Here is a 72,089-nt window from a genome sequence, read left to right on the forward strand (position 1 = left end):
CCTCAGTAATAGCTGAATGCTGGTGACGTTGCTGCCATCTAGTGGTTGTCCTAGTCCTATCTGTTGTACTGGCCTGACTGCTCATACTTCACTATCATCTGGCCTCAGTAATAGATGAATGCGTGTGACGCTGCTGCCATCTAGTGGTCGTCCTAGTCCTATCTGTTGTACTGGCCTGACTGCTTATACTTCACTATCATCTGACCTCAGTAATAGCTGAATGCTGGTGACGTTGCTGCCATCTAGTGGTCGTCCTAGACCTATCTGTTGTACTGGCCTGACTGCTTACACTTCACTATCATCAGGCCTCAGTAATAGCTGAATGTGTGTGACGTTGCTGCCATCTAGTGGTCGTCCTAGTCCTATCTGTTGTACTGGCCTGACTGCTTATACTTCACTATCATCTGACCTCAGTAATAGCTGAATGCTGGTGACGTTGCTGCCATCTACTGGTCGTCCTAGTCCTATCTGTTGTACTGGCCTGACTGCTTACACTTCACTATCTGACTTCAGTAATAGCTGAATGTGTGTGACGTTGCTGCCATCTAGTGGTCGTCCTAGTCCTGTCTGTTTTATCGGCCTGACTGCTTACACTTCACTATCATCTGGCCTCAGTAATAGCTGAATGCGTGTGACGCTGCTGCCATCTAGTGGTCGTCCTAGTCCCATCTGTTGTACTGGCCTGACTGCTCATACTTCACTATCATCTGGCCTCAGTAATAGCTGAATGTGTGTGACGCTGCTGCCATCTAGTGGTCGTTCTAGTCCTATCTGTTGTACTGGCCTGACTGCTCATACTTCACTATCATCTGGCCTTAGTAATAGCTGAATGCGTGTGATGTTGCTGCCATCTAGTGGTCGTCCTAGTCCTATCTGTTGTACCGGCCTGACTGCTTATACTTCACTATCATCTGGCCTCAGTAATAGCTGAATGCTGGTGACGTTGCTGCCATCTAGTGGTCGTCCTAGTCCTATCTGTTGTACTGGCCTGACTGCTTATACTTCACTATCATCTGACCTCAGTAATAGCTGAATACTGGTGACGTTGCTGCCATCTACTGGTCGTCCTAGTCCTATCTGTTGTACTGGCCTGACTGCTTACACTTCACTATCTGACCTCAGTAATAGCTGAATGCGTGTGACGTTGCTGCCATCTAGTGGTCGTCCTAGTCCTGTCTGTTTTATCGGCCTGACTGCTTACACTTCACTATCATCTGGCCTCAGTAATAGCTGAATGCGTGTGACGCTGCTGCCATCTAGTGGTCGTCCTAGTCCCATCTGTTGTACTGGCCTGACTGCTCATACTTCACTATCATCTGGCCTTAGTAATAGCTGAATGCGTGTGATGTTGCTGCCATCTAGTGGTCGTCCTAGTCCTATCTGTTGTACCGGCCTGACTGCTTATACTTCACTATCATCTGGCCTCAGTAATAGCTGAATGCGTGTGATGTTGCTGCCATCTAGTGGTCGTCCTAGTCCTATCTGTTGTACTGGCCTGACTGCTTACACTTCACTATCATCTGGCCTCAGTAATAGCTGAATGCGTGTGACGTTGCTGCCATCTAGTGGTCGTCCTAGTCCTATCTGTTGTACTGGCCTGACTGCTTATACTTCACTATCATCTGGCCTCAGTAATAGCTGAATGCGTGTGACGTTGCTGCCATCTAGTGGTCGTCCTAGTCCTATCTGTTGTACTGGCCTGACTGCTTATACTTCACTATCATCTGACCTCAGTAATAGCTGAATGCGTGTGACGTTGCTGCCATCTACTGGTCGTCCTAGTCCTATCTATTGTATCGGCCTGACTGCTTACACTTCACTATCATCTGGCCTCAGTAATAGCTGAATGCGTGTGACGTTGCTGCCACCTAGTGGTCGTCCTAGTCCTATCTGTTGTACTGGCCTGACTGCTTATACTTCACTATCATCAGACCTCAGTAATAGCTGAATGCGTGTGATGTTGCTGCCATCTAGTGGTCGTCCTAGTCCTATCTGTTGTATTGGCCTGACTGCTTATACTTCACTATCATCTGACCTCAGTAATAGCTGAATGCGTGTGACGTTGCTGCCATCTAGTGGTCGTCCTAGTCCTATCTGTTGTACCGCCCTGACTGCTCATACTTCACTATCATCTGGCCTCAGTAATAGCTGAATGCTGGTGACGTTGCTGCCATCTAGTGGTTGTCCTAGTCCTATCTGTTGTACTGGCCTGACTGCTTATACTTCACTATCATCTGGCCTCAGTAATAGCTGAATGTGTGACGTTGCTGCCATCTACTGGTCGTCCTAGTCCTATCTATTGTATCGGCCTGACTGCTTACACTTCACTATCATCTGACCTCAGTAATAGCTGAATGCTGGTGACGCTGTTGCCATCTAGTGGTTGTCCTAGTCCTATCTGTTGTACTGGCCTGACTGCTTATGCTTCACTATCATCTGGCCTCAGTAATAGCTGAATGCGTGTGATGTTGCTGCCATCTAGTGGTTGTCCTAGTCCTATCTGTTGTACTTGCCTGACTGCTTATACTTCACTATCATCTGGCCTCAGTAATAGCTGAATGCGTGTGATGTTGCTGCCATCTAGTGGTCGTCCTAGTCCTATCTGTTGTACTGGCCTGACTGCTCACACTTCACTATCATCTGGCCTCAGTAATAGCTGAATGCGTGTCACGTTGCTGCCATCTAGTGGTCGTCCTAGTCCTATCTGTTGCACCACTTTTTTGTTCTATACATTGCACATTCTGATACCATGCTGATGCCGTAACCTTGAAATGTAGGAGACGACCCGCCAGACCTAATCCAGCCCTTCCATCTCTCTCCCTGTCTTGATAATGGACAAATTTCTTCATAGACACGTCTTACTAGGCAATCTGAAGGGACCAACCCTAAACCAGAAACAATGCCGAGGGGAATAACCGGTAAAGATGTAACAGATATTTTAGATGGGGTAACCGTATCGGCTCTGCTGGCAAAGATTCACAGACATAAGCGCTGGAATCACAACATTGTGAGATTAGTGGATCCCGTGTCTCGCTCTGAGATTCTGGACTCTGATCTCGTCCGACGGGAGTTTGTTAATTATTTTACGGATTTCTATCGAACGACGACATATGATCAGGAGGAAACTAAATCATTCCTATCCAGGCTTCATCTGCCTAAACTGACTGAAGAGAATAGAGCGGTGTTAAATACGGATATCACGGAGGCGGAGCTTTAGCAATTTCTACCCTACCCAATAATAAAGTGCAAGGTCCTGACGGTTTATCGGCGGAATATTACAAACTATTGCCTGATCTTGTACCGACATTGCCGAGGACCTTACAAGCCATATTTAGTGGGGAGATCGACATGCCTGATTTTCATGAGTCCAGGACCATATTGCTTCCCAAACCTGATAGGGACCTAACTCTCCTTTCCTCTTATCGCCCGATCTCCCTCTTAGACCAAGACTATAAGCTCCTAACAAAGATCTTGGTTGACCGCCTCCAAACCATGCTAGGCCCGATCATTGCCTCAACCCAGTTAGGTTTCTTGAGGAATAGACATTCCACTAAAGGTATTCGCCAGGCTGTAGCAGCCACGGTGTCTGCCCTAGACCCCTCCTCCCCAGTGACCACGCTGCTGGGACTAGACCCCTCCCCCCCCAGTGACCGTGCTGCTGGGACTAGACCCCTCCCCCCCAGTGACCACGCTGCTGGGACTAGACCCCTCCCCCCCCAGTGACCGTGCTGCTGGGACTGGACCCCTCCTCCCCAGTGACCATGCTGCCGGGACTAGACCCCTCCTCCCCAGTGACCACGCTGCTGGGACTAGACCCCTCCCCCCCCAGTGACCGTGCTGCTGGGACTGGACCCCTCCTCCCCAGTGACCATGCTGCCGGGACTAGACCCCTCCTCCCCAGTGACCACGCTGCTGGGACTAGACCCCTCCCCCCCCAGTGACCGTGCTGCTGGGACTGGACCCCTCCTCCCCAGTGACCACGCTGCCGGGACTAGACCCCTCCTCCCCAGTGACCACGCTGCCGGGACTAGACCCCTCCCCCCCCAGTGACCACGCTTCTGGGACTAGACCCCTCCTCCCCAGTGACCACGCTTCCGGGACTAGACCCCTCCCCCCCAGTGACCGTGCTGCTGGGACTGGACCCCTCCTCCCCAGTGACCATGCTGCCGGGACTAGACCCCTCCCCCCCCAGTGACCGTGCTGCTGGGACTGGACCCCTCCTCCCCAGTGACCATGCTGCCGGGACTAGACCCCTCCTCCCCAGTGACCACGCTGCTGGGACTAGACCCCTCCTCCCCAGTGACCATGCTGCTGGGACTGGACCCCTCCTCCCCAGTGACCACGCTGCCGGGACTAGACCCCTCCTCCCCAGTGACCACGCTGCTGGGACTAGACCCCTCCTCCCCAGTGACCACGCTTCTGGGACTAGACCCCTCCTCCCCAGTGACCACGCTGCCGGGACTCCCATTGACTATGGAAACATTTGCTGCGTTTATAGCACCAAAGAATTGACCCGACGCTTTTTTTTACGCCACACATTTTTTTTAAAAAACAGCTTGCGTAATAAAGCGCGTTGCCTGTACTAACTGCGCGCTTTGCCATTGATGTAAATGGGAAGCTTAATCGAGCTTTTTTGAGCCTGTAAATGCCATATAAAAAACTAGTCTACTACACGCCGTGTGAACCGGTCAACTGACAAGTCATTCACCGCAGGGGCTCCCTCTGGACTTTCATCGTTCTCAGCCTTTTGGTGTGTCCTGTGATCAGCACCTCCTACCATTGTACAATCACTCCAAAAACGGAGGTGGACAATGCTTGGCAATGTGAAGACAAATTCCTGGTTTGTAGCCATACAAAGTCTCCCTCCCACATTTACAGCAGCTGTAAGTCAGGTTGCTTTGCCTGATTCACCTTGCTGTAATTCTGATTCTGGGAAGTGCTCCCTCTGGAGGCCAACATGGGAAATCATGTCAAATTATTATTTCATTTTTAATACTTCCCACCATGTGGAAGAAAGATGTGTTCACGACACATTCCCTTTAAGTCAGTTTGTGGTGTAGTGGTAGTACCTCAGATCCTGGATGTTACAGTGGGAGTGCGGCCCTCCTGCTGTTAATGCCGCACGATCACAGCGATGTACGTGTACGCCATGAATATACAGCGTGAAACGACGTGTCCATAATCGGATATATAAGGAGTAACTAGAAACGACAGCCGGAACATGTGAATAGTTTAATAGTTGATACTTCTTGCAGATTACATACTCAGATTATGACATTAAAGGGGCATCACCGCTACACAGATGAGGTGCTACGTGCTGGAGACGGGAGATTACGTAGAGATTATAAAGGGAAGGGATTTTGCCTGGCTGTCCAATCAGTAATCCTATTGGACAGTCGGACTGTATGGCACCATATGGCATGAGTAAGTGCCACCTTCGTAACATTGGTGGAATAGTTACAAGTATAGGAGGTTTGGAGACACAACGTTTGGGCTTTGACTGCCATAGAAAGGACTGGTAACCGTTCATTTGCCCCTTTTAGTATTTTGCCTTTTTTGGCAGGAAGTTCCACTGTACCCATCGGCCTCTTTGCTGGTATCCTGTTCTGTACGCCACGGCTTGACTTGCTTTATTACTGGGTGCAGAATGGCCATAGATAGGAAACCCCTCCTTGTGATTGATAGCAGAATACTTGAGTAGGAGCATAGAGGAAAGTCCAATATTCCTGTAGGCTGGTAGGGTGTACCCCATACGGAATTCCACAGATTGCTCAGTGACTGCCCAGGCAATTGGTTGATCCACTCCTTTTTTTCGGATACTGATGGAAGGAAAGTTCTGAATGCAGCGCTCTATAAAATGAAGACTATGCTCATTCTTGCCGAGCTGCCACTGATCGTTAACATAAGGAGCTTCATGGGTTTGGAGCGTTGTGTACTGCAATTTGTCTGAACTGTGGGAAAAAGTAGAGACGGTAATTGATTAACCCTTGTTTTCAACAGAATCCTTCCACCCAGAACACTACGTTTTGTTCCTTATCACTCCTTAACCTACATTCTCTTTACTCCTAGTGTGGCTTTGGATTTCTTTCTTCTGCTCTGCACAATCCCTACTAGTTAGAACTTTTTATCCTTGATGGTCTCCCTGCTGTGATCACTAGCGATCAGCTGTGATCTGTGGGGAAACTTGTCAGTAAGCGTTCAATTTCTCTGCAGCGCCACCACAGGGAAAATTATGCATTACCAGTATCCATTCATATCAATGGGTTGTCTGTATAATGCAGGTCAGGTCCTCCAAAGCGAGAGACGCTCTTAGTAACCACGGTCTACTCTGGACAAGGATCCTAAACAGAGGATTCCGCTCAATTAACTCAGAACGTCTTAATAGGATGTATGACAAATACGTTTTATGAACTAGACAATGCCTTTAGTTACAAATCTTATGTTGGTTTGAATACAATTACAGTGAACCCTCTGAGAAAAATGGTCTCCTAGATGCTCCGAAGAAGATGCCAGTATTCATAGTATATGATGGAACAAACGCTGGCACAGGAAACCTGCTCTAGATAAAGAAGTGGTCCTCTGAGAGAGCGGCTCTTCTGGACAGGATTCCCCGTACCCTTTATAGCTAGAATACCAGTTCTACTAAATAAAACCGAGATGACCACGGCACCGGTTTGGCTCTTGCGACTTTAATATGGGCATTGAAATGTGGATTTGTAATAGCCTCATTTAAGTAGGAGTCGGTCTGTTGAGCCCTTCGCGGTTGAGTCCTCAACTTCTAGACCTCTACAAACCAAGACAATCTCGCCTTGTACATTTATGCACTTGAACCTTTATTATGTTTACCAAAGGCCAGATCTCCCCACCGGCTCTCTGGCTTCTTCTGGGAAGGCTCCTCACATTCTAGACCCAAGAGACTCATCCCATACAACCCAGTGCATCCCTCACTCCAACTAGGGCATCTGAACACCGACTATTCCAGCCACATGTCCACACTGTGCATTAGGACTTGCCACCAACTGTGGGCCCCATGCCTAGCCTGGTTTGCAAAGGCATTTGATCTGGTCACCTGGCCCGCCCTGTAGCAGACCCTACATAGCATAGGACTAGGAACATCTTTCATTCTTTTTGGCTCCCCGACAGATAAACTTAAACAAGGGCAGCCTGTTGGCACATAACTATTCATAAGAGCACGCACTATTCCCCTCACTAGTAAGGGAATTGTTTGACTTCCACCTTGACCAAACTGGACATCCAGAGCATTACCATGGGGGCACTGAATAGAAATCTTCTGTCGGCTTACATCACAATCTTCCTGATGTCCGAGTGGTCTCATTTTAAAGATTGGTCAAACTTCAAAATTACTAGAAATCTGAACCTCTCGATTTCTGGAATAAGTGGGAGTTCTTCTGATTCAGGCAAATTAATATTCTAATGACGCTACTCTCTAAACTACTCAACTTATTACAGACTATCCTCATCAAGATCCCATCCTCCTAGCGCTGGATCCAGAGACTCGAATAACTTTAAGGTCTATGTAGATGTAGGGATGTCCTCATGGGACCTAGAGATACTGATGGGTTTGGTCTACCCGAGTGGCTTTTGTATTACCAAGCGACTGCCTATTGCCAACTTTCTAGAACGGTCAATACTATGCAAGACTATGGCACAGTACATCTGCCCATTGAGCGTAACTGCCCTTCCCTGGACCACAAACCTGCCTGGGAGCGTACAGATCCCCTTTATGGTATACATAGGGTTTGATATGATACAACAAGGCCTCTCCTGCCGATCACTGATAACCCTGCCTTCCCACTGGAACAATCTCCTCCATTCTTCTTAGACGGCCCTATCATGAATCTTGTCTTTTCTATCCTCTGAGGTGATGCCCCAAGTGCTCACATGGCTTTTGAATACATCGCTTTTTTGCTGCCACCGGATGGCATGCTCAATTGCACGTTTAACTTACGGTCATTTGAGGTCTATGATTTCCTCCATCTTTTCAGGGGTAATAGTATTTTACCGAGCTGCACTCTTTCCCGATCATTATAATGTTTCCAATTTTGTACCTCTGTACTTTTTATATCTCTAAAATTAAAAAATATTTACGAGGAATCTTGGGGTGCGGATTTCCCTTAATTTGTTACGCTTCCGTGAACTTAATCTCTGTCCCTTAGTGGCCTCTACTGAAAAGCAGCTAAACTCTTGGAGGAGCCTCCCCCTCTCATTATATGGTGGGATAAACCTTTTTAAAATGATATATCTGCCTACATTTCTTTACCTCCTACATATTTGTCCGGTTATTTTGGCCAAACAATTTTTTTGCCATCTGGATGGGATTCTACGTGGGTCTTACTGGCAAGGCAGTACACCCCGGTTTAGTCTCAGGCTTCTGCAGGCCCCGAGGAGTGTGGGGGGATGGCGGCGCCCAACCTTTACTTATATTATTTGGCTTCGCAGCTGGTACTGGCTCACTGGTGGATTGACATTGACTTAAGTAATGCGGCCACGGCATTGGCTGGAGCACTCATGACTTCCTATGAGAGTCTTACCAACCTCTTATATAGGTTTAAATCTGCGTGTCGGCGCCATTACCGGTAAAAACTATTGCGAATGCCTGGAAGAAGGCACAACTCTTACTAAAAGATACTGCGGATTCTTCTGTTTCCCCCAGGACTCCGTTATGGAACAATCCATGGTTGCCTCACCTGGTGTCCCTGCCAGGAGCGATGATGTGGGCTGGGGTAGGGGTTCGATTTGTAGGCCAAATATACGCTGTGGACAGTGGGTTTGTCTCCTTCTCTGAGCTAGAGGAGAGGTTTGGGGTCTCGAGGACGGCTTTTTATCATTATCTCCAGTTGAGACATGCCTGCTCGGCTCAGTTCGGATCTGTCACGCCAGCTTTGGGGTTTTCTGGATTGGAGGACTTGCTCGGCACCCCAGACCTTCTGTCCTCCGTAAAACGTCCCTTTGATAAGGCGTACCTGGGGTGGAAGCAAGATATCCCTGATTTGTCGGAGGAGGAGTGGAGGGAGGTGGAGCTTTCCTTCTTTGATTCAGTGGTTAGTGCTCGAGATTTTTTAATACAATCGCGGTTTCTACACAGAATTGACTATACTCCGGTTAGACTTCAGAGAATTGGGGCCTCGGGGCCGGACAGCTGTTTTAGGTGTCAGCCGGATGTTGGCACGTACCTCCACTGTGTCTGGTCCTGTCCTAGGATTTCACTATTCTGGTCAAGGGTTGTAGAGTTTCTGCATGATAACTGAGTTTCCCCGGGTTCTCTCCCCTCAGGTTTGCCTCTTGGGAATTATGAATGAGTTAGTACAAGGCTATTATGACAAAATCTTTTTCCGATTAGTTTTGTTCTGTGCGCGGAAGGTTATAATTATGGAATGGAAGGCCACGGTGTGTCCTAGTCTAGAACATTGGTTACAACTGGTAAATAAGTATATACCATTATATCAGAAACTATACATTAGCAGAGGGTGTCCTGAGAAATTCGGGAAGATATGGGCCAGATGGATGGAGATTTCGGACTCTGCTGTCTGATCGACAGGTGAGAATGGAGTGTGACTGGTTGTTTGTTTTGTCTGTTTTGGCAATAATGACGGTCAAATGTTGATCCGGTTTTCTTTGCGATACACTTATATGCACCTGTGATCCGTCAAGCTTTCATGCTGGCTTTTGCTATGTGACTGTATTTTTATCTATGATGATTGTTATTGCCAACTAGTGCGGTTGGTCAGTATGTTATGTATTCTATGTATGTTTTTGTGCGCAATTTTTGCACTTTTGTACATTTGTATTTTGAGAAAAAGTTAATAAAGAAAACCTTGTGATGAATGGCCGGGTACGTTCCGTGAGGACGTCATCGCGCCACTTGCGGCATTCAACCCCAGCATACCTGCAGACAGCAGGACGGCGCGGGAACGGGATTAAGGCGAGTATGTGAAGTTTTTTGTTTCTTTTATCCTAATAAAAATGTGAGTGTCATTATCTACAGGGGGGGGGGGGGCTCTATCTACAGTGGGGGGCTACATGTGGATCACTTTTTATAGGGGGAGATATATGTAGGGCACTATCTACATGCAGGGGCGTAACTAGGAAAGACTGGGCCCCATAGCAAACTTTTGACTGGGCCCCCTCCCCTGGGTGTCATACAACCCCCCCCCCTTGTAGATCGTGCCTTTTTTACAGCCCCCCCTGTAGATAACGCCATACAGTCCCCCCTGTAGATAACTCCATACAGTCCCCCCTGTAGATAACGCCATACAACCCCCCTGTAGACAACGCCATACAACCCCCCCCTTGTAGATAACGCCATACAGACCCCCCTGTAGGTAACGCCATACAGTCCCCCCTGTAGATAACGCCATACAGCCCCCCCTGTAGATAACGCCATACAGTCCCCCCTGTAGGTAACGCCATACAGTCCCCCCTGTAGATAACGCCATACAGTCCCCCCTGTAGATAACGCCATACAACCCCCCTGTAGACAACGCCATACAGCCCCCCCTTGTAGATAACGCCATACAGACCCCCCTGTAGATAACGCCATACAGACCCCCCTGTAGATAACGCCATACAGACCCCCCTGTAGATAACGCCATACAGCCCCCCTGTAGATAACGCCATACAGTCCCCCCTGTAGATAACGCCATACAGTCCCCCCTGTAGATAACGCCATACAGTCCCCCTGTGGATAACGCCATACAGTCCCCCTGTAGATAACGCCATACAGTCCCCCCTGTAGATAACGCCATACAGACCCCCTGTAGATAACGCCATACAGCCCCCCTGTAGATAACGCCATACAGCCCCCCCTGTAGATAACGCCATACAGACCCCCCCTGTAGATAACACCATACAGCCCCCCTGTAGATAACGCCATACAGCCCCCCTGTAGATAACGCCATACAGACCCCCCTGTAGGTAACGCCATACAGTCCCCCCTGTAGATAACGCCATACAGCCCCCCTGTAGATAACGCCATACAGCCCCCCCTGTAGATAACGCCATACAGACCCCCCCTGTAGATAACACCATACAGCCCCCCTGTAGATAACGCCATACAGCCCCCCTGTAGATAACGCCATACAGCCCCCCTGTAGATAACGCCATACAGTCCCCCCTGTAGATAACGCCATACAGACCCCCCTGTAGATAACGCCATACAGACCCCCTGTAGATAACGCCATACAGACCCCCTGTAGATAACGCCATACAGACCCCCTGTAGATAACGCCATACAGACCCCCTGTAGATAACGCCATACAGACCCCCTGTAGATAACGCCATACTGTCCCCCTGTAGATATCTACAAAGGGGGCTGTATGGCGTTATCTACAGGGGGGGCTGTATGGCGTTATTTTCAGGGGGGACTGTATGGCGTTCTCTACAGGGGGGGCTGTATGGCGTTATTTACAGGGGGGACTGTATGGCGTTATTTACAGGGGGGACTGTATGGCGTTATCTACAGGGGGGTCTGTATGGCGTTCCCTACAGGGGGGGCTGTATGGCGTTCCCTACAGGGGGGGCTGTGTGGCGTTCGCCATACAGTGCCCCTCCTGCAGGGAACGCCATACAGACCCCCCTGTAGGGAACGCCATACAGTGCCCCCCCCTGTAGGGAACGCCATACAGCGGAGTCCCCCCTGTAGGGAACGCCATACAGCGTCGTCGTCCCCCCCTGTAGGGAACGCCATACAGCGTCCCCCCTCCCAAAAAAATGCGACCTACAGCGTGTCCGACAAAAGACATGTATCCCCTATCCTGTGGGTAGGGGAGACATGTGTAATCGCTGGCAGCGATAGGGAGAACGGGGGTCCGAAAGTCCCTCAAGTTCTCCATGACTAACCTCTGACTTCCGGCGTCTGTGTCGGCAGCTCACTAAAAATTAAAGGAGCGCTGATCACGCATGCGCACAAGCGGGACCGGCGCTCCATTCATTTCTACGGAGCTGCCGACACAGACCCCGGAAGTCCGAGGTTTGTGATGGAGAACTTCAGGGGACTTTCATTCCCCCGTGCTCCCTATCAATGCCAGCGATCACTCATGTATCCCCTATCCTGTGGATATCCTGTGGAGAGGGGATACATGTCTTTTGTCTAACGGCAGAGCGGGGAGATACCTCCCTGCTCTGCCGTAGTGTTCAGTGGCGTCTCGCTGTAGCAGCCATAGTGGCTGCTAGCGGACCCTCCGGCCATGGTGGGGGCCCGTGCCGGCAGGCGACACGGGCCCCCCCATGCCGCGGGCCCCGTAGCAGCCGCTAGTTACGCCACTGTCTACATGGGTGGGCTATATCTACAGGGGGGCTATATACAGGGGTGGGCCATATGTGGAGCACTATTTATAGGTTTGATATATGTAGGGCACTATCTACAGGGGTGGGCTATATGTGGGACACTATATACAGGGGTGGGCTATATGTGGGACACTATCTACAGGGGTGGGCTATATTTGGGACACTATATACAGGGGTGGGCTATATTTGGGAGACTATATACAGGGGTGGGCTATATGCTGGACACTATATACAGGGGTGGGCTATATGTGGGGCACTATCTACAGGGGTGGGCTATATGTGGGACACTATACAGGGGTGGGCTATATGTGGGACACTATCTACAGGGGTGGGCTATATGTGGGACACTATCTACAGGGGTGGGCTATATGTGGGACACTATATACAGGGGTGGGCTATATGTGGGACACTATATACAGGGGTGGGCTCTATGTGGAGCACTATTTATAGGGGCAGCTATATGTGGAGCTCTATATATAGGGGGCACGGTGTGTGTGGGACACTGTATGGTGCTATTATAATTAGAGGTGCAGTGTATGGCTCTATTATATTTCTGGGTGTAATGTGTGGTATAATGAGAACTTTATCTTTGTTTATAGGTGCAGAAATGTTGGAAAAGTGATAAGCTAAAGACATCTGAGCGGTAAACTGCAGAAATGGTCTGTGGCCGGGAGAAGTGGTCTCAGAGGTCTGGACCAGATGGAGACGAAAAGAGAAAAATGAACAACTAGAATCTGACATCACCTGTGAGTCACTTAGTGTAAATGTTTATTCGGCCCCTAATCAGTACTGTAGTCACTGTATGATCTGCAACGAGATGATGGGTGGTATGATTAGGACATGATTCTACCTGAAAGTAAAGAAGGGTGCTCGGTGACAGGTTTATAAGGCTATATTCCAAAATAGTCAGTGTACAAGGAATACGTTTACATGTATATTATACAATTTCACTGCCTGTCTAAACGTTTAAAATAATTTTATTGACAAAACTTTATTTAAAAATAGTAGGGCACTAAATGCTAAAGATCTGGGTACAGGCGTTGGCAACACAGATCATAAATGCGCAGAGGAGTGTGAGCGATATGCACAGTCAGAGTACACTAAGTTACAAGTGCCTAGGATAGCGGATAGTAATTGACACATCGCCACGCTCCATACACGTGCTAACAAATATTGGTTGGTCTGATTGCCACAGATAGACAAGATTCCCAACGCGTTTCTGCGCCCCTAAAATATAGGGGAGCGTCCTCAGGGGTATAAATTGCCTGACTGTAATAAAAAAAAAGGTCAGCACATATTATGCTGTATGTTTGATTTGCCGGCCTGCACTAGACACTGATACTGGTCTAGCGCGTGCCGGGGAAACCCTAGAGCCTTATATGGCTAAGGCCCCACCGTCCATGATCGCGTCATCAAGGGCTGAGCCAATCGGTGAGTAACCCGTCAAGACTGACGCCCACCGAGGGAGACAGCCCCATGGTAACGACGCGACCAATCGAATGCACATAGCTACCAGGGGGAGCTCCAGGCGGCCGAACATACAACACTTGATCAACACTGTCGCGAATGCTGGGAGTAGGGAGATATAGTTTAAGAAGATTAGTTACTAGAATACAAACATAAAACATGCTGATACTGGGGAGAGAGTTATCCCTAACATCGGGAACCACGTATAGAATAGTAAAGGACCCGTTTTGACTGGAATACACCGCACTGCTTGAAGTTAACCAGCATAACATAGGGTCTAGTATACTGAGTCATTAGAGGAAGGGAAGGTAGGATAGTGATTCACTAAGGCCCACTTGGCCTCCTTCTGCAAATTCCGCTTATCCCAATCCGCCCCCCTCACTGGTGGTTTGACATGTTCCATCCCCTGGAATTTCAGGACCAATGGGTCCCCAGAGTGGCACTCCCAAACATGCCTGGAGAGGGTTGTATCCTTTTTCCTAGTAATGTCGCATATATGGTCCCTGATTCTACGTCTAAACTCTCTCTTCATTAGATACACCACCCCCTTGGTGATGCAATTGATGAAAGATCTATTATGGAAGACATCTCCGGTTACGTTACTCTTGAAAGTTTTACTGTTCCAAATGGACATGCAAGCTTTGCATCTGCCACATTGATATGATCCTAAAAGGTTGGATGACAACCAGGTAGTGGTACTCCCAACCACCAGATGACTGTGTACCAGTCTGTCTTTGATATTGGCCCTTCGCTATGCCCATTTTCAGGGGTTTGGGGTGCCAACTGTCCCAACTTAATAGGCTTTTTGTGGCAGTGCTCTTCCTAAACATTTCTGTCTAAATGTGGCCCTGGTCCGTTTTCTCTATTTTAATGTCAAGGAATGTTATAACTTTATCCTTGATTTCATGAGTAAAATACATACCCAGGTCATTGATGTTCAAGATAGATACAAATTCCTTGAATTCAATTGCTGTACCCGACCACAAGATGAACACATCATCAATGAATCTTAGCCACATTAAAATGGAAGAAGTATACTTCTCGATTTTCTCACAGAACACAAATTCTGTCTCCCACCAGCCCAGGTAGAGGTTGGCGTAGGTGGGGGCACACAGGCTGCCCATAGCCACCCCCCTGAGCTGGTGAAAGAACTTGTGATCAAAGACAAAAAAGTTATGCTCCAATACAAAATCTGGGCAGCGTAAGTACAAATTGGTTATGTGCACCAAAACGAGTCCCTCTCCCCCTGAGAAAGTACCCCAGACCCAAGAGAGTGAGGAGTGGAGCTGTAGAGAGCCCCCACATCAAGGCTAGCTAGGAGAACGTTGGATTAGACTCAAATACCTTCCAACTTCCTCAGCGCCTCCATCGTATCTCTCACATACAATGGAAGTGCCGTGACAAATGGTCTAAGGGTCCTATCCACATAGATGCTGGCATTCTGAGAAACACTGCCAATGCCGGAAACAATTGGTCGGCCTTTGAATGGGCTAAGTCCCTTGTGGATTTTGGGTAGACTATAAAAAGTCGCCACCTGTGGACAGTTTCCCAAAATAAATGCCAGTTCTCTAGCATCAATAATCCTGTCACGCTTGGCCTCCACCAAGATGCCTTTAAACTCCGTCAAATACTTCTGCGCGGGATTATCTGCCATAATGTGATAACGTTTATCCTTCAAAATGCTCATCCACATTGTATACGATCCATAATGACCCCATCCCCCCCTTGTCAGAGGGTTTGATTATGATATCAGAGTCATTCTCCAGTGCCTTGAGCGCCAGCAATTCCTCCGGAGACAAATTGTAGTCCAGATGTTGGTTTATCAGCCTCCAATTTTCTCAGTTGATAACAACTTAGTAACAACTTTCAGAAAAAGTCCAATGTGTTGTCATTGAGGGGTGGATTCGTGGTTGAGGGAGCCCTCAGATCAGTGAAGGGGCCCTCACCCAATCCTCTCTGCCCCTCATCCCATCATTCCTGAATTACCCTCACATGTGGAAGATCTTCCTCCTGAATCCCCAGTTCCGCACATTGTCTCGTGTGTACTGAAGAACTTTTTCCATTTCCATTTTCTAATGAATAAATTAAGGTCTTTGACCCAAGAGAAAAGATCAAACCTATGGGTAGGGACAAAAGACAGACCTTTTCTAAGGACTACAGTCACATGACCAGTGAGATTGATCGTCGTCGCGGCAGGAAGTACTGAAAGTCAAACCTCCCTTTGATCCCTGAGAAGATTGTCCGCGATGGGACGGCTCCTGCCTAAAAACCATCTCTATTAGAGGCTCTTCCTCTGGTTGTCCCTCTTTGTTGGTTAAAAAGCACCCGCTGGTGTAAATCCGGCCTTAGGGTAGGAACACACTAGGCATGAACACTGCGGATTTTATGCAACACATTTTATTGTGGAAAATCCGCAGCGTATCACAGTCGCAGCCGAGGGGATGAGATTCGAACAAATCTCCTCCACACGCTGCAAAAAAAATCCGCGAACAATGCACAAGTATAGGACATGTCGTGAGTTTTACGCAGCGGACACACGGACACACGCTGCGTGAAAATCACTGACAGTCTGCCCGGCCCCATAGAGTAACATAGGTCCGTGCGAGGCGCGTTGCACGGATGTATTACACGTTCGTCTGAATAAGCCCTAACAATAAGGCCCAGTTCACAGAGTTTTTGGGCCTTGATATTGACTCGGACGCTGCGTCAGAATCAGCGCCAAACAACTTCCAAAACCGCCTCCCATTGATTTAATCTGAAATCCATGGGAACCAGTCGCGGAAAAAAGAAAAAGTAGCACGTCCTTTCTTGCCGCGGTTCCGCCTCTGACTTCTCATCGAAATCAATGGGAGGCAGAAAATGCTTTTTTCGCTGTGTTTTTGGTCTGCTGTCCTCAATCACCGCGGGCAAAAGACGCAGCAAAAAAACGCAGCAAGATAGTGTGGGCAGGTCAAAATCTGCCTCAAAATTGCGGGTGCGCGTGACCGGTCGCACGCGCGGGCGGTGTTTGACGGCCCCCATGACTAGAGGGGGGGCCCGCAGCTCACGACATTCTTTTGGTGAAAAAAACGGGCCCCATTGCAGGGGCCTGTTTTCTTCTACCAAAAGGCGAAGTCGCGGGCGTTGCCGGGCCCCCTTTCAATTAGGTTTGGCCGGGCTCCTCACATCAGTACCCCTAATACCCCCCTGATGGCGGCCCTGCTGATATGTCTGGCTCAGAGGAGGAGAACTCTGTGTCTATCTCCTGATATCCGTTGTGCTTGGGACCGAATTCAATTCTACTGAGCGCAGCCTTGCGGCTGGAATAAGGGGGATTCTGAGCCCTTGTGGTACAATATGGTTTTTAAGATTTATCTTGATGGCCTGGACTTCCCACCAGGATCTAATATGATCCTTGGAAGACTAAGTAAGAGGTTTAAAAGCACTGGTGATGCTTAAATTGTGCAACTGGGGTAGCAGCTCACTCTCCGAAAAAACTTCCTTCGCATCACACATCCATTCGTCAGTGTTAATATCAGCTGTGAGAAAGCCCGCTGTCATGTCCGTGGCTGCGGGCTGTCAGCTCCGTTCTTCCACTTACAGCCGCAGCCACGAGTCGGCAAGCGCTGGCCCCAGCCTCCTCCTCAGGAGAAGCCAGCGCTCGCGTCTACTCACCAATACCGGATCCCGTAGGGTGCGCGCTCGTGCCCGCTGTAAAGGATCTGCCAGACACAACTTCTGTGTCGACGCCCGTGGTTAGTCAGTCTGCACCTGCTCCTAAGACTGAGAGATTGACTTCATCTTCTACCACTCAGGCTGGTGGGCTGAGGAGTGGGAGAACCTATCACAGCCTGGCCATACGGAGCTAGCTCCCGCCCTCGGTCTATTTATACCTTCATTTCCTGCTCCTCCTTTGCCTGTGATTCTGTCTCGTTTCCTGGCTCTGCTGCTCCTGCTATGATTATTGACCTTGCTTCATTTTGACCCTGCTTTACTGACTACGCTTCTGCTCTGCGTTTGGTACCTCATACACTCCTGGTTTGACTCGGCTCGTTCACTACTCTTGTTGCTCACAGTGTTGCCGTGGGCAACTGCCCCATTTCCCTTAGCTTCTGTGTACCTTGTCTGTTTATCTGTCGTGCACTTATTGAGCATAGGGGCCATCGCCCAGTTGTATGCCGTCGCCTAGGACGGGCCGTGCAAGTAGGCAGGGACTGAGTGGCGGGTAGATTAGGGCACACCTGTCTGTCTCCCTACCCCGACATTACACGCGCGCACCGGACCACGTTCCTGACCTCTGACCTGTAGGTACTCTGGACTATAAGCGGGGTCCAGCCCCCTAGTTCTATGCCTGAGCTTTGTTGTTGTATCCCTAGTCTGTCTTGCAAATGGCCCCCTAGTTTTTCCTGCTCCCAGTGTTTCCTGTTCCTGTATCCTGAATCTAGTGTTGTGCTGAGCTGTAGCCGTGCTGTGCGGTATTCTACGCCTGACCTGCCTCTGCACACCTGTCGTCCACCTGCTGCCAAGTTTCTGCCTAGCTACTATCTGAGCTGCCACAGGAACCCTATACGAACTTTGACCTGCGTCCTGTTGGCCAGCTGCCTTACCGCCAAGACAGTACGGCCCAGTGGGTCCACGAACCCCTCGTGACAGTAAGCTCAGGCCATGGACCCCGCTGGTCAATCCAAGACCATGACGACGTCACAAGAGATGCGGGCGGATTTGCTGGATCTCCCGTCTCGACAGGACCAACTCCTCCAAGCTTTGAACGCTCTCGTTCGTCAGCAGGAAGCAAGCTGTTCCTCCTACTATACCTCCTGGCAGTGTTGATCCTCAGACTACACCTCCTGGCAGTGTCAACCCGCGTTTTTCTTTGCCACTTCCAGACCGCTATAATGGAGACGGAGGTACCTGTCGTGGATTTTTGAACCAGTGCCAGATCCATTTCAGCCTGTGTCCCAGGACATTTTCATCTGACGGCGCAAGGGTCGCATTCATCATTTCTCTCCTCACCGGAAAGGCTCTTGCATGGGCGAACCCTATCTGGGAGAGACAAGGACCTGAGACCCGTGACTTCCAATCCTTTCTCCGGACCTTTCGCATGGTATTTGAGGAGCCTGGACGGGCCTCATCTGCAGCGGCTGCCTTGATTAAACTACGCCAAGGAGACACCTCCGTGAGCGAGTACGCCATCCACTTCCGCACCCTGGCGGGAGAACTGTTGTGGAACAATGAGGCTCTGGTGGCGGCATTCTGGAATGGACTGTCCCCTAAGATTAAGGACAAACTTGCCGCTCGAGACCTGCCATCTACCCTGGATGACCTCATTCTTCTGTCCGCCCGGATTGACATACGGATCCGAGAACGCCTCCAAGAGGTTCGTCGGGAGGAAGTCCCCCCTAGTCTGGGACCTACTTTGCAGCAACCCCTGCTGTCCTCAGATGTCGATCCTCCTAAGGTATCTGTGATGATGGAGCAGGGTAAGCTATCCACCCAGGAGAGACAACGCAGGCGCACTTCGGGACTTTGTCTCTATTGCGGCCTCGGTGGCCATCTTGTGCGCCTGTGTCCCCTAAAGCTCCAAAGCCTAGGGTTGCTAGGAGTGACAACCCTGGGTAAAAAAGGACTTTCATCCAAATTGTCCATACCAGCGACTATAGTGTCCGGCGAGAGAATGCATCAGGTCTCTCCATATCTGGACTCGGGATCTGTGGCTAATTTCATCCATAGAGACCTGGTGGACCTTCTTTAGTTGCCTACCACCCCTATGGAGAGCCCATTGACAATTGCTTCTGTAGATGGTCTACCCCTGCCTAACCCAGTTGTTGCTGTGACCAAACCACTGAGGTTCCAAGTAGGGGCCCTCCACTCCGAACTGCTGTCGTTCTTTGTCCTACCCAGAGCCGTTGATCCTGTGTTGCTGGGCTTGCCTTGGCTCCGATTGCATGCCCCAGTCCTGGACTGGAACTCTGGAGAGGTTCTCCAGTGGGGCCCCGAGTGTCACAATCGTTGCCTGGGACAGATTCGTTTGGCTCAGTCTCCTCTGCCTCAGTCACTGGCAGGATTGCCTAGTCATTTTGCTTCATTTGCGGACGTCTTCAGCAAGAAAGAGGCGGAGACACTGCCCTCACATTGGGCGTATGACTGTCCTATCGAGCTGGTTCCTGGCTTCCCCCACGGCAGGGTATATCCTCTCTCTCTGCCAGAGACTCGGTCTATGTCCACCTATGTTAGAGAGAACTTGGAGCGGGGCTTCATATGCAAGTCTTCCTCCCAAGCAGGAGCCGGGTTCTTCGTCAAAAAGAAGGATGGTTCTCTGTGTCCCTGTATAGTCTACCTGGGACTCAACCAGATCACGGTGAAAAATAAGTATCCATTGCCATTAATCTCAGAATTATTTGACTGTATACGTGGTGCCAAGATCTTTTCCAAGTTAGACCTGCGGGGGGCTTACAACCTAATCCGGATTCGCCAGGGTGACGAATGGAAGACGGCATTTAACACCCGGGACGGACACTATGAATATCTAGTAATGCCCTTCGGCCTGTGTAAATCTCCCGCGGTCTTCCAGGAGTTTGTTAATGACATTTTCCGTGACCTCCTTTATGTTTGTGTAGTAGTCTATCTTGATGACATCTTAATTTTTTCTCCAGATCCTATGACACATCGGAAACACGTCCGTCAAGTCTTGCCGCGATTAAGGGAGAATCGTCTGTACGCCAAATTGGAGAAGTGCGTATTTGAGAGGGATGCTCTACCCTTCCTGGGCTACATCATTTCGAATAGAGGCCTCAAGATGGATCCTGAACAGGTAAAGTCCGTCCTGGAATGGCCACGTCCTCAAGGCTTGAGGGCCATACAGCGCTTTCTGGGATTCGCCAATTTTTACAGATAGTTCATCCCAAACTTCTCTTCACTGACATCTCCTATCTCTAACCTCACCAAGAAGGGCATGAGCGCCAAGGTGTGGACTCCTGAGGCAGAGTCCGCATTCCATACCCTGAAGAGTGCCTTCACATCAGCCTCTATCCTCCATCCTCCAGACGTTTCCATACAGTTCTCATTGGAGGTGGACGCGTCCTCTGTCGGTGCTGGTGCACTCCTGTTCCAGAGAGGTTCCAAGGGCAAGTCTAGGGTATGTGGATATTTTCATTTTAAGTATGTTTTATTTTTCTTTTATGTGTATTTAACATTTTCTTCCCTTTTTTTGATTATAGAATTAACCAACTAGTCCATATTCGGAGAGAACCGAGTCATGAGAATTGCTATGAAAGAACGGAGAAAAAAATAATTGAGCCTTGTCGAGATATGTTGTATACTAATGCATCATTTTGTATTTGTATGACATACTAGGTTATTTTATTCTATTATTTATACGGTTTTAACATTTGAGTGTTTACTGGATGCAATATTTCACATTAACTATGCACAAGCACATTTACTCACTTTCACTCTTTATATGTGTTTATTAGTTAGTACACTTTTTATTTATTACATTAATATATAATTATTCATTTTTTACTTGGTCTTTATGCGTTTCCACACGATCTATATGTATATATATATACTCTTCATTCATATATTATATTTATGAATTGATATGACTAATCTTCATGCATTGGACATTATATATTTATTAATAATGTCTTCATCTTCATTTCTTTATTATGTATCACTTATTATCATACATAGATTTTTTCTATTTCACTGCACATTCAATGATTATACCCAGTCACATGTTTGTGGCTGCAGTTTTTTGCATTTCACGCATCGATGCGCCCTTTTATACCTAAATGTCTTTTTAATATGTATGTATGGATATATTATTTACCATATATATGTTTTTCCTACTCTTTATTATGTGTTTGAGAACTGACGTCTGATATATAAATAGGTTTTTCACTACAATATATCAATACCGTCTCAGACTCTCCCGATGAATTAGCCCACTTGTGTGTTCTATTTATATATTCAAATTACCTCTGACGTGCTGGGGATTGTTGTGGTGCGCTTGTGTCAGGGGGAGGGGCTCTGCTTCCTTCCGATTGGCGCGTCTCCATCGGGGTGGGCGCGGCTCTTCGGCGTCAGATGCCGTCGACCCGCTCCCTCCCCGATGACGCGTGACCGGAAGCACTTTAGCGGCCATCTCCATGCCTGGCACATGACGCCGATGCTTCAATCCCATTCATTCATACCACTTGTTTTTTGATACACACGATTGGACAGAGGACTCCTTAAAAGGGTGACCTCAGCTGGAGAGACGCCACCCCCGGACGAAGGCATCCCGCCGAAACGCGCGTGGGGTCTGACGAGCTCTCTTGCCAGAGATTTCACCATGGGTATGTGACAGGCTGTACTCCTTTCCCTGTGCTGTTGTGTATAAATCACACCTACTCAGGGTGCTATGTCATTACTAGGTTCTTGACATTTAGACTGTTAGTATTTGATGTAACTGAGACTTCATTATTAAGCCTGCACGGTCACGTTTTGTAGCGATACGTTACATGTTATTTTCCTGTATTGCGGTCTCTGTCCATACAATCGATCAGTCCGTGTGCCTCAATATTGCAGCCAACATTGTCTACATGCGTAATTTTACCCATTGTTGGACATATTTCTCTGGCATTTGATGAACGTTTTTATTCATGCTTGGCATGACTCATCTTTTAACATTTGTGAATTTCTTCAATAAAGTTAGTATTTTTCCCCTGCTATAATATGTTGTGTTAATTGCACCCCACATTCTATAGACTCTATAGACAGAGCTTACTGGTGGACATCTGTGAAACCGAAATGCTTAGAGAGAGCTGAGCCGGACAGACAGACGTAAACCGGCCGAACCCACCGATTTCAGTTGGAATAGCCGATCGAATGTGTCTGGCGGTGTCCCGACTATTTGACGGCAGAAGTCAGGGGAGAGGAGGATCAGGGGATGATGAATTTTAGCATGCCGATCTTTTCATACGTTATTAGAGAAGCCGCTGCCAGAGGGGTCTGGCAGTGGTTCTCCCCGAGACCACATGAACACTCAAGCGAGCGGGAGGAACAAGCGTTCTGCCCACAACTCTCTAAAATGTACGGCAGGAGCTGCACAGGGTCCATCAAGGTGGAAAGGTCAGTCAACAGTTCAGCAGTGAACAGCGAAAGGTCCTCTTGCATGGGCCGACTTTGGGCATGATAACGTGCACTGATCAACAAGACGGCTCGTTTGTTCCCTTCACACGGCGCAATGATCGGTTATGTATGGGGACCAGTGATTGTTACTACTACGATCGTTCGTCCCCATACATTTCCATCACGTCAGCAACGCATCTCCCCATTTATACACGGAGATGTGCTGCGGACTAGCGACCATTTATTGGCCGCATAAACGAGCCGATCAGGCGATGAATGAGCAATTGAGCCAGTGACGTAGCTATAGGGGGGTCACAGTCGCGACCGGGGCCCTAAGCCTGGGGGGGCCCAGTCGCAACGGTTGCAGTTGCAATCAGGCCGCTAAGCCTGGGGGGGCCCACCGGGCCCCCGTTGCCACACAGCGCTGACCGCGCTCCCAACTGTATTTGATTCCCCAGCACGCAGATACAGTTCAATGCTGGAGCCTTGTAGTGACATCATCTCACCGGTCTGCGCCGAGTCACTCACAGCACAGTGTAGAGAAGGATCCTCCACCCGTTGTGGGAACGGGGATAGGGAAGTAATTATGTTATTATTTTTCTATTAGGTACATATTGGGGCGTTATACTGGGTATGGGAGGGGGGCTGATATGGTAGCTGCCGAGGGAGCATTATACTGTATGGGGGGCATTATACTGTATAGGACAGCTAAGGGGGGCATTATACTGTATAGGACAGCTAAGGGGGGGCATTATACTGTATGGAGCAGCTATGGGGCGGGGCATTATACTGTATAGGACAGCTATGGAGGGCATGATACTGTATGGGGGAATTATACTGTATGGGGCAGCTATGGAGGGCATTATACTGTATGTGGCAGCTATGGGGGGCATTATACTGTATGGGGGAATTATACTGTATGGAGCAGTTATGGGCGGCATTATACTGTGGAGGCATTCATGGGGGTCTGTTTGGCAAGGCAGCTGGGCATAGGCGTGTGCAGGGGTCTGGAGGTGTTGGGGTGGAGTAGGGGGGCCCAAGCTGAATTCTTGCACCATGGCCTTGGTTTGAGTATTCATATGAACGCTTGTTTGCCCGATCATTGGACCATGTAAAATGGCCTGAGCTGTTACAATTTCACAAAAAAGACTAATTGTACCGAACTGCTACACAACACTGGCAGGGCACACAAGGGCCACTTGTTAAGGACCTTTCAGCAGCCACAAGGATGACGGCTTCCAGGCAGGAACAGTTATTATCTACAGAAGACTACACTAGAAGTGAAACGTATCTCACCAAATAGCGGAACGTTTAGAACCGCATCCAATTTGGTGCTGCGTGACCAGGGTATGTAGTAAGTCCGTCCCCCCCATTCCACACCATTAACCCACTCATGGATGTATAGACTTTCCTAATCCGTTCACCAGGACGAAGATTACTATCACGCTACAGAGAAAAAATAAAAACAAAGCGCACATCGTGCCTGAATTTGTATATAACGAAAAAAGAAAATAGGGTCAAAGGTACTGACCTGGTGATGTTATGCTAGGAGCATAACAACCCACACTTGCATTCAGAGGTAACTCTGTCAAAATCGGTTGCCGCCACAGTTCCCAATCCGGAGGTTTGAAGGTACAATATCCGCTGAAGAAATCCAATGAATGGAAAAAACCGGGGAAATCCAAGGGCGCAGCCGTGTCCAGATAAAATAGATTTTATTTGTACATATAACAACAACAAAAAAAGATTGTGTTTCGAAGCCGTACCGGCCTCTTCGTCAGGTCAGAGTACAAGTGGTTATCCTACGAAAACACACAGTTTATATCCAGAGAACATATATGACTACCGGGTTAAATGAGAGGTCAGATTAAAAGGCGTGTTCAAACAGATCATTATAAACCCATAAAAACTTGTACATAGATATATTTATATATATATATATACATTAATAATATATCTGCCAGACTAACATAGAATTCGTTAAAAATGTATATAAAAATATAATGAGAATCACATTAAAAATATTTTAAAAAACAGTTCTATTTAAAAGCCATGTCTAAAAGAAAAAATGTATATATATGCGCACCCTTATCTTGGAAATATGAGATGACCTGACGAAGAGGCCGGTACGGCTTCGAAACACAATCTTTTTTTGTTGTTGTTATATGTACAAATAAAATCTATTTTATCTGGACACGGCTGCGCCCTTGGATTTCCCCGGTTTTTTCCATTCATTGGATTTCTTCAGCGGATATTGTACCTTCAAACCTCCGGATTGGGAACTGTGGCGGCAACCGATTTTGACAGAGTTACCTCTGAATGCAAGTGTGGGTTGTTATGCTCCTAGCATAACATCACCAGGTCAGTACCTTTGACCCTATTTTCTTTTTTCGTTATATACAAATTCAGGCACGATGTGCGCTTTGTTTTTATTTTTTCTCTGTAGCGTGATACATCTCTGAGGTGGATATTCACACGTTTTGGTATCCACGATTAGACCACAAAAGGTCTGCAAATAGAGCAGCAATTTCATCTGCCTGATCTGCTTGGTCTACACCTGAGAGACATTGACAATCCCGTTACCACTCTAAGAACGACAAGCTATGGATCATTTTCGGCATAGAAAGGAATCCAGAGATCAACTAGTCCAGAAACTCACAGCAAGTACGGTACACAATCATCATGAGACTATACCGGCATCTGTATTCACTAATGAAGACACGGAAATTATGGTTGATTTATTTAAAGAATTTGAAGATTCTTCTAAGGTGGAATTACAACACCACATTGATGTAATCTTTCTTACGATTTATTTATCTGAGAAAATATCCTCAAGGGGTTTACGTATGCCTTTTTCATCCACCTTTAAGGACGACCCAATCTTTACCTCAGATTGGGAGTCTTTTATGGAGGAATGTACAAAGGGGATGATGAACCGTTTATTGACTAAAAGACAAACTCTATGTGAGACATTAACTATTAAAATAGAAAGCCTAATGGAATCATTAAAACTATATTCTCTACATCATGATTTTCATACTATAAATCATAGGATTACTAATCGCATATTCAGATTAGAACAAGATCTCATTGAAAGAAAGGCTAATAAATTGGCAAGAGATAGATTGGACTATCTCTCCAATCAAATTAGAACCTGGAATGTACCCATATTACAACCTCAAAAAGCAGATACCTTGAAAAGTATTCAGCAGCGCGTAATGCCTACCTTAACACCCAGTACAAATTATAATAGAAACAAAAATGAGGAACTAAGAATAGCTTATATTAAATCTAATAGACTTTTTTTGAACAGCAAATATAGTAGATCTAACAATAATAATAAAAAAATGCGACAACCTATGAATGAGCTTTCTAGAAGTCCCCATGGGGATATACTAAATAAGAAAGATATATCTAATAAAGATGTGAACTCCACCCCTATTCATGCTGTTGAAAGAACCAATGAGCGGGCCAAGAGTTCTATATCGGATGGAGATATGGATTTATCGATATTAACAACACATGACATCTCTGATGACCAACTATCTAATACTGTAATTAATACTGAAGACTATAATAGGGAAATAATTTTTCTGGATAGTCCTGATCTGTCCAAAGTTATGACTACTATTGATAACACTAAAAAAGGTTCCACCATGTCAGTTCCATTTCTTACCCCGGCACTATGTGTCACACCTGTAGGAGAGAGAAGTCTCAGACCTGTAGAGAATATACTGTCTCCTCCCTCCCCCTCTCCCTCCTCGTCATCTTTTTTAGAGATACCACCTTGCCGAAATTCCCAACAGTTGGCCATAAGCGAATTTTTTCGCCCGAAAAAAAGAAAAAATCTTATAGAGGAACCAGGGGAGGCAAAAAGAAAAAGAGAATAATAGGCACTTTGGCCCCCCCTTCTGTCTTACCACTTGTATCCATTTTTAACCTGTCCGATTATATTTTAAATAAATCTGAAATTTCGCTCCTGGAAAAGGGTCTTGCTTTTTGCCCTACTTCCGGTATAAATGGGTTTGATGTATTTATTGATTTACATCGGTTCATTAGGAAACTAACATTAAAAAGATATTTCCAATTAACTTCTTATAAATCAATATTGGACAAAGACCAATCTGGTGTAGATAATATCCACCAAAATGAATCACCCCCAATCTTTAAACATACTGCTCTGAAAGCACCCTCAAAGTTCTACCCTGTAGCCCATCAGGGTAACTTTATCAATACTTTTTATCATCTAGTAGGTAGAGACTTGGAAGACATAGAATCGCAATATCTTCCACATAAAAATAATTTATCTTATAGTGAAAAACAAGCTTTGAAGAATCTTAAAGATAATACATCAATTGTAATAAGATCTGCGGACAAAGGTGGTGGTACAGTAATTCAGAATACTGTGGATTATTTTAATGAAGCTTCAAAGATTCTATCAGACACAAATTATTATGTCTGCCTTGATTACAATCCCATCGAGAACATTAATAAAAACCTTAGATCTCTGATAGATCAAGCCTTTTTAGATAGGGTTCTTAATAAGAATGAAAGGAAATATCTTACTCCACAAAACTCTAATTTAGCATTCTATTACCACTTACCGAAAATACATAAGGACCCCATTAATCCACCTGGGAGACCTATTATTTCCGGTATTCAGTCACCCACCTGTCATTTGTCCCATTATCTAGATCTGATTTTGCAAAAATATGTAGTAAACCTGCCCAGTTTTTTAAAAGATTCAACACAGCTCATCAATGAACTGTGCTTAGTTTCACCAAAAAATTATCCACTCCTGATTACTTTGGATGTGAGTGCATTATATAGCAATATTGAGCACTCTTTGGGCATGAGTACCCTGAAAAATTTGTTTGAAAAAGATAAAGATCTCCAACCAATCCAAATTAAATTTTATTTGGAGAGTATGGAATTCATTTTAAAGAATAATATTTTTTCGTTCAATAATAATATATACCATCAAGTTAAGGGCACAGCGATGGGCACTAGAGTAGCACCGAGCTATGCTAATATTTTTATGGGGGCGTTTGAAGAGCAATTTATATGGAATCACCCATGGGCAAGGGAACATATCCTTTTATACAAAAGATATATAGACGATTTGATTTTTATATGGAATGGCGACTGGAGAAGTGCGACCAATTTTTGTAATTCACTAAATGAAAATCAATGGGGCATCAATTTCACCTATAATATCCAAGAAAAAGAAATTGATTATCTGGATTTGACAATTACTTATTCAGGGGATAGGTTTTTAACATGCAATTTTTTTAAGAAAGTAGACATTAACAGTTATTTAAATTTTTATAGTGGCCACTACTCCAAGTGGCTTAAAAATATCCCATATAGCCAATATAAAAGAATTAGGAAAAACTGTACCCTTAAGTGTGATTTTAAAAAACAAAGTAAAATTTTATATAAACGTTTTAAAGACAAAGGTTATCCAGATACACTATTAACGGATGCATATAAGAAAACATCTGCACTGTCCCAAGAAGACTGCCTAATAAAATATACTGGTAGTGTCTCTAAAGAACGAAATGATGAGAAGAATCGAGATAGTTTTGGTCTCAATTTCATTACACAATATAATACAGCAAATAAGAAAATAGGAGAGATATTAAAAAGACATTGGCATGTATTACAGAATGACCCGTTTTTACAAAAAACTCTACCTTCAAAACCGCATGTAACGTTTAAAAGAGCTAGAACAATAAAAAATATTCTGGCTCCAAGTCGGGTGAATCTGTCCTTTTTAAAAGACTCGTCACAAAAAATACAACTACATGACCCATTATTAGAAAAGGGGAGTTTTAAATGTGGACAAAATAGATGTCTTTGTTGTAAATCAATCACAGACAAAACGCACATTTTTAGATCACATCAGACAGAAAAATCATTTAATATTGAAACGAATTTAAATTGCCGATCTAGTTTTGTGATCTATCTTATAAATTGTATATGTGGTATCCAATACGTAGGAAGGACAATTCAACCCCTACATTGTAGACTGAATAAACATAGGTTTAATTGTAAGAATAAATTTTTGCTTCATAGTGTTTCTAGACACTGCACTATAGCACATGAGGGTAATTTTGCATGTTTTACTATCACCCCAATTGACCAAATCTCAGTGAGTCATCCTGATCGTTTTAATGTTCTTTGTAAAAAAGAAATATTTTGGATCTACAAATTAAAAACACTGAAACCGGCAGGTCTGAATGAACTCAATGAGACCATTATTTAATGCGGTTTTTTGGATGCAAATAGAATGTATGCAGATAGGCAATGTGATCACTTTAAATGTGACTACTAATTTCGATAATATTCTCTTCTATGTCTAGATATGTATATATTTAGGTACTGATATGTTCTTACTTAGCATATATATGGAGTATCTTATCCACATCCTTTTGGATGGTCTTTTTTTGTGTTTCTAAGAAAGTTTTTAATTAATATTCCAATCGATTAGACTCTAATCAGTCATCTAGATTGTTATAATAGATTGCAATATATTTTTTCCTACAGACTAAAAATATTAAAACCGACAGGTCTGAATGAATCCAATAAAACCATCTACAAACTAAAAATATTAAAACCAACAGGTCCGAATGAATCTAATAAGACCACTATTAATAGGTTTTGTCGGATTCATATATAGTGGATATAGATATACGATGTGATAGCTTCTAATGCCATTTTTTTTTTTTTTTTTTTTTTCTTTTTCTTCTGCCCGAATCTGTTTTATGTCTAGATATTTATGTATTCATTTATTTTTCTATATATCTTTCAATTAGCGCATATATGCATTCACATCCTTTGGGATGGTCTTATCTCATATTTCCAAGATAAGGGTGCGCATATATATACATTTTTTCTTTTAGACATGGCTTTTAAATAGAACTGTTTTTTAAAATATTTTTAATGTGATTCTCATTATATTTTTATATACATTTTTAACGAATTCTATGTTAGTCTGGCAGATATATTATTAATGTATATATATATATATAAATATATCTATGTACAAGTTTTTATGGGTTTATAATGATCTGTTTGAACACGCCTTTTAATCTGACCTCTCATTTAACCCGGTAGTCATATATGTTCTCTGGATATAAACTGTGTGTTTTCGTAGGATAACCACTTGTACTCTGACCTGACGAAGAGGCCGGTACGGCTTCGAAACACAATCTTTTTTTGTTGTTGTTATATGTACAAATAAAATCTATTTTATCTGGACACGGCTGCGCCCTTGGATTTCCCCGGTTTTTTCCATTCATTGGAAGATTACTATCAGAGATTTCAGTAAGGACGGTTACAGGCCTAAATCCGAAGGAGTGAAGCAGGATCAGGAAAGCAAGAGGGTGGCTATACGAAACTAGTGGAAAATGGTCGTCCTACATAAGATTAACCTTGAATTATGACGAGGTATCACAAAGAAGCATTCTTTAAAAAGGGGTTCTCCACTTTGGACAATCCCTACTTGTTAGAAGGGTTCCTTGACAATAAGATGATCACAAGGTGACCTCCTGCTGGGATACCCAGTGATCAGTTGTAATCTGTGGGGAAATCGGGCAGTGTTCAATTTTCCTGCAGTGCCTCCACAGGGGAAATGAAGCATTACACAGTGTCCATTTATATCAATGGGGTGCCTGTGTAATGCAGGACAGGTCCTCCAGAGAGGTGCTCTATGTAACTGCACTCCGCTCTGACCAAGTGATAAGAATCCTGAACAGCGGACCCCCCTCTACTAACTCAGAATTCCCTAATAGGGTGTATGGAAATGGGTTTTCTAACCTAGGCAACCCCTTTAAGTTGGCAAGGGGAAGACCAACACGGATATAAAGAGAACATATGACTATAGAGGTTTTCCTCCATCTCAATGGGCACCTGTGCCACCATCACTAACTCGCTGCCACCCATGATACATGCGTTGGTGTGGACTAATGTTTGGTCTACCTTAGTTTGCTCATCTTCTCCAGGTCTTCACCCTCCATTACATCTCTTATAAATAACAGATTACTTGTTGTATGCATTTGGCTGCCATGTTTGGAGCTGACTTCTTCCAGCACGCTGGTCAATTCTGGTTGGCATCCTGCGAGAAGTAATTAATAAGTCGTAAACAGAATAAAAGTTACATCATACATACGAGGGGCAGTGAAAACATAGCATTGGCACAGTGTCCCTATAACGTGCCACATATTAGATGGCATGTAAACAGCTAGGTTAGCGCTACCCAAGCAAATACAATCCACCAGTGAAATTGGCACAACTGAGAAATTTGAGAGCCACAAAGTAGGTGCTCTGCGATGATCCGCTGGAGAATCGGTGGCCCATATACTGTTGCTGCGCCCTCTGCTTTGTGTCGAGACATTTTCCAAAACGGTCATAGGGGAAATAAATAAATGTTCATTATACAACACCGATAATATTGGATTGTGCCTCGGGGAAAAGTGGATTTGAATTTTTTCCCTCTTTGACGGACTAATTCATGAAGACAACCCCTGTCCACATGTACTATTGGGGCATATGGACATCAGCGAGAGGAGTCCCCTGGTCATGATCCTTCTTGAGCCAAAATGAGAGCTGATCTGTAAGAGCAGCCAGAGTTCTGGTGGATTTGCATCATCTGTACGGCCACCACGTAAAATTACATTTCCAACGCAGTGGAGCGGTTTTCGGGAAGCATCGGGAGCAGGACCGGACTGCTCACTGACTCAACTCTCAGAAAGTGGATGTCTCCAATGAGAAAAACCTCTTTAAGAAACCACATTTTTGGTTTCCCCAACCATCTAGTATTGGTTGTGAAGTTTACGATGTTCTGTATAAACGGAGGGTGAACTCCACAGAATTATTTCTTAGGTGGGACCAAAGCACTTAAGTCTGACTCTGGTCACATTGATGAAATGTGAGCTCAATATTTAGACACACCCAATCGCAACCAGAGCTCAGCTTTAAAGATTTTCCTTCTTGGACATTTATGGCATATCCGCAGGATATGCCATAAATGTCTAATAGATAGTGCCCACCTCTGGGACCCGCACCCATCTCTAGAACGGGACAACCTAAACCCTGTTCTACCTTGCTCGGCTCCTGGCCACTACCCGATTAGGTGGTCAGTAGGTAAGGAAACAGCTGAGCTCACTGAGCTACGCCGTTTCCGTAACTAGAAGGGAATAGAAGTTACGGAAACAGCGTAGCACGGTGAACTAAGCTGTTTCTGTAGCTCCTGGGTTCTGGAAACAGCAAGAGCTGAGCAAGGTAGAACAGGGTTTAGGGGGCCCCATTCTAGAGATAGGCGCAGATCACAGAGGTGGGAACCGCATCTATCGGACATCTATGGCATAAGCAGTGGATATATCATAAATGTGCAAGATGCAAAAACCCCTTTGGGGAAACTGCTCTGAAAAAAATAAAAGCTGCACTGTGATTGGTTGCAATGGGCAATAAGGGTAGTTTATCATATCGATTTTCTATTCCCCCAATAAAGTATTATTACTACTAAACGACAGTTTGAGAATTGGTCTATTGGTCTTCATGTAGCATAGTCACCTTGTATCAGTAACTTCTGCTTCCAGTTCACAGTTTGGGGATCTTGGAGGAACTGACGTAACCCCTGGGGGTCTTTACTGTAGAGAAAATATGTGTTGGTGTAAGGATCTGACGGATCCTTCATTTCCTATGGAAGAAAAGCGTTTTATGCCATTTATACATTCGTGACAAGTCAAAACCAATGAGTAAAAAAGTTCCAAGCCAGAAAACAAAATCGTGACTCCAACGCAATTCAGTTTTGTTGCATCGTTGTTTGCAGCACAACCCACTACAAGTATTTGTGAACAAACCCCCAAAGTGATGTCATAGAACAAAAAGAGAAAAAAAATTGACTTTGCAGCCCATTATTAAAAAAAATTCATAGATGTGGCATATGCCCTTTCCTTCGGTGGAAAACTGCCCTACATTTACCTGTACCCTAAAGGGGTTCTCTGCTTTGGACAATCCCTACATGTTAGAAGAGTCCCTTCTGTGAAGATCCTCAGCGATCAGCTGTGATCTGTGGGGAAACCTTTAAGGAAGTGTTCAATTTCCCTGCAGCACCACCACAGGGGAATTGAAGCATTACACGGTGTCCATTCATATCAATGTGACGTTCTTTGCCACCACACTCAGCCACCGTATTAAAATTAATTTCTAAACTAGACGACCCCTTTATGGTTTATTTACACGGAGTGGTCAGATCGCAGATTTTTACCAAGCTGCAGCAATAATGGCAGTAAAAATCACCGTATGACCGCAACGGGTACAGACCATTCTAGACCTAAAGTTAGAATCAGGTGCCCCACAAGGTACAAATGATTAGAACATAAGAGAAACCTGTCCTATTTAAACTCATACATATAAGGTCTAGGATTTAAGATTGCAATGTCGCATTGCGACATCGTAGGTAATTCATGTGAATGTGGTCGCATTGTGACGCGCAACACAACACGACAGTCGCATGGAATAGCATAGTCTACAACGCCATTCCACATACTTGCCCTAAAGGATAAGCTTAGCGAGTAAGTCCGGAAAGCTAGTCAGCTAGAGTTTAACTAACCAACCAACAGGGACAGCTAGAGTGCCCCCATAAACCAAGAGTGACAGCCAGAGTTCCCCCATAAAGCAATGACAGCAAGTGTTCCCCATAACCCAATAAATTACCCAATTAACCAAAAGTATCTTTGACTGCTCTTCCATACTCTATACTTAACAGCTGACAGAGTATCTCTATGCAGGGCTGGCCTAAGGGGTGCAACCTGTGCGGTCTGGGCACCCGGAGTGCCTGCCCCTATTATCCGCACAATGTCTCACAGTATTATTTGGGCACTAGATGATACGCCATATGGGGATTCACCAGTAGGTGGCGCACAAGGAACCATCCAACCTAAGGTCGGACTCTGTCGAGCTTAGGTTGGATGCTATGGTCAGGCAACAATATGGTGGTGTTCGGTCACCAGATGTTTGCCTGGAATAGAGTAATAGTAATGAAAAAACAAGAGCATTATGCAAAAGACTTAAATCAATCAATAATATTTTACACCTAGTAGGCACACCTTTACCTATATATATATATATATATATATAAGGCTGGATTATAGGATGGGCCAAATAGGCGGTCAGGCATTCCGGCAAATATCCAATTACTCACCTCCAATGGGGGGCGACACATGACCGAAGTAAAGTCTGGCCACTGGTCCACCAGAACCTCAAGTCCAAAAGGATTTTTGTCGATAACATGATGTAAAGCGCTGCACACCTGCAAGAAGGAAAGATGCTTCAGATTAATTGTAATGGCAGGAAGGAGGTGAAGGGAACAAGTGAGCCCTAATCTACCCACCGCCCTGTCCCTGCCTACTTGCAACGACCCGCCCTAGGCGACGGGGTACAACTTGGCGGCGGTCCCTACGCTGTCTAAGTGCAAGGGAGTACAAACAGGGAACACGCAAGGGAAGGGCAGTAGCCCACGGAACGCCACGAGGAAACGGAGCGGTGAATGAGTCAGTCAGGATCAGGATGTAGTGGAGTATACCAACGAGAGCACGGAGCAGGAAGCAAGCCAGAGGCAAAGCGAAGCAGGATAAGCGGAACTGAAGCAAGGCAGAAGCACGGCAGAAGCAGGCTGGAGAAAGGCAGCAGTGGGGCCAGGAATCCAAGAAGAAATAACAAGCACTGAGGAAGAGAACACGGCAGGTATAAATGGACAGGGGGCGGAGCTAACTCTGACTGACCAGGCCGCGATAGGCTCTCCCACTCCTGAGCCTGCCACCCTGGTTGGTGGGAGCCGGTGTCAGTCTAAGAGGTCTGGCCTCAGGTGTCTACTGATTAATCCCGGGAGTATACACAGACGTAGTACCTGGCAGATCCTTTACAGTACTCCCCCTTTTATGAGGGGCCACCGGACCCTTACTAAGAGGACCCGGTTTAGTGGGGAAGAGAAGGTGGAACCTCCTGATCAATACCCCAGCGTGGACATCACGAGCAGGTACCCAAGTCCTCTCCTCCGGCCCGCATCCTCTCCAATGGACCAGGTACTTGAGGGAGCCCTGGATCATCCTACAGTCCATAATCTTGGCCACCTCGAATTCCACCCCCTCAGGGGTGAGAACGGGAACAGGAGGTTTCCTCGAGGGGGACCAGGACGGGGAGCAGCGTTTAAGGAGGGAGGCATGGAAGACGTCATGTATTCGAAAGGACGGGGGCAGCTCCAGACGGAAGGATACAGGGTTGAGTACTTCAATGATCTTATCTTATAAGGTCCAATAAATCGGGGAGCAAACTTCCTGGACGGGACCTTAAGGCGCAAGTTCCTGGACGACAACCAGACCAGATCCCCGACGACAAAACGGGGGTTAGCAGAACGTCTACTATCAGCCTGAATCTTTTGTACGCTCTGGAACGCCTCTAGGTTCTTCTGAACCTGGGCCCAGACTGTGCACAGTTCCCGATGAAAGTCCTCTACCTCGGGATTATTGGAACAACCAGGAGAAACGGAGGAGAACCTTGGGTTAAACTCGAAATTACAGAAAAACGGGGAGACCCCTGACGAGTTACTGACCCGGTTATTCAGGGAAAATTCGGCAAGGGGAAGGAATGAGACCCAATCAAATTGACAGTCAGAGATGAAACACCTTAAATATTGTTCCAGGGATTGGTTAGTCCTTTCCGTTTGGCCATTAGTTTCGGGATGGAAGGCGGAGGAGAAGGACAGATCAATCTCCAACTTTTTACAAAAAGCTCTCCAAAATAAGGAAACAAATTGTACCCCTCTGTCAGAAACTATATTGACTGGGCCCCCATGGAGACGCAGGATGTGTTTAACAAACAAAGAAGCTAACGTCTTGGCGTTAGGTAGTAAAGTGGCACATCTTGCTGAAGCGGTCTACTACCACCCACACCACCGACTTGCCCTGAGATTGAGGCAAATCGGTGATAAAATCCATGGAGATATGGGTCCAAGGTCTCTGGGGAATGGGCAAGGAACGTAGTAAGCCCGCAGGTCGGGACCTAGGGGTCTTGGACCTAGCACAAACCTCACAAGCTGCGACGTAAGCCCTAACGTCTTTAGGCAACCCAGGCCACCAATAGTTTCTGGTAATGAGGTGTTTGGTACCCAAGATGCCAGGATGACCAGATAGTGCGGAGTCATGGTTTTCCCTGAGTACCCTTAGCCGGTTTTGCAGGGGGACAAACAGCTTGTCCCCAGGGAGGTTCCCGGGTGCTGAACCTTGATCAGCCGCAATGTCAGAGGCTAAATCAGAATCAGTGGCAGAAACGATTATACCAGGGGGTAAAATACGAGCAGGATCCTTCTCGAAAGGAGGATTGGCCATGAAACTACGTGACAGTACATCAGCCTTAATATTTTTGGACCCAGCCCTATAGGTAACCAAGAAATTAAATCTGGTAAAGATTAGTGCCCAACGAGCTTGTCTAGGATTAAGCCTCCGGGCAGATTCTAGGAAAACCAGATTCTTGTGGTCAGTAAGGACCGTTACCTGGTGTCTGGCCCCCTCCAGGAAGTGACGCCACTCTTCAAAAGCCCATTTAATGGCTAAAAGTTCGCGGTTGCCAATATCATAGTTACTCTCCATGGGCGAAAACTTCCTAGAGAAGTAAGCACAGGGACGGAGATGGGTGAGGGAGCTGGTACCCTGGGACAAGACGGCCCCCACTCCCACCTCGGATGCGTCAACCTCCACAATAAATGGCTCCCTTTGGTTGGGCTGAACCAGCACGGGGGCCGAGATAAAGCACTTCTTGAGGGTCTCAAAAGCCTGGACGGCCTCAGGGGGGCAATGGAGGACATCAGCACCCTTGCGAGTAAGGTCCGTAAGAGGCTTAGCGACGACCGAGAAGTTGGCAATAAATCTCCTGGAATAGTTAGCGAACCCCAAAAAACACTGTAGCGCCTTCAGGGAGGCAGGTTGGACCCATTCCGCCACAGCCTGAACCTTGGCAGGGTCCATGCGGAATTCATGAGGAGTGAGGATTTGACCTAAAAATGGTATCTCCTGTACCCCAAACACACATTTTTGGTCTTTGCAAACAGATTATTTTCCCGGAGGACCTGGAGGACCTTCCTGACATGCTCCACGTGGGAGGACCAGTCCTTGGAAAACACCAGTATGTCATCAAGGTACACTACAAGAAAATTACCCAGGTAATCTCTCAGGATTTCATTAATAAAATTCTGGAAGACGGCAGGGGCATTACACAACCCAAAGGGCATGACCAGATATTCGAAATGACCTTCGGGTGTGTTGAACGCAGTTTTCCACTCATCCCCCTCTTTGATGCGGATAAGGTTATATGCCCCCCGTAGATCGAACTTAGAAAACCATTGGGCCCCCTGAACCTGATTAAAAAGATCCGGAATCAAAGGAAGGGGATACTGGTTCCTTACGGTGACCTTATTCAGGTTCCGATAATCAATGCACGGCCTAAGACCTCCATCCTTCTTCCCCACGAAGAAGAAGCCAGCACCTACAGGAGAAGTCGAGGGGCGAATGAAACCCTTGGCCAGGCATTCTTGGATATACTCCCTCATAGCTTCCCGTTCAGGACATGAAAGATTAAATATCCTACCCTTAGGAAGCTTGGCACCAGGCACCAAATCGATGGCGCAAATCGTAATCTCCATGAGGGGGCAACACCTCGGAGGCCTCCTTAGAAAACACATCAGCGAAGTCCTGAACAAACTCAGGAAGCGTGTTTACCTCCTCCCGGGGAGAAATAGAGTTAACCGAAAGACATGACGTCAGGCATTCACTACCCCATTTGGTTAGCTCCCCAGTATTCCAATCAAACGTGGGATTATGCAGCTGCAACCAGGGAAGACCTAATACCAGATCGGACGATAATCCCTGCATCACCAGTACAGAGCACTGCTCCAAATGCATGGAGCCAACCAGGAGTTCAAAAACAGGAGTATACTGAGTAAAATAACCATTAGCAAGAGGAGTGGAGTCGATACCCACTACCGGGACAGGATTAGGCAAATCAATCAGAGGCATAGCAAGGGACATAGCAAATTCCACAGACATGATATTAGCAGATGAGCCAGAATCCACGAAGGCACTGCCGGTAGCAGACCGGCCAGCAAACGAGACCTGAAAGGGAAGCAAAATTTTATTGCGATTCATATTAACGGGAAATACATGTGCGCCCAAGTGACCTCCCCGATGATCACTTAGGCGCGGAAGTTTTCCGGCTGTTTATTCTGGCGCCTGGGACAGGTGTTCAGTAGATGCTTGTCGTCCCCACAATAGAAGCAGAGACCATTCTTCCTGCGGAACTCTCTACGTTGTCGAGGGGACATGGAGGCCCCGAGTTGCATAGGTACCTCCGAGTCCTCCGTGGAAGAGCGAGGAGACGGGACCTCGGGGGGAATCGCAGGGAAGTCAGAGGGGAACACATTAAAACGTTCAAGCTGACGTTCCCTGAGACGTCGGTCAAGTCGTACTGCTAGGGCCATAACCTGGTCTAGGGAGTCAGAAGAGGGGTAGCTAACCAGCGTCCTTCAGAGGAAGAAATGTTATTAGATGTGTGGCGGCTCCAGCGTCCTTCAGAGGAAGAAATGCTATTAGATATGTGGCGGCTCAAGCGTCCCTCAGAGGAAGAAATGCTATTAGATGTGTGGCGGCTCCAGCGTCCCTCAGAGGGACGCTGGAGCCGCCACACATCTAATAACATTTCTTCCTCTGAGGGACGCTGGAGCCGCCACACATCTAATAGCATTTCTTCCTCTGAAGGACGCTGGAGCCGCCACACATCTAATAACATTTCTTCCTCTGAAGGACGCTGGAGCCGCCACACATCTAATAGCATTTCTTCCTCTGAGGGACGCTGGCGCCGCCACACATCTAATAGCATTTCTTCCTCTGAGGGACGCTGGAGCCGCCACACATCTAATAACATTTCTTCCTCTGAAGGACGCTGGAGCCGCCACACATCTAATAACATTTCTTCCTCTGAGGGACGCTGGAGCCGCCACACATCTAATAGCATTTCTTCCTCTGAGGGACCCTGGAGCCGCCACACATCTAATAACATTTCTTCCTCTGAGGGACCCTGGAGCCGCCACACATCTAATAACATTTCTTCCTCTGAGCGACGCTGGAGCCGCCACACATCTAATATCATTTCTTTCTCTGAGGGACGCTGGAGCCGCCACACATCTAATAGCATTTCTTCCTCTGAAAGAAGCTGGAGCCGCCACACATCTAATAACATTTCTTCCTCTGAAGGAAGCTGGAGCCGCCACACATCTAATAGCATTTCTTCCTCTGAGGGACGCTGGATCCGCCACACATCTAATAGCATTTTTTCCTCTGAGGGACGCTGGAGCCGCCACACATCTAATAACATTTCTTCCTGTGAAGGACGCTGGAGCCGCCACACATCTAATAACATTTCTTCCTCTGAAGGACGCTGGAGCCGCCACACATCTAATAGCATTTCTTCCTCTAAGGGACGCAGGAGCCGCCACACATCTAATAGCATTTCTTCCTCTGAAGGACGCTGGAGCCGCCACACATCTAATAGCATTTCTTCCTCTGAGGGACGCTGGAGCCGCCACACATCTAATAGCATTTCTTCCTCTGAGGGACGCTGGAGCCGCCACACATCTAATAACATTTCTTCCTCTGAGGGACGCTGGAGCCGCCACACATCTAATAACATTTCTTCCTCTGAAGGACGCTGGAGCCGCCACACATCTAATAAAATTTCTTCCTCTGAGGGACGCTGGAGCCGCCACACATCTAATAACATTTCTTCCTCTGAGGGACGCTGGAGCCGCCACACATCTAATAACATTTCTTCCTCTGAAGGACGATGGAGCCGCCACACATCTAATAGCATTTCTTCCTCTGAAGGACGCTGGAGCCGCCACACATCTAATAGCATTTCTTCCTCTGAGGGACGCTGGAGCCGCCACACATCTAATAACATTTCTTCCTCTGAGGGACGCTGGAGCCGCCACACATCTAATAGCATTTCTTTCTCTGAGGGACGCTGGAGCCGCCACACATCTAATAGCATTTCTTCCTCTGAAGGACGCTGGAGCCGCCACACATCTAATAACATTTCTTCCTCTGAAGGACGCTGGAGCCGCCACACATCTAATAGCATTTCTTCCTCTGAAGGACGCTGGAGCCGCCACACATCTAATAACATTTCTTCCTCTGAGGGACGCTGGAGCCGCCACACATCTAATAGCATTTCTTCCTCTGAAGGACGCTGGAGCCGCCACACATCTAATAACATTTCTTCCACTGAAGGACGCTGGAGCCGCCACACATCTAATAGCATTTCTTCCTCTGAGGGACGCTGGCGCCGCCACACATCTAATAGCATTTCTTCCTCTGAGGGACGCTGGAGCCGCCACACATCTAATAACATTTCTTCCTCTGAAGGACGCTGGAGCCGCCACACATCTAATGGCATTTCTTCCTCTGAGGGATGCTGGAGCCGCCACACATCTAATGGCATTTCTTCCTCTGAGGGACGCTGGAGCCGCCACACATCTAATAGCATTTCTTCCTCTGAGGGACGCTGGAGCCGCCACACATCTAATAGCATTTCTTCCTCTGAAGGAAGCTGGAGCCGCCACACATCTAATAACATTTCTTCCTCTGAAGGAAGCTGGAGCCGCCACACATCTAATAGCATTTCTTCCTCTGAAATGCCATTAGATGAGTTCGCTCCATAATGTCAGAAATACACTCAATGCCGGACAACAGCCAATTGTGGATATCAATATCAGGTATCAGAAGCGGAAGCAGTCGGAGAGGAAGATCAGAAGATCTCACCGGGATTATAGGGTGAATAACAGTACATTTTTTCCAGACCTGGAGCCCTGCATCAATCGTTAGAGAAGAAGATTTCGCAATCTTAGCACCAGTGGACAATAGCCACATGCGCGCTCCTACAGAAGACCCATCAAGTAGTTCCTTTTCCATAGAAATCCAATGTTTCACAGGAACTTTAATCTTCCACATTCTGGCTTGATCCAAAATTGCTGCATAAAAATAATGAGCCAAGTTCGGGAGACCCAGACCCCCTTTAATAATTGGCTGGTATAAAACCTCCGCAGCTACTATAGGGCCGGAGTTTTTCCATATAGATTTATTAGTTATACCTTGGAGTCTTTTAGGATAAGATACCGATAGCAGAATAGGTACATTTCTAATTAGATATAGTATTTTGGGAGGATCATCATCACCAAGGTAAAGATGAGTGGAGATAGAGGACACCCTTGTCGAGTCCCATTGGTTATGTTAAAAAATTTTGATGTACAACCAGAGGTAAATACCAATGCAGAGGGAGAAGATTATAGGGCCATTATACTATGATGCGCCGTCCCATGAATTCCAAATGCCTCCAGAAGTAACCGCAAATATCCCCAATGGACCCGATCGAAGACTTCTCCGCGTCCAAGGAAAGAAGCAGAGAAGGCGTCCGATCCCGCTCCACCAAGCCCAACAAGTCCACAAAACGCCGTGTGCTATCGGATGAGAGCCTCCCCTTCACAAATCCCACCTGATCCTGATGTATGAAATCAGGCAAAATGCCGGCTAGGCGTTCCGCAATTATTTTAGCAAACAATTTTAAGTCTGTATTCAGCAATGATATAGGTCTGACGTTACCCGGCTTGTCCGGAGTTTTCCCTGGTTTAGGTAAAACAACTACTGTAGCTTTTAACATTTCCGCAGGGAAATGACCACCTCGCTGTACATCAATAAACAGATTCAATAAATGGGGTAGGAGAAGAGAACCACGTTTTTTTGTAGTAATCCACCGTGAGACCATCGGGGCCGGGAGCCTTATGAGATTTCAAGGACTTTATAGCCTGGAGGATTTCAGTTTCAGATATACAAGCAGAGAGCATCTCCAACTGATGAGAGGGGACTGAAGGCAGATTCATGTCCTGTAGGAAGGAAGAAATCATGGACACCGAAGGCTGTGGGGTAAATGATCCTTGAGATGATCTAGATCTGCATAGTAATCTGCCAGTACATTGCACGCCTGGAGGATCAAATACCTTCTCATTCTTACTATTATAAAGGAATCCTAGATTGAGCCGATCTCTGAGGTGCGAAGCGAATAAGGCGCTGGTTTTATTGTTCTATCCATAATAACGAGCCTTCACCTGTCTCAGGGACGGCTCATACTTATAAAGGTCAGGCTCGTGGAGTGGATTCTTGAGCAGAGCGGCCCTGTGTGGACAGTAAGACGGCTTGTTGGACGCTCTTAAGTGAGTGATGTTGGATGACAAATGAAATCTCAATTCATTTTTCTGTCTTTTATCTCTAGCTGCGATCCTGATAAACTGACCTGGCATATAAGCTTTGTGTGTGCGCCAAAGCGTGGCCGAGGACACGTCACCAGTATCATTGAGCAAGAGGAAATCCTGCAATAAATCAGCGCATTGGTTAGCAAATTGAGGGGCAGATAGAAAATAATTGTTAAGTGGCCATTGGTTGGCAGGAGGAGGACTATATCTTTCTGCAATGGATAAATAAATGGGCGCATGATCGGACCAATCGATATTACCTATTTTAGTAGATATTATTCTACGAAACAAGAAAGCATCCGCAAAAAACATATCTATCCGTGAATATGTCTTATGTGGATGAGAGAAAAGGTGTAATCTTCCTCTGAAGGACGCTGGAGCCGCCACACATCTAATAGCATTTCTTCCTCTGAAGGACGCTGGAGCCGCCACACATCTAATAGCATTTCTTCCTCTGAAGGACGCTGGAGCCGCCACACATCTAATAGCATTTCTTCCTCTGAGGGAAGCTGGAGCCGCCACACATCTAATAGCATTTCTTTCTCTGAGGGACGCTGGAGCCGCCACACATCTAATAGCATTTCTTCCTCTGAAGGACGCTGGAGCCGCCACACATCTAATAGCATTTCTTCCTCTGAAGGACGCTGGAGCCGCCACACATCTAATAGCATTTCTTCCTCTAAAGGACGCTGGAGCCGCCACACATCTAATAGCATTGCTTCCTCTGAAGGACGCTGGAGCCGCCACACATCTAATAGCATTTCTTCCTCTGAGGGACGCTGGAGCCGCCACACATCTAATAGCATTTCTTCCTCTGAGGGAAGCTGGAGCCGCCACACATCTAATAGCATTTCTTCCTCTGAGGGACGATGGAGCCGCCACACATCTAATATCATTTCTTCCTCTGAGGGACGCTGGAGCCGCCACACATCTAATAGCATTTCTTCCTCTGAGGGACGCTTGAGCCGCCACACATCTAATAGCATTTCTTCCTCTGAAGGACGCTGGAGCCGCCACACATCTAATAGCATTTCTTCCTCTGAGGGACGCTTGAGCCGCCACACATCTAATAGCATTTCTTCCTCTGAAGGACGCTGGAGCCGCCACACATCTAATAGCATTTCTTCCTCTGAGGGAAGCTGGAGCCGCCACACATCTAATAGCATTTCTTCCTCTGAGGGACGATGGAGCCGCCACACATCTAATATCATTTCTTCCTCTGAGGGACGCTGGAGCCGCCACACATCTAATAGCATTTCTTCCTCTGAGGGACGCTTGAGCCGCCACACATCTAATAGCATTTCTTCCTCTGAGGGACGCTGGAGCCGCCACACATCTAATAGCATTTCTTCCTCTGAGGGACGCTTGAGCCGCCACACATCTAATAGCATTTCTTCCTCTGAAGGACGCTGGAGCCGCCACACATCTAATAGCATTTCTTCCTCTGAAGGACGCTGGAGCCGCCACACATCTAATAGCATTTTTTCCTCTGAGGGACGCTGGAGCCGCCACACATCTAATAGCATTGCTTCCTCTGAAGAACGCTGGAGCCGCCACACATCTAATAGCATTTCTTCCTCTGAGGGACGCTGGAGCCGCCACACATCTAATAACATTTCTTCCTCTGAAGGACGCTGGAGCCGCCACACATCTAATAACATTTCTTCCTCTGAGGGACGCTGGAGCCGCCACACATCTAATAGCATTTCTTCCTCTGAGGGACCCTGGAGCCGCCACACATCTAATAACATTTCTTCCTCTGAGGGACCCTGGAGCCGCCACACATCTAATAACATTTCTTCCTCTGAGCGACGCTGGAGCCGCCACACATCTAATATCATTTCTTTCTCTGAGGGACGCTGGAGCCGCCACACATCTAATAGCATTTCTTCCTCTGAAAGAAGCTGGAGCCGCCACACATCTAATAACATTTCTTCCTCTGAAGGAAGCTGGAGCCGCCACACATCTAATAGCATTTCTTCCTCTGAGGGACGCTGGATCCGCCACACATCTAATAGCATTTTTTCCTCTGAGGGACGCTGGAGCCGCCACACATCTAATAACATTTCTTCCTGTGAAGGACGCTGGAGCCGCCACACATCTAATAACATTTCTTCCTCTGAAGGACGCTGGAGCCGCCACACATCTAATAGCATTTCTTCCTCTAAGGGACGCAGGAGCCGCCACACATCTAATAGCATTTCTTCCTCTGAAGGACGCTGGAGCCGCCACACATCTAATAGCATTTCTTCCTCTGAGGGACGCTGGAGCCGCCACACATCTAATAGCATTTCTTCCTCTGAGGGACGCTGGAGCCGCCACACATCTAATAACATTTCTTCCTCTGAGGGACGCTGGAGCCGCCACACATCTAATAACATTTCTTCCTCTGAAGGACGCTGGAGCCGCCACACATCTAATAAAATTTCTTCCTCTGAGGGACGCTGGAGCCGCCACACATCTAATAACATTTCTTCCTCTGAGGGACGCTGGAGCCGCCACACATCTAATAACATTTCTTCCTCTGAAGGACGATGGAGCCGCCACACATCTAATAGCATTTCTTCCTCTGAAGGACGCTGGAGCCGCCACACATCTAATAGCATTTCTTCCTCTGAGGGACGCTGGAGCCGCCACACATCTAATAACATTTCTTCCTCTGAGGGACGCTGGAGCCGCCACACATCTAATAGCATTTCTTTCTCTGAGGGACGCTGGAGCCGCCACACATCTAATAGCATTTCTTCCTCTGAAGGACGCTGGAGCCGCCACACATCTAATAACATTTCTTCCTCTGAAGGACGCTGGAGCCGCCACACATCTAATAGCATTTCTTCCTCTGAAGGACGCTGGAGCCGCCACACATCTAATAACATTTCTTCCTCTGAGGGACGCTGGAGCCGCCACACATCTAATAGCATTTCTTCCTCTGAAGGACGCTGGAGCCGCCACACATCTAATAACATTTCTTCCACTGAAGGACGCTGGAGCCGCCACACATCTAATAGCATTTCTTCCTCTGAGGGACGCTGGCGCCGCCACACATCTAATAGCATTTCTTCCTCTGAGGGACGCTGGAGCCGCCACACATCTAATAACATTTCTTCCTCTGAAGGACGCTGGAGCCGCCACACATCTAATGGCATTTCTTCCTCTGAGGGATGCTGGAGCCGCCACACATCTAATGGCATTTCTTCCTCTGAGGGACGCTGGAGCCGCCACACATCTAATAGCATTTCTTCCTCTGAGGGACGCTGGAGCCGCCACACATCTAATAGCATTTCTTCCTCTGAAGGAAGCTGGAGCCGCCACACATCTAATAACATTTCTTCCTCTGAAGGAAGCTGGAGCCGCCACACATCTAACAGCATTTCTTCCTCTGAGGGACGCTGGAGCCGCCACACATCTAATAGCATTTCTTCCTCTGAGGGACGCTTGAGCCGCCACATATCTAATAGCATTTCTTCCTCTGAAGGACGCTGGAGCCGCCACACATCTAATAACATTTCTTCCTCTGAAGGACGCTGGAGCCGCCACACATCTAATAGCATTTCTTCCTCTGAAGGACGCTGGAGCCGCCACACATCTAATAGCATTTCTTCCTCTGAGGGACGCTGGCGCCGCCACACATCTAATAGCATTTCTTCCTCTGAGGGACGCTGGAGCCGCCACACATCTAATAACATTTCTTCCTCTGAAGGATGCTGGAGCCGCCACACATCTAATAACATTTCTTCCTCTGAGGGACGCTGGAGCCGCCACACATCTAATAGCATTTCTTCCTCTGAAGGACGCTGGAGCCGCCACACATCTAATAGCATTTCTTCCTCTGAGGGACGCTGGAGCCGCCACACATCTAATATCATTTCTTTCTCTGAGGGACGCTGGAGCCGCCACACATCTAATAGCATTTCTTCCTCTGAAAGAAGCTGGAGCCGCCACACATCTAATAACATTTCTTCCTCTGAAGGAAGCTGGAGCCGCCACACATCTAATAGCATTTCTTCCTCTGAGGGACGCTGGAGCCGCCACACATCTAATAACATTTCTTCCTCTGAAGGACGCTGGAGCCGCCACACATCTAATAGCATTTCTTCCTCTGAGGGACGCAGGAGCCGCCACACATCTAATAGCATTTCTTCCTCTGAAGGACGCTGGAGCCGCCACACATCTAATAGCATTTCTTCCTCTGAGGGACGCTGGAGCCGCCACACATCTAATAGCATTTCTTCCTCTGAGGGACGCTGCAGCCGCCACACATCTAATAACATTTCTTCCTCTGAGGGATGCTGGAGCCGCCACACATCTAATAACATTTCTTCCTCTGAAGGACGCTGGAGCCGCCACACATCTAATAGCATTTCTTCCTCTGAGGGACGCTGGCGCCGCCACACATCTAATAGCATTTCTTCCTCTGAGGGACGCTGGAGCCGCCACACATCTAATAACATTTCTTCCTCTGAAGGACGCTGGAGCCGCCACACATCTAATGGCATTTCTTCCTCTGAGGGACGCTGGAGCCGCCACACATCTAATGGCATTTCTTCCTCTGAGGGACGCTGGAGCCGCCACACATCTAATAGCATTTCTTCCTTTGAGGGACGCTGGAGCCGCCACACATCTAATAGCATTTCTTCCTCTGAAGGAAGCTGGAGCCGCCACACATCTAATAACATTTCTTCCTCTGAAGGAAGCTGGAGCCGCCACACATCTAACAGCATTTCTTCCTCTGAGGGACGCTGGAGCCGCCACACATCTAATAGCATTTCTTCCTCTGAGGGACGCTTGAGCCGCCACATATCTAATAGCATTTCTTCCTCTGAAGGACGCTGGAGCCGCCACACATCTAATAACATTTCTTCCTCTGAAGGACGCTGGAGCCGCCACACATCTAATAGCATTTCTTCCTCTGAAGGACGCTGGAGCCGCCACACATCTAATAGCATTTCTTCCTCTGAGGGACGCTGGCGCCGCCACACATCTAATAGCATTTCTTCCTCTGAGGGACGCTGGAGCCGCCACACATCTAATAACATTTCTTCCTCTGAAGGATGCTGGAGCCGCCACACATCTAATAACATTTCTTCCTCTGAGGGACGCTGGAGCCGCCACACATCTAATAGCATTTCTTCCTCTGAAGGACGCTGGAGCCGCCACACATCTAATAGCATTTCTTCCTCTGAGGGACGCTGGAGCCGCCACACATCTAATATCATTTCTTTCTCTGAGGGACGCTGGAGCCGCCACACATCTAATAGCATTTCTTCCTCTGAAAGAAGCTGGAGCCGCCACACATCTAATAACATTTCTTCCTCTGAAGGAAGCTGGAGCCGCCACACATCTAATAGCATTTCTTCCTCTGAGGGACGCTGGAGCCGCCACACATCTAATAACATTTCTTCCTCTGAAGGACGCTGGAGCCGCCACACATCTAATAGCATTTCTTCCTCTGAGGGACGCAGGAGCCGCCACACATCTAATAGCATTTCTTCCTCTGAAGGACGCTGGAGCCGCCACACATCTAATAGCATTTCTTCCTCTGAGGGACGCTGGAGCCGCCACACATCTAATAGCATTTCTTCCTCTGAGGGACGCTGCAGCCGCCACACATCTAATAACATTTCTTCCTCTGAGGGATGCTGGAGCCGCCACACATCTAATAACATTTCTTCCTCTGAAGGACGCTGGAGCCGCCACACATCTAATAACATTTCTTCCTCTGAGGGACGCTGGAGCCGCCACACATCTAATAACATTTCTTCCTCTGAAGGACGCTGGAGCCGCCACACATCTAATAGCATTTCTTCCTCTGAAGGACGCTGGAGCCGCCACACATCTAATAGCATTTCTTCCTCTGAGGGACGCTGGAGCCGCCACACATCTAATAGCATTTCTTCCTCTGAGGGACGCTGGAGCCGCCACACATCTAATAACATTTCTTCCTCTGAGGGACGCTGGAGCCGCCACACATCTAATAACATTTCTTCCTCTGAGGGACGCTGGAGCCGCCACACATCTAATAGCATTTCTTCCTCTGAGGGACGCTGGAGCCGCCACACATCTAATAACATTTCTTCCTCTGAGGAACGCTGGAGCCGCCACACATCTAATAACATTTCTTCCTCTGAGGGACGCTGGAGCCGCCACACATCTAATAACATTTCTTCCTCTGAAGGACGCTGGAGCCGCCACACATCTAATAACATTTCTTCCTCTGAAGGACGATGGAGCCGCCACACATCTAATAGCATTTCTTCCTCTGAAGGACGCTGGAGCCGCCACACATCTAATAGCATTTCTTCCTCTGAGGGACGCTGGAGCCGCCACACATCTAATAACATTTTTTCCTCTGAGGGACGCTGGAGCCGCCACACATCTAATAGCATTTCTTCCTCTGAAGGACGCTGGAGCCGCCACACATCTAATAACATTTCTTCCTCTGAAGGACGCTGGAGCCGCCACACATCTAATAGCATTTCTTCCTCTGAAGGACACTGGAGCCGCCACACATCTAATAACATTTCTTCCACTGAAGGACGCTGGAGCCGCCACACATCTAATAGCATTTCTTCCTCTGAGGGACGCTGGCGCCGCCACACATCTAATAGCATTTCTTCCTCTGAGGGACGCTGGAGCCGCCACACATCTAATAACATTTCTTCCTCTGAAGGACGCTGGAGCCGCAACACATCTAATGGCATTTCTTCCTCTGAGGGACGCTGGAGCCGCCACACATCTAATGGCATTTCTTCCTCTGAGGGACGCTGGAGCCGCCACACATCTAATAGCATTTCTTCCTTTGAGGGACGCTGGAGCCGCCACACATCTAATAGCATTTCTTCCTCTGAAGGAAGCTGGAGCCGCCACACATCTAATAACATTTCTTACTCTGAAGGAAGCTGGAGCCGCCACACATCTAATAGCATTTCTTCCTCTGAGGGACGCTGGAGCCGCCACACATCTAATAACATTGCTTTTTGGGTAATATTGTACAAGTCGGACGGTTTATCTGAACCTGAATGAGCCGAGGAGTCTAGTGCGGGCCACATTGTTTTATTAAAGTCTCCCATAAGTAACACCGAACCCGACCGATGCTTATTGAGAAGTTTAAACAGTGATTGGAAAAAACGTAACTGTTTTTGGTTGGGCGCATAAATTGCGACCAGAGTGTAGGTAATATTATTAATGTCACATATCAATATCACAAAACGCCCATATGGATCTATATGGGACTCCCGGAGTAGAAAAGCCACAGAGTTTCTAATTGCGACTCCCCTTTTGTTGTGATAAGCCGGGGGGACATATATATTCGTGAATTGTTTATGGTGCAGCCTACTTATATCTACCGGATTCTAGTCGGTTTCCTGCAGACAGACGATATCCGCACGGGCCTGTTTTGCCTCTTTCCATAACATAGAACGTTTACACGGACTATTAAGTCCTTTAGTGTTAAGCGAAACTATGGGTAGCCCCATCTCAAGACATGAAATGCATCTGCTAAACGTCAATTACCGGAGACCCGCTGACTTACTACATGTCTGAGATCGAGACTTCCAGAGCAGCTTTGACCTGCCCTGTATAGACCGGAGATAACAAAACAGACATACAACAATGAAACCGTATCCTGAGAGGGAGGACGTCAGACCCGGAGGTGAGATGTAGAGGGGGGAAGGTGAAACACATCACTCGCAGCGTATCACCGTGAACCGTACCGGGCATTAGAGAAGATACAGCAAGGATATACAGCAGACAGTTATGTCATAGCCCTTTATGAAGTACAGAGAATATTCTGCAATAACCTTTAGGAATCATATCAGGATCTATCAAGACATACAAGCGGCAGTCAGTCAGGATCTTTCGTTTCCCATTCCTTCTCCAATCTAGGGAAGGATCTGGATCTTGGCGATTTAGGAAGGGAAGCACTCGGAGATAAATGCAGTTCCTGAAGCAGCTGCAGAACTTTGGCTGGATTGTTCGCAATCACTTTCCGACCATCTTTAGTGATCATGAGCTTGACAGGAAACCCCCAGCGATACTGGACATTGTGCGATCTTAAAATCTTCACCACATCTTGGAACTCCCGTCGTTTCGCCGCTGACAGATCCGTGAACGCGGAGACACCTTTAAACCTGTCTGGAAGAAGAGGTGGTGGTCGTCTCGCATCATCTTCTCTTTAATCCGATAGAAGTGTAAACGAGCGATCACATCCCGTGGAATGGCGGCTGGTAATTCTTTGGGTTTTGGTATACGCTGCACTCTATCGATAAGCAGATCTGACACAGGGACATCCGGTACCAGCGCCACAAAAAAAAGAAATTCTTCAAGTTGTTCCAGTTTTATCGCTTCAGATATGCCTCTAAACCGCACGTTGTTGCGGCGGGACCGATCTTCCAAATCCGCCACCTTTAGACGTAAGGACCCCACTCCCTCTTCTAAAGAATTGTTGATGTCTACCAGCTCATTATGCGCTGCTGAGAAGTCAGCCATTTTATCCTCCATATGAGAGGTACGTTCTCCCAGAGCAGCAAATTCCATTTGGATATTTTTAAAAGCCTCTTGAATGTCAGACTGGAGAGAAGTTCTCAGACTGTCCAAGTAAGATCTTTATAGTATCTTCCGATACAGGCGAAGCAGTAGAGTGTGACGCGTGCATAGCAGGGGAGAGACAGGTCTCTGTACTTTGCATATGTGGCATAGAAGATAGAACATGGGGAGCAGCAGAAGTACTCACTCGGCCCCTGGAGAGGATCCATGAGAGGACCGGGTGTGGTCTCTCCCACTGGCTGAAGATTGCAGCGAGGAAGCAGGAGAAGAAGGCCCCTCTTCAGCCGTCTGCACAGCCTGGAAGCCGCCGGCGCCATTTTGGGACCTCGTGGAGGGAAAGAACTCCGTAAGTCTTGCAGAGTTTGCTCTCTTTTTAGCTTTCCCCATGTTGCAGGTCGGAAAGCAGGACTTAAATGCCGCTGTCAGTGCACTTGCTGGGTCATTTCTCAGCCGTTCAGAGCCGTTTGTAATGCCCGGTGTTCAGGAGCTGAGGCACACATGTCTCACTCCATGCTCGTCCGGCCACGCCCCCTCCCCCCCCCCCCCCCCCGTTCTAATTTTTTTACGAGTCAGGAAATATTATAAATTAGATTTTAATTTATAACATTTCCCAGCGCTGGTCACTAGAGGGAGCAATTCCCAAAATTGCAGCATTGGCATGTGGTAAAGCAACCACATTGCTTTATGCTGCAAAATTGGAGCAGACACACTCGCTCTAGTGTCCTCACACAATGCCCCCTCCCTTATTCTGGCTAGTGCCAGGAGAAAGGAGGGGATTGAACGTTCTTTTGTGCGAATACAGAGTGTTGGAGGATTAGATACAGTGGTAATCAGACAGTATAACTCGAACATACACAAACATAACTTACCTGCTCCTGCCGCCGCCGCTCCTTCCGCTCCTAGTCCTTGCTTCAGAACACATGTCCGGAAGCCGCGACCGGAAGCAGTCATCTTACTGTCCGGCCGCGGCTTCCGGTCCACAAGAAAATGGCGCCGTATGTCGCTCGGCCGAAGACCTTCCTTTTGGACTGTGTGGGAGTGGCGCATGCGCCGTTCCCACACAGACGGCGTACGCTATAGTGAATGGAACGGGTCCCGTTCGCATTCTCTATGGGGATGAATGTGCCGTATTCCATGTCTGTATGTGTCGTTAATTGACACATACAGATATGAAGAAAAAAATGGCAGCCCCCATAGAGAAGAAGAAGTTAGAAAATTAAAAAAAAAGTAAAACACAAACACACAAATAAATAAAAAAATGTTTTAATAAAACACTAAAAGCAAATGGATATAAAAAAAAATTTTTTCACGACGCCCGTCCTTTAAACTTTTTTTTTACTTTTTTACTAGTCCCACTAGGGGACTTCACTATACGATCTATAATACACAGTGATTATTATGCTGTAAAACGGACAGGCATCTGCTAGGCCTCCGGCATGACCCAGCAGGCATTCACTACAGGCAGACCCTTTATTAGGCCCGCGGCTGCCATCGGAGACACAGACACTCGGTGATCTTATCGCCGAGTGCCGGTGGGGTGAGAGGAGCTCCCTCCCTCTCTCAAAAACCACTCCGATCCTGCGCTCGCTATTGAGCGCCACATCTGAGGGGTTAAACGGGTGAGATCGATACTAATATCAATTTCACCCGTTGGAGCAGGGATGCCCCCAGCCCTCATATACCTCCCTGCTCTGTTTATTTATTCCGATGCAGCGCCGTAAAAACACTATGGGGCGGTCACTAACCGGTTAAGTAAGATGCGCCCAATTTATTAAGAGGTAGGCGCATCTCTAACCGACCGTGCACCAGGAAATCAAATCTACTTCACTTGTGATCTGGAGTCAATTTGCGCTATACTTCACACCATTTTCGGCGTAACTTATAGTAAATTTGTTAGGCTGCAGGTGGCCACGTTGCCTTCTGTTAAGCTTCAGCCACTTTTTGAAAAAGCGGTGAAGGCGGCGTAAATTCAGCAAAAGTCACTTTTTTTGCCCAGAACGTAAAGTGAATTTTCCTAGACAGGTTGAAAACAAAAAACAATAAAATATATAACAAAAACTGGTCAGATGTCCAATTTAGACCATACTAAACCAAAGATCATCAATTGGTAACCGCAATTCTTCAATGCTAAAAGGGCTTTTCCAGGAATATCCATTTGTGGCCCCTTGATTCAGCCGATCAGTTGATGTCCAGGGGGTAAGACCACCACCCATCACACATTGATGACCTGTGCTAAATATAGGCCAAGATTGGTGAAGATCACCTGTTACACAATATTATATCGTGTCAAGGAGACCACATTGGTGTACACCACCAGGTTAAGCTGAGTTAGATCAGGAAAGGAAAAGGGGGAGAAGCATGTGGTCTGTGAGTAAATTAATAAATAACTTTTATTGTTTTTACATTAAAAGGAACAAATGGTTAAAAGGTCCAGTGGTGCAATTGGTATGTGTGAGTGACCCCTCAATTCACATACCCTTGGCCATAAATTAATTGATAAGGTAATATGTAATGTTGCTGTCAGTGTGCTCCGTTAGCAATACTTGGTAATTAGACTGTAACTACCACAAGTTGTATTGCAAATAAATGAAGCTATTGAGCTATACATATGCCGATCACTCTGTCGTGAATTAGTACTGGCTGTGTTACTTGGGTTGAGGTTATGTTTATTGCACTATGCAGCAATAAGCGCAGCTGGGCCAGTGTTGGTATGCCCTGCTGTTTATTGAGAAGGAAAATTGTGATGTTATTGAAATAAGCGAGGTGAGACCCCGCAAACCTCACTCCCCTGCGTTAATGTTGGTGTAACGAGTGAACAGTCACTTAACTGCACCCTCACGCTGGTGTCCCTGCAGATCAGAGCAGCAGCGTGGGGAACAGTCGTATGTGAGAATAGGAACACTCTCAGCTGTCAGCTTAGAGGCAATGTAAAGGAGTCATAACAGGAGTGACTCTGCTATAAAACGGCCGTGACAGTGATGGCCGTACTAAGCCGTCAGCTGAGAGGCAGTATCAAATTGTCAGCCTGCACATTGCCAATATATTGTAGCAAGGTATGCCTGTATGGCAACCTGGGCAAGAGCAGAACGGCAAGGGTTACGGTTCGAGACCGAACCTCACCCCAGGAGCGACTGTGTGTGTGCGGCGGGGCTGCTCTCAGTACCCGCAAGTGAATGTGAGTCACCAAGGGAGCCGGCACAGAGCCAGACGGAGTGCAGACACCCAGCTGATAGGGAATAACAGCAGGGCGCACTGCAACCACGAGCACGGACACCAGCAAGCAGCTAGCAGCCGTGAGCGCAGTGAGAGAATCGTGAAGTGAGATTGGAGCCTTGACAGCTGGGGCCAAGGGGTGCACCAGAGGATTTGTTTAAAATTGTTGCTAAGCACCCGACGCGCGTTTCGCCAGAATTCTGGCTTCTTCTAGGGGCGAAAAGCCGCCATTAAACCGCCCTATAAATAGGGTTCTTGGTTGATTGGCAGCCCCACTAGCCAATCAGAGACCTAGGTCTCGATTGGTATGGAATACAAGTATTTGTCATTAGGGATTGGAAAAGAACATATGGCAGCAGCTATAGTACACCATAGAAATGTGTCTGAGTTCAAATTACGTTGCAGGCATGTCCTGAGCCTTGCAAATATACAGATGTCCATTAACACTAGAACATGAAGGAGGAAGATTGGGGGGGTTTTTATCATCCTTAGTCCCCCATGTGTTTTAAGGAGCAGCATTTTTGAAAGATTTTATGGGAGGATTTTCATATATAGTTTTGACTTATATTTTTTACAATTTTTACTTTGTTCTCTTAATATTATAAGAAGCAGCCGAGATGTTTATTTGTTATAAAAAACATCCAAAGCCAAAATTTTCATTTAGTCCCATGGGACTCACTGTCCGCATGTGGAAGATCCATTCACTCTCCTTTTTAAGGAGTGCCTGATCTAGGTTGCCCCTTCTGATGCCCAGATGTATTTGGCACAGGGCCCAGCCCTTCAAGGAGGTCCAATCAGAGTTGTGTGTGTCCCCAAAGTGTCTAGCTATTGGGGTCGGGTTAAAAGGCTTGTTTTTGGTCTTACAATCCTTCATATTTTTTTCAAAGTTGATTATTGAGTTAATATGCTCGCGAATTCGTATACGCAATTCTCTCTTGGTTTTCCCAATATATTTCAGGCCACACGGGCATTCGAGGCAGTAAATCACACCGGGAGTTGAGCATCTTATGTGATCTGTAATCCGATGGAGATTACCAAGGGCATCCACAAATTCTTTTTTATCCACTAATACCCGACAGGCTCTGCACATTCTACACGGATGGAAACCAGGACTGAGTACCTTATTAGCTTTGTTCTTTCTTGAGAAGTGACTTTGTACCAAGATATTTGAAATGGTTTTACACTTTCTGTATCCCAAGGAGACTTTGTTGCCAAGAAGGTTTTTAAGTACTGGATCACTGAGTAAGATGTTCCAATGGCGGTTCAGGATATGCGTCATTTCATCCCAGTTTTCATTGTAGTCTGTAATGAATCGTGGTTGTGGTTGTGCTGTGTTGGCCCTAATTTTTGGGGTCAGCAAGCTGTCACGATCAGTCCTCAGCGCCCAGTTATAGGCTTTCTTAATATTTCTGTTGCTGTAATTCCTGCTTAACAGCCTGTTTTTTAATTCTGTTGCCCGCGTTTTGAAGAGCTGGAAGGTGGAGCAATTCCGTCTGAGGCGTAGAAACTCTCCCTTTGGTATGCCTCTAATAGTGTTGACAGAATGTGCACTTGTTGCATCCAAAAGGCTATTCGTAGCTGTTTTCTTGCGGTAGAGGTCTGTCTCAATTGTGCCTTGCTCATTGGTAAACAGCCTCACATCCAAGAAAGGGATTGAATGCTGGTCATATATGAGGGTTAATCTAAGATTGAGATTGTTGGTATTCAAAACCCTTTATGAACTCTTCCAGTTCTATAGAGGGGCCATTCCAGATGAGTAATATGTCATCTATGAATCTTCGCCAAATGTTGATCCTGGATGTGAATTTGTCCATTTCAGGACAGAAGACATGGCATTCTTCCCACCAGCCCAAGTATAAATTGGCGAAGGTGGGTGCCACTGCCGCTCCCATGGCTGTTCCACGTAGCTGCAGGTAGAATCTACCATCAAAAAGGAAGTAGTTATGCTTCAAAATGAACATAAGTGCACGTAAGACAAAGTCTCTACGGGATAAATTGTAACCTTCCCTTCTCTGCAGGAAGAATTCCACCGCTGTACAGCCTACTTTATGGTCTATGCTCGTGTAGAGGGACTCCACATCGCATGTTGTGAGCCATTCATTATCTTCCAGGGAGCTACCATTAAGGTCTTTGAGGATCTGCATGGTATCCCTGGTGTGGGAGGGCAACTGGTATACCAATTCGCGTAGTTCTTTATCTAACCAGTGGTTACATTTCTCAGTCAGATTCCCCACACCAGAGACGATAGGCCTCCCTGGAGGATTAGTAGAGTGTTTATGCACTTTTGGAAGGAGATAGAACGTGGCAATTCTAGGGTATTGTACCCTCATATAATCTCTCTCTTTGGCGGTAATGGCCCCTCCTTCAAAACCATCCTGTATCTCTGATTGGCTAGTGGGGCTGCCAATCAACCAAGAACCCTATTTATAGGGCGGTTTAATGGCGGCTTTTCACCCCTAGAAGAAGCCAGAATTCTGGCGAAACGCGCGTCGGGTGCTTAGCAACAATTTTAAACAAATCCTCTGGTGCACCCCTTGGCCCCAGCTGTCAAGGCTCCAATCTCACTTCACGATTCTCTCACTGCGCTCACGGCTGCTAGCTGCTTGCTGGTGTCCGTGCTCGTGGTTGCAGTGCGCCCTGCTGTTATTCCCTATCAGCTGGGTGTCTGCACTCCGTCTGGCTCTGTGCCGGCTCCCTTGGTGACTCACATTCACTTGCGGGTACTGAGAGCAGCCCCGCCGCACACACACAGTCGCTCCTGGGGTGAGGTTCGGTCTCGAACCGTAACCCTTGCCGTTCTGCTCTTGCCCAGGTTGCCATACAGGCATACCTTGCTACAATATATTGGCAATGTGCAGGCTGACAATTTGATACTGCCTCTCAGCTGACGGCTTAGTACGGCCATCACTGTCACGGCCGTTTTATAGCAGAGTCACTCCTGTTATGACTCCTTTACATTGCCTCTAAGCTGACAGCTGAGAGTGTTCCTATTCTCACATACGACTGTTCCCCACGCTGCTGCTCTGATCTGCAGGGACACCAGCGTGAGGGTGCAGTTAAGTGACTGTTCACTCGTTACACCAACATTAACGCAGGGGAGTGAGGTTTGCGGGGTCTCACCTCGCTTATTTCAATAACATCACAATTTTCCTTCTCAATAAACAGCAGGGCATACCAACACTGGCCCAGCTGCGCTTATTGCTGCATAGTGCAATAAACATAACCTCAACCCAAGTAACACAGCCAGTACTAATTCACGACAGAGTGATCGGCATATGTATAGCTCAATAGCTTCATTTATTTGCAATACAACTTGTGGTAGTTACAGTCTAATTACCAAGTATTGCTAACGGAGCACACTGACAGCAACATTACATATTACCTTATCAATTAATTTATGGCCAAGGGTATGTGAATTGAGGGGTCACTCACACATACCAATTGCACCACTGGACCTTTTAACCATTTGTTCCTTTTAATGTAAAAACAATAAAAGTTATTTATTAATTTACTCACAGACCACATGCTTCTCCCCCTTTTCCTTTCCTGATCTAACTCTAAATATAGGCCATCAATGTATGTTTCCAGAAAGCCATGCACCATGGAATATAAACCAGGCAGATTGTCTGATGCATAGCGGATGAACCTATGCAAGGGTTATCAAACAAAGGAAATCCTTGCCCTTTCTTCAGAGATCCAGGAGAACATTCTCATGTCAACGGGCTTCCATGCCGGGCACCAGAGCTCCAAGAACCAGAAAGCTGGAGGAGAATCGAGGTATGAAGCCGCAGAGAGGAGGCTCCCCTAGACTGTGGGGAAGATCCTTCTTCATCTTTTTAGAGAACTTGTGACGCGGAGAACCCTCTGGTGGGCGGTAGGCTGGCATCTTTCGCCTCAGCCTGACCAGAACAGGAATTAGAACCCTGGGTTATAGAGGTTATATCTGAAGGCTACGCAATCAATTTCACTTCTACCCTGGAACCAAATATTCAAGTTACCAAGATTCCATCAGAAAGACTAAAGAGATCTTTGCTACTCAAGAAAGAAACATTTTGCATGGAGACCACAAATTCAGTCGATGCTCTTCTCGAGTCAGGAAATTTCATGGCTACTGTGGATATTTTTTTCACATCCCTACAAGAAGATCTCTCAGACATTTCCTGAGGGTTGTCGTTCCTATAAAACGGCAAGACGTGACCATTCATTTTTGTACTTTTTTTTACTCAATAACGAAGCAGGCAACAAAGGAGAAGGAAGTATGGGGGCTTGTAGGGTTATCCTGTGTGAATTCCATACAGTTCATTGGCCTTTAAGCCGGGCCAATGCTGTTCCATGAGGGTAAAGTGAATATCCTTGTGGAACACCATCGCAACACCTCGAGAGTCAGAGCTGGGGGAGCAAACATGGAACCATTTGAAAAGTGTTAGGAAGGATTTTTAGGAACTTTCCCTTCCTTAAAGTCTGTTCCTTGTAAAAATTCAATAGAAGTTTCTTTTTTCAACAAGTCAAGAGTTGGGTGAGTTTCTTAGGTGAATTGAAGCCTTTAACGTTACATGACACTAAGTAAACAAACGCCATAGCTGTTGAATTTGTATTGAGGCTTACCTTCTATAGGTGTCTGACTATACTGACTAGGTATCTAGTCTAGTAGGTGTCTGACTAATCAATACTGACTCTCCAAACGAAAAATGGTTGGAATGGGAAAGGAGGCTTCTATTCTCCTGGTAAGTCTTCTTCCATTGAGTCTCCGGATGATGAAGTTTGTACAGAAGGTAATGGACCCAGTAACCACAGACTCCAGATGCTCCACGCGTTGGCCAATAGTTTGTACATCTGTTTTATTGTCCAATAGATCCGTGAGGACCAAGTTAAGTGCCTGTAAGACTGTTTTTTTTGACAGAGGGCGAAAACCGTGCCTGCTCCGAACCAGAGGATGCCAAAGGTGCTTACCTACTCTATTGTCTGAGGACCAGAGTGGTCTGATCCAGGAGCTTCATCCTTTGGATCTCGGCAGACACCTGTGCATGAAAAAAAACAAAGCTTTCGGAAGTCTGGGAATATTTTTGTCACGGTCTTAGGAAAGAAGAGCTTCAAAAGCCACCCTAGTCAGATGGCGAAGAGAAGTAATTGAGATCTGTTACAAACTCGCAGAGAAGACTCCTCCTGAAGGATGACTTGATTCAGATCGAGCTAGAGCAGCCTCTTGGGTGGAAAGCAGAAGATTCAGTTGACCGAATTGGAGGTGCAGCTTCCTGGTCTAACATTGATACCTTCATGAAGCATTTTACATTGGGCATGCGGGCTAGTCTTCATTTCCCTTCTTACCTTCAAAGACTCTGGAATGCTCTGTGTCAGGAGACTTCTGAGGGTGGCAAGCTTCGAAGAACAAGTTAGGACTTGCATTCTAGAAATGAGAAGAAAAAAAAAATGGAAAAATGAAGACTACGGAAACAAAAAGAATAAAACGGAGGACAGTCCATAGAGAGAACATGATATGTAGCGCCATTTGTTCGCTATACATTTTATAAACACAAAATAAGTGTAAATGTAATTATGTGACAATATCATCACAAAGAAGGACTATAGGTAATCGGCTTGTGACAGAAATTATTGTGATCTACATAAGAGTGTATTCTGTCACAAAGAAGTGGACTTTATGTGCCAAAACAGTATCAATTGTGATTTTGTGCGTCTGAAAATGTCATAAAATGGTATTCGGTCTCACAAAAAGATCACACCAACGTCAAGGCCTGGAGGAGTTTATGAGCAGAATGTCAAAAAACAACATTCTGTAACATAGCAGTAATACCCTTCTGACACGGAATACGATTTTGTGTCACAGAATGCTATTGTGTGGCACCGATTATTTTGTGTAAAAGGGGGTGCTGTTTTAGTGGGTACGCTGAGTAATGTCCCCCCCACCATCACTACCTACTTTTATTAGGATCACTAGGATTACACCCAATTCCACTCCCTTTTCCCCAAGTATCCTCACTTTCTATTGCCTTAGGCCTTATTTGGTGTGTTCGGTCCATGATTTACGGACCACACGTCAACAGATTTCCCGGACTGAACACACTTTAGGGAGCCGAGTACCTAGCATCATAGTTATCTATGGCACTAGGAGTCCCTGCCGGAATACTGTCCCGTACTGGAACCAGGTTTTCAGTACGGGACAGTATTCCCCTGGGGAGGCAGTGACTCAGCATTATAGATAACTATGATACTAGGAGTCCCGCTCCCTGAACTGTGGTTGGTTTGGGAAATACGGCCGACTCAGTCCATATATCATGGACCGAACACGGCCATCTGAATAAGTTCTAAGGTCAGATTCACATGAACGAGTGAAAACTCGGAAGTGAAAAATGGATGTTTCACCCACGTGGGTCCCGTTTTCACGGATCCACATAGACTGGAGTCTATCGAAGGATCCGTGAAACCGGGAGAAAATAGGACATTTTCTATTTTTCTACGGACCCTTCAAACGGTCTGTTGAAACAACAGCTGTGTGAACGGCCCCATTGGAATACATGCATCAGCGTGACGGCCGTTGTTTTAACGGCCGTCACATGGAAGTATATTACGGTCGTCTGAATTCGGTCCGTGCGATTCACGACACAATGGTATTAAATAGAACAAAGTATATCACTACGAAACAGTGCGTTACGTGCAGTATCAGTAGGCTTTATATAACAACAATATGTTATAAGTATATAATAAGTACACAATACAACTAACTGTCCCTTTAACTAGGAGTTGTGCGATATGGATGTGGGCTGAGAACTACAGTGATAGGATGGCAGTAAAGGGGTAGCTTGACTTCTCAGGTGGGGTTTACTTCGATGATCTGAGGAGTGCACTGGGATATTTAAACACAGCGGGTAATCTACTGTATGGGACCACGTCACCGTGGAAGGCCTCCGGGGTCTGACCGGATGAGCCAGTTTGCCCAAAACTAAGACCCCCTGTAGATTCTCCGTTCCTGATTAACGGTAAGACCGGACAGGGCAGCTACGTCCTATAAATTACCCTGAGCACTTTCCCGTAGCAAATGTCCGGAAACTCTTCTATTATGTGATACAGAAAACACTGCTGTCAATTGTAAAACAGAATGCCGCGTTGTGTCAGAGATATCACATTAACAAGAACAATATCATGGAACAGACGTTATTGGGTGCTACAGAATAGGATTTTGGTGTTACTGACACATTCTGGATTTATTTACGGGTACAAAAGGCAATGTGAACAAACCACAACCCATAAGTGTACAGTAAACTATACAGGAAAGATCCCACAGACACATACAGGACTATATAGAAGACAGATCACACAGGACGACATGTACAGGACTATATAGAGGACAGATCACACAGGACGACATGTACAGGACTATATAGAGGACAGATCACACAGGACGACATGTACAGGACTATATAGAGGACAGATCACACAGGACGACATGTACAGGAGTATATAGAGGACAGATCACACAGGACGACATGTACAGGAGTATATAGAGGACAGATCGCACAACACGACATGTACAGGACTATATAGAGGACAGATCACACAGGACGACATGTACAGGAGTATATAGAGGACAGATCACACAGGACGACATGTACAGGACTATATAGAGGACAGATCACACAGGACGACATGTACAGGACGATATAGAGGACAGATCACACAGCACGACATGTACAGGACTATATAGAAGACAGATCACACAGGACGACATGTACAGGACTATATAGAGCACAGATCACACAGGACGACATGTACAGGACTATATAGAGGACAGATCACACAGGACGACATGTACAGGACTATATAGAGGACAGATCACACAGGACGACACGTACAGGAGTATATAGAAGACAGATCACACAGGACGACACGTACAGGACTATATAGAGGACAGATCCCAGGACGACATGTACAGGACTATATAGAGGACAGATCACACAGCACGACATGTACATGAGTATATAGAGGACAGATCACACAGGACACATGTACAGGACTATATAGAGGACAGATCACACAGGACGACACGTACAGGAGTATATAGAAGACAGATCACACAGGACGACACGTACAGGACTATATAGAGGACAGATCCCAGGACGACATGTACAGGACTATATAGAGGACAGATCACACAGCACGACATGTACATGAGTATATAGAGGACAGATCACACAGGACGACATGTACAGGACTATATAGAGGACAGATCACACAGGACGACATGTACAGGAGTATATAGAGGACAGATCACACAGGACGACATGTACAGGAGTATATAGAGGACAGATCACACAGCACGACATGTACAGGACTATATAGAGAACAGATCACACAGGACGACATGTACAGGACTATATAGAGGACAGATCACACAGGACGACATGTACAGGAGTATATAGAGGACAGATCACACAGGACACATGTACAGGACTATATAGAGGACAGATCACACAGGACGACATCTACAAGACTATATAGAGGACAGATCACACAGGACGACATGTACAGGAGTATATAGAGGACAGATCACACTGGACACATGTACAGGACTATATAGAGGACAGAGATCACACAAGACACATGTACAGGACTATATAGAGGACAGATCACACAGGACACCTGTACAGGACTATATAGAGGACAGATCACACAGGACGACACGTACAGGAGTATATAGAAGACAGATCACACAGGACGACATGTACAGGACTATATAGAGGACAGATCCCAGGACGACATGTACAGGACTATATAGAGGACAGATCACACAGCACGACATGTACATGAGTATATAGAGGACAGATCACACAGGACAACATGTACAGGAGTATATAGAATACAGATCACACAGGACGACATGTACAGGAGTATATAGAGGACAGATCACCCAGCACGACATGTACAGGACTATATAGAGGACAGATCACACAGGACGACATGTACAGGAGTATATAGAGGACAGATCACACAGGACACATGTACAGGACTATATAGAGGACAGATCACACAGGACGACATCTACAAGACTATATAGAGGACAGATCACACAGGACGACATGTACAGGAGTATATAGAGGACAGATCACACTGGACACATGTACAGGACTATATAGAGGACAGAGATCACACAAGACACATGTACAGGACTATATAGAGGACAGATCACACAGGACACCTGTACAGGACTATATAGAGGACAGATCACACAGGACGACACGTACAGGAGTATATAGAAGACAGATCACACAGGACGACATGTACAGGACTGTATAGAGGACAGATCCCAAGACGACATGTACAGGACTATATAGAGGACAGATCACACAGCACGACATGTACATGAGTATATAGGGGACAGATCACACAGGACGACATGTACAGTACTATATAGAGGACAGATCACACAGGACGACATGTACAAGAGTATATAGAGGACAGATCACACAGGACACATGTACAGGACTATATAGAGGACAGAGATCACACAAGACACATGTACAGGACTATATAGAGGACAAATCACACAGGACGACACGTACAGGACTATATAGAAGACAGATCACACAGGACGACATGTACAGGACTATATAGAGGACAGATCCCAGGACGACATGTACAGGACTATATAGAGGACAGATCACACAGGACGACATGTACAGGAGTATATAGAGGACAGATCACACAGCACGACATGTACAGGACTATATAGAGAACAGATCACACAGGAAGACATGTACAGGACTATATAGAGGACAGATCACACAGGACGACATGTACAGGAGTATATAGAAGACAGATCACACCGGACAACACGTACAGGAGTATATAGAATACAGATCACACAGGACGACATGTACAGGACTATATAGAGGACAGATCACACAGGACGACATGTACAGGAGTATATAGAGGACAGATCACACAGGACACATGTACAAGACTATATAGAGGACAGATCACACAGGACGACATGTATAGGAGTATACAGAGGACAGATCACACAGGACGACATGTACAGGACTATATAGAGGACAGATCACACAGGACGACATGTACAGGAGTATATAGAAGACAGATCACACAGGACGACATGTACAGGACTATATAGAGGACAGATCACACAGGGCGACATGTACAGGAGTATATAGAGGACAGATCACACAGGACGACATGTACAGGAGTATATAGAGGACAGATCGCACAACACGACATGTACAGGAGTATATAGAGGACAGATCGCACAACACGACATGTACAGGAGTATATAGAGGACAGATCGCACAGGATGACATGTACAGGAGTATACAGAGGACAGATCACAAAGGACGACATGTACAGGAGTATACAGAGGACATATCACACAACACGACATGTACAGGAGTATATAGAGGACAGATCACACAGCACGACATGTACAGGACTATATAGAGGACAGATCACACAGGACGACACGTACAGGACTATATAGAGGACAGATCACACAGGACGACACGTACAGGAGTATATAGAAGACAGATCACACAGGATGACATGTACAGGACTATATAGAGGACAGATCACAGGACGACATGTACAGGACTATATAGAGGACAGATCACACAGCACGACATGTACATGAGTATATAGAGGACAGATCACACAGGACAACATGTACAGGAGTATATAGAATACAGATCACACAGGACGACATGTACAGGAGTATATAGAGGACAGATCACCTAGCACGACATGTACAGGACTATATAGAGGACAGATCACACAGGACGACATGTACAGGACTATATAGAGGACAGATCACACAGAACGACATGTACAGGAGTATATAGAGGATAGATCACCCAGCACGACATGTACAGGACTATATAGAGAACAGATCACACAGGACGACATGTACAGGACTATATAGAGGACAGATCACACAGGAAGACATGTACAGGAGTATATAGAGGACAGATCACACAGGACACATGTACAGGACTATATAGAGGACAGATCACACAGGACGACATCTACAAGACTATATAGAGGACAGATCACACAGGACGACATGTACAGGAGTATATAGAGGACAGATCACACTGGACACATGTACAGGACTATATAGAGGACAGAGATCACACAAGACACATGTACAGGACTATATAGAGGACAGATCACACAGGACACCTGTACAGGACTATATAGAGGACAGATCACACAGGACACCTGTACAGGACTATATAGAGGACAGATCACACAGGACGACACGTACAGGAGTATATAGAAGACAGATCACACAGGACGACATGTACAGGACTATATAGAGGACAGATCCCAGGACGACATGTACAGGACTATATAGAGGACAGATCACACAGCACGACATGTACATGAGTATATAGAGGACAGATCAAACAGGACAACATGTACAGGAGTATATAGAATACAGATCACACAGGACGACATGTACAGGAGTATATAGAGGACAGATCACCCAGCACGACATGTACAGGACTATATAGAGGACAGATCACACAGGACACATGTACAGGACTATATAGAGGACAGATCACACAGGACGACATCTACAAGACTATATAGAGGACAGATCACACAGGACGACATGTACAGGAGTATATAGAGGACAGATCACACTGGACACATGTACAGGACTATATAGAGGACAGAGATCACACAAGACACATGTACAGGACTATATAGAGGACAGATCACACAGGACACCTGTACAGGACTATATAGAGGACATATCACACAGGACGACACATACAGGAGTATATAGAAGACAGATCACACAGGACGACATGTACAGGACTATATAGAGGACAGATCCCAGGACGACATGTACAGGACTATATAGAGGACAGATCACACAGCACGACATGTACATGAGTATATAGGGGACAGATCACACAGGACGACATGTACAGTACTATATAGAGGACAGATCACACAGGACGACATGTACAAGAGTATATAGAGGACAGATCACACAGGACACATGTACAGGACTATATAGAGGACAGAGATCACACAAGACACATGTACAGGACTATATAGAGGACAAATCACACAGGACGACACGTACAGGACTATATAGAAGACAGATCACACAGGACGACATGTACAGGACAGATCCCAGGACGACATGTACAGGACTATATAGAGGACAGATCACACAGGACGACATGTACAGGAGTATATAGAGGACAGATCACACAGCACGACATGTACAGGACTATATAGAGAACAGATCACACAGGAAGACATGTACAGGACTATATAGAGGACAGATCACACAGGACGACATGTACAGGAGTATATAGAGGACAGATCACACAGGACAACATGTACAGGAGTATATAGAAGACAGATCACACCGGACAACACGTACAGGAGTATATAGAATACAGATCACACAGGACGACATGTACAGGACTATATAGAGGACAGATCACACAGGACGACATGTACAGGAGTATATAGAGGACAGATCACACAGGACACATGTACAAGACTATATAGAGGACAGATCACACAGGACGACATGTATAGGAGTATACAGAGGACAGATCACACAGGACACATGTACAAGACTATATAGAGGACAGATCACACAGGACGACATGTATAGGAGTATACAGAGGACAGATCACACAGGACGACATGTACAGGACTATATAGAGGACAGATCACACAGGACGACATGTACAGGAGTATATAGAAGACAGATCACACAGGACGACATGTACAGGACTATAAAGAGGACAGATCACACAGCACGACATGTACAGGACTATATAGAGGACAGATCACACAGGGCGACATGTACAGGAGTATATAGAGGACAGATCACACAGGACGACATGTACAGGAGTATATAGAGGACAGATCGCACAACACGACATGTACAGGAGTATATAGAGGACAGATCGCACAACACGACATGTACAGGAGTATATAGAGGACAGATCACACAGGAAGACATGTACAGGAGTATATAGAGGACAGATCGCACAACACGACATGTACAGGAGTATATAGAGGACAGATCGCACAACACGACATGTACAGGAGTATATAGAGGACAGATCACACAGGGCGACATGTACAGGAGTATATAGAGGACAGATCGAACAACACAACATGTACAGGACTATATAGAGGACAGATCACACAGGATGACATGTACAGGAGTATACAGAGGACAGATCACACAGGACGACATGTACAGGAGTATACAGAGGACATATCACACAGGACGACATGTACAGGAGTATATAGAGGACAGATCACACAGGACACATGTACAGGACTATATAGAGGACAGATCACAGGACCACATGTACAGGACTATATAGAGGACAGATCACAGGACGACATGTACAGGAGTATATAGAGGACAGATCACACAGGACGACACGTACAGGAGTATATAGAAGACAGATCACACAGGATGACATGTACAGGACTATATAGAGGACAGATCACAGGACGACATGTACAGGACTATATAGAGGACAGATCACACAGCACGACATGTACATGAGTATATAGAGGACAGATCACACAGGACGACATGTACAGGACTATATAGAGAACAGATCACACAGGACACATGTACAGGACTATATAGAGGACAGATCACAGGACACATGTACAGGAGTATATAGAGGACAGATCACACTGGACGACATGTACAGGACGATATAGAGGACAGATCACACAGGACGACATGTACAGGAGTATATAGAGGACAGATCACACAGGACACATGTACAAGACTATATAGAGGACAGATCACACAGGACACATGTACAGGACTATATAGAGGACAGATCACACAGGACGACATGTACAGGACTATATAGAGGACAGATCACACAGGACGACATGTACAGGACTATATAGAGGACAGATCACACAGGACGACATGTATAGGAGTATACAGAGGACAGATCACACAGGACGACATGTACAGGACTATATAGAGGACAGATCACACAGGACGACATGTACAGGAGTATATAGAAGACAGATCACACAGGACGACATGTACAGGACTATAAAGAGGACAGATCACACAGCACGACATGTACAGGACTATATAGAGGACAGATCACACAGGACGACATGTACAGGAGTATATAGAGGACAGATCACACAGGACGACATGTACAGGAGTATATAGAGGACAGATCGCACAACACGACATGTACAGGAGTATATAGAGGACAGATCGCACAACACGACATGTACAGGAGTATATAGAGGACAGATCACACAGGACGACAAGTACAGGAGTATACAGAGGACAGATCACACAGGACGACATGTACAGGAGTATACAGAGGACAGATCACACAGGACGACATGTACAGGAGTATACAGAGGACATATCACACAGGACGACATGTACAGGAGTATATAGAGGACAGATCACACAGGACACATGTACAGGAGTATATAGAGGACAGATCACAGGACCATATGTACAGGACTATATAGAGGAAAGATCACAGGACGACATGTACAGGAGTATATAGAGGACAGATCACACAGGACACATGTACAGGAGTATATAGAGGACAGATCGCACAACACGACATGTACAGGACTATATAGAGGACAGATCACACAGGACGACATGTACAGGAGTATATAGAGGACAGATCGCACAACACGACATGTACAGGAGTATATAGAGGACAGATCACACAGCACGACATGTACAGGACTATATAGAGGACAGATCACACAGCACGACATGTACAGGACTATATAGAGGACAGATCACACAGGACGACACGTACAGGAGTATATAGAAGACAGATCACACAGGATGACATGTACATGAGTATATAGAGGACAGATCACACAGGACGACATGTACAGGACTATATAGAGGACAGATCCCACAGGACGACATGTACAGGACTATATAGAGGACAGTTCACACAGGACGACATGTACAGGACTATATAGAGGACAGATCACAGGACGACATGTACAGGAATATATAGAGGACAGATCACAGGACGACATGTACAGGAGTATATAGAGGACAGATCACACAGCACGAAATGTACAGGACTATATAGAGAGATCACACAGGACGACATGTACAGGACTATATAGCGAACAGATCACACAGGACAACATGTACAGGACTATATAGAGAACAGATCACACAAGACGACATGTACAGGAGTATATAGAGGACAGATCACAGGACGACATGTACAGGAATATATAGAGAACAGATCCCACAGGACGACATGTACAGGACTATATAGAGGACAGTTCACACAGGACGACATGTACAGGACTATATAGAGGACAGATCACAGGACGACATGTACAGGAATATATAGAGGACTGATCACAGAGGACACACGTACAGGACTATATAGAGGACAGTTCACACAGGACGACATGTACAGGACTATATAGAGGACAGATCACAGGACGACATGTACAGGAGTAAATAGAGGACAGATCACACAGGACGACATGTACAGGAGTATACAGAGGACAGATCACACAGGACACATGTACAGGACTATATAGAGGACAGATCACACAGGACACATGTACAGGAGTATATAGAGGACAGATCACACAGCACGACATGTACAGGACTATATAGAGGACTGATCACAGGACGACTTGTTCAGGAGTATATAGAGGACAGTTCACACAGGACGACATGTACAGGACTATATAGAGGACAGATCACAGGACGACATGTACAGGAATATATAGAGGACAGATCACAGGACGACATGTACAGGAGTATATAGAGGACAGATCACACAGCACGACATGTACAGGACTATATAGAGAGATCACACAGGACACATGTACAGGACTATATAGAGGACAGATCACACAGGACGTCATGTACAGGACTATATAGAGAACAGATCACACAGGACGACATGTACAGGACTATATAGAGAACAGATCACACAGGACGACATGTACAGGAGTATATAGAGGACAGATCACACAGCACGACATGTACAGGACTATTTAGAGGACAGATCACACAGGACGACATGTACAGGCCTATATAGAGGACAGATCACAGAGCACGACATGTACAGGACTATATAGAGGACAGATCACACAGCACGACATGTACAGGAGTATATAGAGGACAGATCACACAGGACGACATGTACAGGAGTATATAGAGGACAGATCGCACAGGACGACATGTACAGGACTATATAGAGGACAGATCACAGGACGACATGTACAGGAGTATATAGAGGACAGATCACACAGGACGACATGTACAGGAGTATACAGAGGACAGATCACACAGGACACATGTACAGGACTATATAGAGGACAGATCACACAGCACGACATGTAAAGGACTATATAGAGGACAGATCACAGGACGACATGTACAGGAGTATATAGAGGACAGATCACACAGCACGACATGTACAGGACTATATAGAGGACTGATCACAGGACGACTTGTTCAGGAGTATATAGAGGACAGTTCACACAGGACGACATGTACAGGACTATATAGAGGACAGATCACAGGACACACGTACAGGAATATATATCGAACAGATCACAGCACGACATGTACAGGACTATATAGAGGACAGATCCCACAGGACGACATGTACAGGACTATATAGAGGACAGTTCACACAGGACGACATGTACAGGACTATATAGAGGACAGATCACACAGGACGACATGTACAGGACTATATAGAGGACAGATCACAGGACGACATGTACAGGAATATATAGAGGACAGATCACAGGACGACATGTACAGGAGTATATAGAGGACAGATCACACAGCACGACATGTACAGGACTATATAGAGAGATCACACAGGACACATGTACAGGACTATATAGAGGACAGATCACACAGGACGTCATGTACAGGACTATATAGAGAACAGATCACACAGGACGACATGTACAGGACTATATAGAGGACAGATCACACAGGACGACATGTACAGGCCTATATAGAGGACAGATCACAGAGCACGACATGTACAGGACTATATAGAGGACAGATCACACAGCACGACATGTACAGGAGTATATAGAGGACAGATCGCACAGGATGACATGTACAGGACTATATAGAGGAGAGATCACACAGGACGACATGTATAGGAGTATACAGAGGACAGATCACACAGGACGACATGTACAGGACTATATAGAGGACAGATCACAGGACGACATGTACAGGACTATATAGAGGACAGATCACACAGCACCACATGTACATGACTATATAGAGGACAGATCACCCTTGACGACATCTACAGGACTATATAGAGGACAGATCACACAGGACGACACGTACAGGACTATATAGAGGACAGATCACACAGGACGCCATGTACAGGAGTATATAGAGGACAGATCACACAGGACATGTACAGGAGTATATAGAGGACAGATCACAGGACGACATGTACAGGACTATATAGAGGACAGATCACAAAGGACACGCATCCAGGACTATATAGAGGACAGATCACACAGCACGACATGTACAGGAGTATATAGAGGACAGAGATCACACAGGACACATGTACAGGAGCATTTAGAGGACAAATCACACAGGACGACACGTATAGGAGTATCGAGAGGACAGATCACACAGGACACATGTACAGGAGTATATAGAGGACAGATCACACAGAACGACATGTACAGGACGATATAGAGGACAGATCACACAGGACACATGTACAGGAGTATATAGAGGACAAATCACACAGGACGACATGTACAGGACTATATAGAGGACAGATCACACAGGACGACATGTACAGGACTATATAGAGACAGATCACAGGACGACATGTACAGGACTATATAGAGGACAGATCGCAGAGGACGACATGTACAGGACTATATAGAGGACAGATCGCAGAGGACGACATGTACAGGACTATATAGAGTACAGATCACAGGTCAACATGTACAGGACTATATAGAGGACAGATCACACAGGACACACGTACAGGAGTATATAGAGGACAGATCATACAGCACGACGTGTACAGGAGTA

At 46.3% G+C, this 72,089-nt stretch overlaps 1 protein-coding gene and 1 long non-coding RNA gene across 2 annotated transcripts; one reads left to right on the forward strand and one right to left on the reverse strand.

Annotated features, from left to right (window-relative positions):
• Positions 1–5,231: 5,231 nt before the first annotated feature.
• LOC142664031 (glycine N-acyltransferase-like) lies at positions 5,232–59,383 on the reverse strand. Its single transcript, XM_075842917.1, has 5 exons — positions 59,306–59,383; positions 34,076–34,183; positions 32,443–32,569; positions 30,850–30,985; positions 5,232–5,951 (listed from the first exon to the last, which is right to left on the reverse strand). The coding sequence occupies exons 1-5, from the start codon at positions 59,381–59,383 to the stop codon at positions 5,540–5,542; spliced, it is 861 nt and encodes a 286-aa protein (XP_075699032.1). The 3' UTR covers positions 5,232–5,539.
• Positions 12,913–21,154, forward strand: LOC142664032 (uncharacterized). The gene is made up of 4 exons (XR_012851179.1): positions 12,913–13,052; positions 20,406–20,563; positions 20,699–20,887; positions 20,970–21,154. It is a non-coding gene; the product is annotated as an uncharacterized LOC142664032 (long non-coding RNA).
• Positions 59,384–72,089: the final 12,706 nt, after the last annotated feature.

Source organism: Rhinoderma darwinii, chromosome 11 (genome assembly GCF_050947455.1).
Source record: "Rhinoderma darwinii isolate aRhiDar2 chromosome 11, aRhiDar2.hap1, whole genome shotgun sequence".
NCBI lineage: Eukaryota > Metazoa > Chordata > Amphibia > Anura > Rhinodermatidae > Rhinoderma > Rhinoderma darwinii.

What these genes read in the sequence shown, in the direction of transcription:
- LOC142664031 (XM_075842917.1), bottom strand. Translation starts at nt 59,383, where the DNA reads ATGCAAGTCCTAACTTGTTCTTCGAAGCTTGCCACCCTCAGAAGTCTC. An exon ending in GCATTCCAGAGTCTTTGAAG is followed by an intron (nt 34,184 to 59,305) that starts GTAAGAAGGGAA and finishes TCCTTCTTGCAG; the next exon opens with GTGTGCAGCGCTTTACATCA. An exon ending in GCAGAAGTTACTGATACAAG is followed by an intron (nt 30,986 to 32,442) that starts GTGACTATGCTA and finishes TACTTCTCGCAG; the next exon opens with GATGCCAACCAGAATTGACC.